The 72,089-nt window shown below is 42.5% G+C and overlaps 2 protein-coding genes across 2 annotated transcripts; both read right to left on the bottom strand.

Annotated features, from left to right (window-relative positions):
* Window positions 1-14,843: 14,843 nt before the first annotated feature.
* Window positions 14,844-26,634, bottom strand: sncaip (synuclein, alpha interacting protein). The gene is made up of 10 exons (XM_080853883.1): window positions 26,548-26,634; window positions 24,280-24,380; window positions 23,813-23,876; window positions 22,476-23,365; window positions 21,293-21,472; window positions 21,075-21,188; window positions 17,801-17,926; window positions 16,928-17,097; window positions 16,664-16,753; window positions 14,844-16,241 (listed from the first exon to the last, which is right to left on the bottom strand). The coding sequence occupies exons 2-10, from the start codon at window positions 24,334-24,336 to the stop codon at window positions 15,314-15,316; spliced, it is 2,619 nt and encodes an 872-aa protein (XP_080710009.1). The 5' UTR covers window positions 24,337-24,380; window positions 26,548-26,634; the 3' UTR covers window positions 14,844-15,313.
* Window positions 26,635-36,640: 10,006 nt separating this feature from the next.
* On the bottom strand, window positions 36,641-40,156 carry lox (lysyl oxidase; the record flags this gene model as incomplete). The annotated part of the gene is made up of 6 exons (XM_080854412.1): window positions 36,641-36,760; window positions 36,884-36,979; window positions 37,606-37,762; window positions 39,318-39,449; window positions 39,769-39,877; window positions 40,021-40,156. 6 exons carry the CDS (start codon window positions 40,154-40,156, stop codon window positions 36,641-36,643), a joined length of 750 nt encoding a protein of 249 aa, XP_080710538.1.
* Window positions 40,157-72,089: the final 31,933 nt, after the last annotated feature.

The raw sequence follows: 72,089 nt of genomic DNA, 5'->3' as shown, positions 1-72,089 counted from the left end.
TAGGTAACGTCAGTGATCTTCACAATCGTTTACACTCTTATCTCGTGGAAATCTTGATGGATTTACAAATGACTTGATTTACAAACGTCATTCATTACCTTGGTAATAATTCTGGATGCTTGAACATGTTGAAATGTGCAGCTTAATTGTGTATCACGGTTATTGTGTATCAGTCATTTAACATCAATTGCACATGATTTCCAATCGGGTTGGTTTGTTAAACATCTTACATTATGACTTTTGTGCAGCCTGCTCTATTGAACGTTCCCTTGAAACGAGAACCCGTGGGATCAGATCACCTTTATTTTATTATATCAGTAATATTGCTTTTATAAAGGTGATAATAATAGTATATACATTCATCTCCTGTTGCCATTCTGTATGCTGAGTTTTAGTAGCCTAGATATTGATTTTACATAAATAGCTTGTGCATGTGTATTTATTGGACCTATCCCATGTTTATAATCCTTCATAAGTATGCAGTGCCATAACAAATATCTTATGTTTACAACAAACCAACCCGTTTGAAAATCGGTTGAAAATTGAGCAAGTTCTGGTTATTTAGAAAGTATGTACCACTACCAACACAATGTTAATGGTGAGCAAGCTATACTGACACAAAATGGCCGCCATGTGCGGACATTTGACTCCGTCGGCCAGAGACGCGGGCAAGTTATCTAGCCTTTATCTATATATCTATGAGTATAGTGCCCCAAGAAGACCCTGCAATTTTTTGTTTCTTATGGTAGGGGTGTATAAACCAATATGCTATGCTGCCCTCTATTGGTGTGGAGTATGACTGCTACCCAAAACTGTGGATTGCTCCTTTAAAGATTGGTCCTATACACACAGCATAGCACATGCACATTCAAGGATTCAAGGATTCAAGGAGTTTAATTGTCATTGTAGTACACAACGAAAAACAGTTTGGCGCTCTCCAGCAGCAGTTTGTTTAGATATATAAAATTGACATCAACACACAAAGACACAATAAGAGCATGACAAATATGACAATTCAAGGACAAAGACCAAAATACAGAAATTAATAAAATATAAATATATATAAATACTTAAAAATGGAAGGCAGTTGTGAAGTGCAAAGATATCATTACACACACACATGCACAGAAACACATTCACTCACTCGCTCACTCACACACCCATACACATCACCATGTACATATTGTGCCCATCAAGTCTTTAGTGCTTTGTTAGGGGGTCAGGTAGGGGCGGGGGTTGAGGGGGTGATGGAGGCTACAGCTCTTGGGAAAAAACTGTTCCTCAGTCTTGTGGTGCGGGCCCGCAGTGTGCGGTACCTTTTCCCTGATGGTAGGGAAACAAACAAGGTGTGTCCAGGGTGTGTTTTGTCCGTACTTATTCACCTGTGTTCAAGGTTACAGTTGAGGATGTTATATGCCCTATTCTGACATTCTGTGGTCTGTTTGAGAGAAAGTCCAGGATCCATGAGCACAGTGAGGTAGGGAGACCAAGATTAATGAGTTTGAGGACCAGTTTATGGGGGATTATTGTATTAAACGCAGAGCTGAAGTCCACAAAGAGCATTCTTACATATGTGTTCGGGTGTTCCAGGTGGGACAGGGCTGTGTGGAGTGCGATGGAGACAGCGTCCTCTGTGGATCTGTTTGCCTTATAGGCAAACTGGTGGCTGTCCAGGTCCACAGGGATGTGGTGTCTGATGTGTGCCAGTATCATCATGCACATGCACGTGTAAGCCTACATGTTGTATTTTGTTGATTTTAAGAATTAATAAAACACAATTATAATCCATGTGTGAAGTTCAACATAAGAGACAGATTAGTATCTATGTAGTAATCTTCATTATTCAGCTCACCAGGGGAGATTTGGATGGTTACAAATGTTTTTTCTTTACTGAAAATTCTGAGAAAATATAAGAGAGATGTCAGAGAATGTTGTTGCAATAGGCCCGTTGTGGCACAACACAAGGACTTGACCGGTCTGACATGATGGTGGCCTTTACTGCACCTCTGCAAAATGCCACCTGTGGTGCATGTGCCTCTTTTGGCCCATGGTTGATATATCAACACTGGATGGCTGCTGCATCACCAAGATGCCAAAAGCCTTGGTGTGCAAAACGTTCAGGCTGGAGGTTGCAGATGCACTTATCCAGGGTGGAAAGAAGAAGGGAAGGCCCTCCAAGGGAAGAGGGGAGAATTTGCCCACTAGATGCGTCCAAAGACCAACAACCCCAAGACCCGTGAATGATGTCCGCTGTGATCAATTGCATCATCACTGGGAAAAGCCCACACAACTGATTCCAAACACCAAAAATGAATAGAGAGAGAGGAAGTTAGAGGCGCTGTGGCTGTTGATTCGCATTTTTTAATTAGTTGAACATTTTTATTGCAAAGTACTTTTGTTTTTACATTGCTTTTTATGTGGTTGCTAATTCATTTGGTAGAACAGAATGTTGTTGTAAGCCTATACTTTCCTAGAAATTATCAAAATATTTGTGACGGCAATACGTGTGTTGAAAACTTACATGTTTTACTTAAATAGGGTCAGTAGTTACATTAAATCATTTTTTACATCTACTTTTCCACTCCTGATTTAAGGGTTATTGAGCGATATTAGGTAGCCTGACGATGTCATACTCATAATTCTAGTCAGAATATGAGTCTGATGCTGAGCCATCGGGCTGTAATTATGGGGCGTGTTTAACCGAACCAGGAAATAAACATTCCTCGTCGCTCAATTGGATACCTACAACTAATCAGAGCAACATAGTATGACCATCTGATACATTAAAACTTTTACCGGATCCCGTAGGAAGGACGGCAAAAACGTATTTTCGATTGACAAATGCCTTGATCGTGTTTCTCTGTTCCTCTTTCAAAATGAATGCACTGTCAATATCTGTGAGATATGCCTGCTCACATACTTTTTAGCAGCAAGGCTAGCTAGCTACTATGTGTTTCAATGGATCAATAATGGTCTAGAGCGCTTCAGTTAAGACCTACAACCCTCAGCAACATTCGTGTTGCACATACACAACTAACCGAAACTGTCACAACTAACTAAACTGTCAATGTAGACATAAAAAAGTCATGTAGATAGCTTAAATCACATAAAATATGTCCCACTAAGGTCCCGAGACGCCGCCATCTTGGTTCGAGTTATAATCTATCTATCTAATCAACTCAAGCGTTGGTTGGTCATCTGTCCATCATCGTACAAAGCCCGCCCTGACAATTTGATTGGTCCGACAGAATCCTACCTTCTGATATCGCTCCCCAACTAGCTCAGCGCCAGACCGAATCTCCTTGACCAAAAATGTTGTGGGCGGAGTTCGGCTGGTATCCAGGCTAGATATTAGGTGCAACCTAACCAACATTACTGTTATGGCTTAATCACAGCCTAGATGTTAGCACTATTAAAGTATATCTGGTACTACATAGCTCTGCCCCTACCATGCCCAGATACAGCTTCAGTGTTATGAACTCTTCCCCTAACCACCTCCTAGTTGAAGGAGAAGGAGCTGAACAGTATTTAGCTGATAACATATCTACAGGCCCATCCATGGAGCTCATCTATAGAATATATAAGAAGTAACTTACCCTTATTGAGTTTACAAAGTTCAAAAGTTCAAAGTACTTTATTGTCATTATCACAAAGACAACGAGACAGTAGAGGCAGCAACAGACAGCTAAAAAAAACGTAGGATGCTGTGAACATTATCTTCCACAGCTAAATAATAATAAATAACAATTAATGAATAGATTAATAAATATCTCTGAGTAAATTTTAAAAAGCAATATATCTATATATTGAGGTGCATCAATAGTTGCAGGGTAAAGTGTTAGAGTGCAGTCCATGGGGGGCGGGGCGGGCTGGGCCACTTTAAGTTTTACAATGAATACTGAGGTTTTAATTTTACTGAGGCTTATATTATTTACAGTGGCAGTGTTCTATATTAGTTGGAAGCTCTTTATTGAGTTGATGCTACATGCATAGGAGTGCATTGCAGTAGTCTAGTTCTGATGAAATAAAAGTGTGGATTAGATTTTCTCCATCTTGGAGGGATAGTACTTTTACGATTTTGGAATATTTAAATAATTATTATAATTATAATAAAACATCACATTAATAGCACTTTTCAAAGTTCTCAAAAATGCATTAATTACTGAAAAAGAAAAAAAACATCAAACTCTGTAGTAAAGACATAAAAAGGTAAAAAGAAAAATGTGTAAACTTTTTTTCATTTTGCCTTTTAAATTGGTATATAAATGTGATGTATCATTATTATTATTATTATTATTATTATTATTTACTGGCATCAGGAGGGCCACGTTGGTGGAGGAGGTCGGCGAGGTAGGGGGGAGCCAGGTTGTTGAAGGCCTTGTAGGTGGTGAGCAGATTCTTGAAATGTATCCTGTGTTTAACCAGGAGCCAGTGAAGGTCATGGAGGATGTGGTCACTTGAGCGGACTAGTAAGTAGGCGGGCGGCAGAGTTCTGTACGTACTGCAGTTTATTAAGGACTTTGTTTGTGGATACTGTTGCAGTAGTCAAGCCTGGATGTTATAAATGCAGTGACTGACAGTGAGGGTCGGAGGCGGGTAATGGTACGGATGTGGAAAAAGGCTGTTTGGTGATGTGGCTGGCATGGGGCAGGAATGATAGGGTGGGGTCAAAGGTGACTCCCAGGGTACGGATTTGGGTGGAGGGGGTGACAATGGAGCTGTCAATATTGAGTGCGAAATCCTGAGTGGGGCTTGTAAGGGAAAATTTTAGAAAGTTTTGTCACATCCATGTTATAATGTCCGTTAGGCAAGTTGTGATGGGTAGAGTGGGTGGCAGTAGTGATGGTCTTGGAGGAGAGGTAGAGCTGAGGGAGAACTCCTTCGTCTATTTAGTAGTAGAAGTACCTTTTTCAAAGAATTTGAATTGAGAAGAATCTGGGCCCCTGGACCACAGAGAGGATCAGCTGGACGGCAATGAAGAAAATAGAAAAAGGCAACACGAGGAAGGAGAATTGAGGACACAATAATGACACATACACAGCCAATGAACCTGAAAAGGTCCGTATCCCAGCAGTATTCCTGCTCACACATCATATCTACGTAGGGAGTGGGTCCTCTTCCCCAGGGTCCATCATGCCGCGCAGTCATGTTTTCAGGAGCCCAGAATGGACAAACAAAAACACTGGCTTGAGATGGGGCTTTTCACATTGTTATGGCATTTGACAGCCACCATAGGTACTCAGATGATACCATAAGTACTCGGATGGTACTTTGGATAATTAAATAAAGAATATAAAATTTCCAAAGACTCGAATTTGAAAGGTCTACTTTCAAGTTTGTACCTTACATGATAGATGTGAGAAGGTGAATTCTTCCTGCCCTATTTAAAGGGTGCCTCATTTCTATGGAGGGAGACTGTCTGTGAGAGGCATGAGAGCACTGACAGAGGTATGAAGTTAAAACACTTCCCTGTTTACCAGAGTGAAGGAAGGGTTTTTGTGTCTAGTTGTGTGGATACTGTGTCTTTGTACCTTGTCTTTGTGTTTTGTATATTGTGCCTGTTTTGGTGTGCTTGTTTTGTTTGGTTTGTTTGGTACGGCTAGCAATGTACTTAGCTTCGGGCTGAGAGGGTGCCGATAATTGGGCCTAATCGACCAAGCAGGTGCCTAGGGTGCCAGGTTACTTCAGTCCCGGGTGAGTACGGCCTGTATCTGTTATCTGTTGGCTTTGGATGTGTTTATGTTGTGTGCTCTGTGTTGGGGTTGACAGTCCCCCCTTTAAATAGGTATATAAAAAGGTATATATATTTATACCAAAAACCACAATCTCCTGCTATGTATTTCCACTACACCACCAAGTCCAGTCGTAAAAGAACGTGGGGGTGACCGTCTGGTCTCTCACAATACAATTCATAATCAACTGAGTTCAAAGAGTTAATTGCCCTTTTTTAGCTAAGAGCAACAGCCCCTCAAAATGTATGCCATTAACACAAATCATCTCTCCATTGAATATCACCCCAAACAATGATACACATCTCTGCTTGTGTAATTCTTGGGATGGACTCCCTGAGTGTCCACCACACTGTGTGCGTGTGTACATTACCATGTGTCCACCACACTGTGTTCATGTGCACGACACCACTTGTGCCATGCACTGGCTGTGAACACTAGTCATTTAATCGACCGCTAGCAGGCCTCTCTCAGTCTCACTGAGCCATAGTGTAAACTCACAGAGGGCCAATTGTCTCAGTTCACTCATTCAAGGTCACTCGTGGAGCAGAGAAACAGAGAAAAGAAGGGAGCGAGAGAGAAGGAGGAACAGGGGAAGAGACAGGGAGAGTGAGAGAGAGGAAGATGAGGAGGAGAAAGAAAGAGGTAGAGAAAGAGAGGAAGAAGAAAAAAAGGAATGACCAGGAGAGTGTGAGAGAAAAAGGAGAAAGAATGATTCAGTATTGTTTGTTCTTAATAGATGGCGATTATCCATTTCATGGTCTGTCTGGAATAATAAGTCATAATTAGTTATTTTAGTTGTGCAGTGAACTCCCACTCTCCAAATATATCTTGCTGAAAGACGTAGGTCTATTCATCATTTCCGTCTTGCTTTGACTGACCCGTAAAGGATCTGGCCTTAAGTATAACTTAGAAAACAGGGAATTAATCACAACAGTCACATCATCATAAGCACCTTTGCTATACATGGAGTCCACTCTACAATTTTACATGGGTAAATGAAAGGGATACTAAACAGAACAACTGGTTGTTGTAGCTAAGGAACGTGTTTTGATTCAATGCCATAATTTATCACACTTTGAAGCACTGGGGACAGAAGAACACCCATACTTGTTACAACAACACGTGAGATCATTTGGCGAATAATAGGGATGTGTTCACTGCCCAGCCTATATCTGGACAAAATCAAGTGATCTTTATAAAAAAGAATGTGGGCATTTTATATTGACAGTGGGAGAGAGAAAGAGAGATAGAGAGAGAGAAAGAGAGCAAAGCATAAAGAAAGAAAGATGCTGATGTGAAAAAGAGAAGAAGAGGAGAGAAATAAGGAGAGATGGTGGAAAGAAACAGAGAGTAGCAGACATAGGAAGGCAAAATGAGAAATAGAGAGATGAAAAGAAAGAGAGAAATGTTTCCAATGTTGTCAAACTAAATAAACGGCAGCACCCAAAGCTGTTAGTCCTCTTTAGGATGTATAAAATTGAGCAGGATGAATTGCTCCTTACAGGCCGGGGGGTGATTTAGAGAAAACTCGGGACCCCCATCTGTCTTGTCTCTAACCAAATGTCAGCAGTAAAAGCCATTTGCCGAGGATGTAACAGGATGAGGGAGAGCCTCAAACGGAAACTCTGATCCCCCCCCACCACAGCCACCAGAACCCCTTGACAGTCTGCGACAACTCCAGACCCCCCCACCCGCGGGACATCCCCCATCACACACACACACACACACACACACACACACACACACACACACACACACACACACACACACACACACACACACACACACACACACACACACACACACACACTGCCACCCCAGCAGAGAATTGCAAACGAGCCAAGCAGAGGCATTGAGCCATAACGCCACCACGCTTGTCTGCTGAGGCGTAATGAGGTGCTGTTTACAGCAAATAAGGTGGACGGCAGAACACAGACCTAAATGATGGTGCCGCTGCCATTGCCTCTCCCTGGGGGGGAGGGGGGTATTGGGGGAGGGGCGGAGGGGCTGCTGGCTGCCAGCGGTCGGACTGGTTATTGCTGTCCCTGCGGACTGACATGGGAGACTTAATGGGAGACACTCAGAGATCAATGGAAAAGGTTAAAGGAACCGTTGCATTCCAATAAATAAGCACAAAAGGCCTACAAACAGCAACGCCAGAAGATTTGAGGCAAAGGTAAGGCCATCAGATGTTGAATAATAAGGGTGTACCTGAGCTTCACTCTTCCCCTCTGCTCCATTCACCACGGTGGCATATTCCAGACATTGGCAGGTAGTGGTGATGGTGTGTAAAATGATGATGGTCTTTTTTGGCATAATTTCTACTTATTTGACATTGACTTTGTGCTCAACTGGAAAAAATCAAAGGCTTGTTTTACAGATGCATCGGGTGAGAGGAACAATTGCTACCGGATACATCAAGGCATACATCAAAACCAACCATCTGCTTAGATTCATTGTGGTGTACACCAGAGTTGGGCTTTTTCCCCTAGCTTTAGGTTTTTCCAATTCCGTCAATTCATTTTCTTTAAGGTGAAATGCGTCAGTCAGTTCCTAAGTCCATGGTTTGCGTGTGAAATTCTCTTGCTTCTCATATTCATAATACAATTATGAATTGTACAGAGAAGAACTTCTGACGAATCCCCTTGAAGCTTGGCATCAGCATGGTTCTGTGTCCAGTTTCATTTCCATTCCCAACTTCTGGTCTCTGTCCTGAGTCAGCATCTTCTGTGTCTTCTTGTCTCCTTCAGATAGGGTCTGAAGTAGCCAGCTGTGAAGAGTTGAGATACGAGTATATATGACTCCATGACAGGCCATTGCGCCCCATATGTTGGATATTGATTCCAAGCAGATGTAGTTTAGAGCCTCTTAACTACGCCATTGTCAGTGGCATCATACAGAGCATAATCACTCAATGAGAGCATTCACATCTATCTCACAGGCCTGTGCAGTTCAGCTGTGGTTAGTGTGATTCGCGGTACAGCATGTGTAAGTTTGGAACAATGGAAATACAATCTCGTTTTTGGACCCTAAAACCTGTGGAACTGTTTCTTAATTCTATTGCAGTACTGTAATAGATAAGACAGTAGATAATACAGAATGCGTACACACACAAGATTTTCCAGTCTAAATGCTAAGTTTGGATCCAGTAAACCTATATTGATTGTTGGTTCTAATTGCTGTGTGGCATCAAGTATGTACATCAGAATTTTACATTTCCAAACAATAAAATATCCAGTTTCCTACCTTTTTAGAGTTATTTGGTGGGTTGTAAAAACAAAAACATTTTAGAACAGTTTTGAACATCTGCCACACTGTCTTTCTTGAAAATGTAGGCATTACCTGGACAGCTATGTGCGTACAGAAGTCATCAAACTGTCAAATGCACCAGTAGAGTCGAATCCAAAGCATATTGTTTGTGACTGTAATAAGTGTCTAGAGCTGAGCCCAGCGTCCCAGAATAGAGAGAAGGAGTTTTGAACAGACAGATGTGTCTGCAGCAGCACAGATTCTTGATGTTGGCAGCTGTTTTGATTTTGTGTTTCCCATGGGTGAACCGAGAAAGAGAGAAAGACGAGTAGGCAGAAATTACATTCTTACAGCTTTATTTCAATATCACAATATTTGGTTTGGAGGAGTGCTGGTGTTTTTCTTCACAGCACTTTCTCAAGACAAGGTTACAGAATGACACCACACACACAGGTCACACACACACACACACACACACACATACACTATTTCAGTTGAGCAGGACACAGAGGCTTGTTTGAATGAGATCAAATGCAGCACAGCCAACATTTTTGCTCTGATTCTATGCTGTTTTTCCAAGGGCGATCTAACCATTTAGGACCAAAGGGCCAGTTGACGGCTTGTGGCTGGAGTGAATATTAATTGAAAGTACCTTATTTATTAACCTAAATATGCTGATACAGAAAGCCCTTATATAAAGCTACTCCCCATCACTGAGACTTGTGTGTCCCCATATCCACACCCTACAGCAAAGTGTCTGAAGAAACCACTGTGAAAGTGACAGCAGTCACCATATATGGGCCATTCTACCGAATTCGTGTAATATGCAGTCCCTCAACAATAAAAACTATTTACAAAACAATTAGGTATTTAGGCATAGATATTTACTAAGAAAATGTTATGGTCTATATAAACCCAATGCATTAAATGAGATAGTGATAAGCTTAATATATACAAAATCATCATTATAGGGGTACTTTCTATTGGGAAGTAGCTGTCCCCAACCCGGACATCTAAATTTCAATGGCTGTAAATAACACTTTTCAATTTTTTTTAGATTTTTTTCAATGATTTAATTTCAAAGATCTTTATGATTGGGTTGAAACAGAACTTGGAATATTTAGATTTATTGTGTGTTTCATTTTTAAATCAATTAACTATACTCAAAAAATCATGTCCCTAGTTTTCATGTCACTACCGAAACACAAGAGTTTTAGTCCATTGTCTGAGCCTGTGTTTTAGCCACGACCCTGCATTTTTGACCATGCAGTGACACTGCATCCCTGTCCCTCATGGTTGAATAGTAAGTAGCTAAATCCCATAGTTTTTATATAAATGTGTTCCAAAGTCTGAAAATCGACGTGTAACCTTAAGAATTGTCACTACCGAAACCCATGTTTTCTTCAATTGAGTAAACCTTTTGGGGTTTCATGCAAAATCTTATGTTTGTATGTGTGTACACCTCTTCAAATGTTTGTTTGCAAGCCGTATGCTTGCTAGAATTCTTTATTTATGCTTAAAGTTAGCTAGAATTGTCACTACCGAAACAGTCACTACCGAAACATATGGTAGTGACCTGATGATTTCGGTAGTGACAAAATGAAATGGTAAGTAGTTCAATCCCATCATTTTTAAATAAATGTGTTTGTGTGGACTAAAGGGCGGCCCAGAGCACCTTTTGGAAGATTTTGGGAGAGAAATGAACATCCATCCAACAGTGCAGTCACTACCGAAACACTGGATGTCACTACCGAAACAGTGCAGCACTACCGAAACACAGGATGTTTTGTAAAAAATTAAGTATATTGAGTCATCAACTAAAATGTTATGATACTAATTGGATTAATGTATGTTCAATTTCATCAATCAACAACTCTGGAATCAATATGATCAGTATTTTGCATTTTACAAAGAAATATTGCACTTAGATTTTGATGAATTGTATAAATTGAACTTGAAAATTTGGTAAAAAAATCATTTTTATGGATTTCATTGTGAAAACCTTCAAGAAATATTTGTAAAAATACTCTTCAGGGAAGGGAAGGAAACACAATCTGAACAGGTCAATAATAATACTTTTTTACTATAGTAAATGTGATGTTTCGGTAGTCACAATTTTTGGAAGAGGAAAAACATTCCAACACATTCTGAAAATACAATATAAAAATTGACTGTTCTTTTACTAGATATGTGTACTTTAGATATGGTACAATATACATACGGACAAAGTTTTTGGAATAAAACACCAATTCGGTAGAATGGCCCATATAGACTAGAAAAGGCAAGAAACCGATAGATAGCCATTCTGGTTCTGAAGGGTTCCATCAAATAATTCTGAGTACAATGTTTTAGACTGCTATGGGGTCAGGTCAGAGAGAATCTGTCTACAGCTCTAGTTTTAAAATGTTTTTTTTTTTTTCCTCAGTTGTTACCTGTTTCTGAAGTGCAGATCATAGAACTTGATTACATTAAATTAAATTGACTAAACTGATGCCAAAGGCAGGCTTTACCTTTTGATTGATGTCTATCAAATACCTGAAAGTGAATGTTATGGTTTGGGTGTCCCCGGTAGATATTCCACTCTTGTAGTTCTCTGCTAAAACAGAACTGCGTTATTAGGGAAGACAGAGTCTAGGTCAGTTACATGGCTGTAAACATGAGTACACATGTGATGCTTTTGACATTTGGCTTCCCCCAGCAGGTGAGATTCATTCAGACTGACTGGATTCTCTTGGAGGGACCTGTGTGTTTTTGGTGAGGTGTAAATGTATAAAGATGTGTGAGGTTTTTTAGCAGGCGGTGGAATGATACCTGCCAGCTGTCTTTCCTTAAAGTATTTTTCCTGGCCGGCTCGCTGACAGCTGGGTCAGAGGTTGGTCAAGTGCGAGACAGGAGGAGAGCTCTACTTGTCTACTCAATAGGCAGACTACAACCCTGAGAGGGAATTGGAGGGTTTATTGAGGAGGTTTTTTCAAACACTTTTCTCCCCTTTTTTCGGAGCATATTATCCTGTCTCTGACATTATCCTGCAAGCACACAAAATCATGACTATGTATTTGGAGTCTAAAGATAATTAATTGATCTGTTGTTTGATATAAATACTGATAATGCTGGTTGCTGCACCATTCATGACTTGGTGAGTTAAATTATTTTATTTAACGCAAGTTGTGTCTTTATACATGCATTGTCTGGCTGAATAAGCATGTTGTGCACTCATGGGTTGGATGGATGGAGCACAAAAAAATAAAACAAGCAAAAAGAAATAGCCTAACATAGCAGGACAAAATAAATGGAATAATATATGTGGTAAAAAATGTCACATTTTTCATCATCATATTCAGAGCCTGTGCTGAAACATCAAATGTAATATTCTGTTTATATTTAATTCTTGTATCCTTTTAAGGATATGACAAATAATTGAATGTGTTACACATAATATAAATAAAATCCATATGATGGAAGGTGAAGGGCATATTTATTTATTTTTTAGCAAATGCCTTCGAAACTCTGGTCCTTAAGGCCAAATATGGCTGGAGAGTTATGCCGTCCTCCTCACTGCCAAAGTATTTCATACGGCAGGGTTTTGTTAATTTCTGTCAAGAGGAAGAAAACTATAGTAATGTACTATATATTTTATAAATGTATAAGTCATTTCAAAATAGTTTTCTCTTAATTGCAATTATGTGTTGTGGAACTGAAACTACTAACAAATTAAATATGTTTTACATCTATTTGGTTTAATGGCTTTTTCATGATCCACACAGGTTTTTGGCTATATCTTGCCCGTGCCTCCTACAGTCATCCCACCTGAAGTTTAAGTCCACTACTACATTATATTTATTTCTCAGATGCTCCTCCTGTAAGCAGAGAAACAAGTACGTAAATAATGTCCTTACTTCTTCCTATTAACTGGGGTCCCCATGAGTTCAGCATGTCCTCAGGAAACACCATGTCTTAGGCTATAAAAGCTTCTGCTGTTGATGAAAAGCCTTGTGTGAATACATCTTTTAATCTCATTCAACCTTAAATTTAGGTTACACAATCTATTCACACATCACTCGAATTTGTGCTCAAAGAATTTCCATCATTTAGAAAGTTTTAACTGACACATTTGTACAGCAACACTGCTCTCTACTGGTAATAAATGTTATATTCATTCATGACGCTCAACACTGCCTGTTGACAAAATCAGCAGGGCCCCGTGATATTCTCAGCTGATTCAATTGACGATCGCAATTTCAGTATCGTACTGTCTCAAACATTGTGTTTTAAATGATCGACAGTCACCATGAATTCCGAGAAGCAAAAGGGAAAATTCTAAAATATGTGTGCATATTGTTTTACTCTCTCTGGCTGAATTCAAATGATAAATTGAAGTAATTGTTATGTGGCAGTAGTGGAAGCATTAGCAAGCACATTATCTGCGGTGTGGACTATGATACAGAGCCTTCTATGTTTTCCGGGGTGCCTGGCAATGCAGGGCAGGACCAGTAGGCCTAATTATAATTGTATTGAAATGCTGCTTGTTTCTCCATCTCCATCATCACTAACATTACATCAATTAATGCTGTTGAGGGCTGACCAACTGTCACAGCTCTGGCAGAAACCTTTCCCCATCCCTCAAAGGGAGAACTTTCAGCTTCTTTTTTCTTTTTCTCTTATCTTTTTCCCCCCTTCTTCTGGCATTAACTGCTGTCATCCGAGCAACAACACAGCCCAGTGGTGTCAATTATATTTGATTGACTGAGTAAAGCACACACAAATAAGCCAAAACAATGGACACAAAAATCTATAGATGACTCCCCCTGTCAAATCACGCTCCTGTCTCCTCCATTTTCATGCTCGCCGGCAGCTCGAGCGCTCCAGGCCTAAACGTTTCTCTCTCCAAACACACAACAGCCCCAATTAAACCACTATGGATGCTCAGAGGTGGGGGACGACTCCCTTGGATATTGCCTCAAAGCTGCTGTCCAATAAACGAGGCCTAATTCGTCAGTTTAACTTCACTTACTGAAAGCCCACTGCTACATCCCCAGGTGTGGGGTTTTTCTATTCGTTCGCCTACGAGTCAAAAGAAATGCAGTTTGATCTCCACAAAAATCACAGAAAAGTAAATAAGTATAACTAGATATTTTGCATGGGTCACTCCATCATGTTTTCACTAAAATGTAGCGTTTGAACATACTCTATCATTCATGTACCCTTCAAATAGCTTCATAGCTCAACAAGTAAACACTGAGGTGTAAATAAATAGGTAACCTTGGACTGTAATCACAAAGAACTGATGGGTGCACTGGGTTGTTCCTCTGCTGGTTAACAGTATGGTATTTGACTGAACAATCCCTGATCATTTAATCAATTCTAAACCACAGAAGTGGTTTTCCTTGTTGCAAGCCCTTCGCTGAGTGATTTTATGTTTTCAGTGAAAACACAGATTCCAACTGATCTGTCCTCCATGGTGGCACCAGACTACTGCCATTCAACTTAGTGTGTTCACAGACACACCACAGTCCAGTTCGCTTGGTGAAAATCAAATCTGAAACTTTATGTAGACCATTATTGCCATCAGGTCACTAAATAGATAATATTAGCAACTAAACAAGACAGTTTAATGGCCTCCCTTAGGATAATGTCATTTTTTTGGATGTTTTATATTTTATGCCCTTATCTTTGCAGTGAAGAAGAATTTGCTACCAAAAACATCACCAGAAAAAATGATTACAAGAGACATAATTTATTGTTCATGTCATTCATTTTTCATGGAAGTGAAATTAATAACGGAAGATTATCCTTAGAATTGTTCAAACATGGAAGGATAAGGAAGAAATCACAATTCAACACATCAATTTTGCATTTGGTTGTTGACGGTTTCATGGTTAATGGTTCAATACATTTTTTACAAAATAAATCAAAGATATACAAAATGTTTTTTTTTTGTTTTTGTTATATACAGTGACACTGATTACAGTTTTGTGCTGATATATATTTTGAGTGCTTCCTAAAAGCAAATTATAAATAAGTGCATAACTAAAAAAAAATAATAATCTAAAAGATCCTGATTACTCTTAGAATTGGAATGGTAAAATAAATCCTTATCCTCAAGTATGTGAGATTGAGGATGGTGTATGTCTTATGAAGGGAACTTATGAAGGGAACATTTGTCTTCTCTGCCTTTCCTGTCTTTGAGACGCCACTGTGACCCCAAGTGGCATGCATCACGATGAGGCAGACCGTTATTAGGGTATGTGCTCCCTGGGACTCGCATCCGTGGCCCTCAACACTGCTGAGCCCCAGGGGCCCTAGAGAGGCTCCAGCTGGCCAGAGGAAGGCACTTAGACTGCGCTGGGCTTGCTCCGGCCCTTGGGCAGGCCCGTGGCCCCAGCTTTGCTGTCTGTTTTCCTCCCTGTCGGCCCCTGTGGCGACCCAGTACCGGACTGGACATTGTTGTTGTTGCTGTTCTGGTTACCGCTCAGCGTCTCCATGATGGAGCGGAACGTCCCGAAAGGCCTCTTCCACGTCTCTCCGGACTCAGAGGTGCGACTGCTGCTGGCCTTCTCCCCTGCTGCTGCTCGGGCCTCCCCCTCTGGCGCCTCTTTGTGGGCGACTGGCTCATCAAAGGTGACGCGCAGCTTCAGGTTCTGGGCTGTCTTGCGGCGGGACGAAGGGGATTTAAGTGCGCTCTTGGGGCTGGTTGCTACCTTCTGCCCCCCTGCGTCAGAGGGGTCTGGGTCGGCCTCGTCTGACGTGGGCGAGGGGGCCGGTCCGTCGACGGATCGAGAAGTCCTGAGCGCAAAGGAGAGCTTGCGCTCGGCCGTGGAGCCCTGAGCTGGATGAGGATGATGAGGATGCTTCTTGGTCAGAGTGTACAACCCAGCAAGGCCAGCAGGGGGCGCTGGCAGCTCATCTGCCACAGCAAGGGGGAGCTGATTGGGCCGCTCGGGCCTGGGGGCCATCCCAGAGGCTGTCCCAGGGGCCTGCTTGGGGTCGTCGGGCGGGTACACGTCCGAGTCCGACTCGCTGAGAGAGCGCTGCATCAGCTGCTTGAGCCGTGCCAGCTTCAGCTCTCGTTTCTCAGCCACGCCTAGTCGCCTCTGAGCCCCGCCCTCACCCGCCCTCTCCGGCTGCTCTCCACCAAGAAGCTTCCGGACCATGGTCTCTGACTCGGCCCCGCGCTGCCTCAGCACCCACTGCCCGTCCCCCCCGGACACCTCTGCCGTCAGGGACATCTCAGGCCAGGACTCTGCTGTGGGCATCAGGTGACTGGAGAGGGAGGAGGAACAGGGAACATCACAAGAGGTCAAGTTGGAGCTAAGTGGAGAGTGTTAAGGGCTGACCTGTTTATATGATAAGAGGTGGGCTCCTCCTTCAGTACATAGAGGGCTGAAGACAAAAAGTAAAAGAGACAGAAAAGAGAGAGGAAAGAAGGTGGGGAGAGGGTGATGAAAGTAAAGAGAAGGGAGGAAATGTGATGAGATATATAAGACGAGCCAAAAGGTGGCTCGAGGAGAGGAGGAGAGGAGAGGAGAGGAGGAGGAGAGGAGAGGAGAGGAGAGGAGAGGAGAGGAGAGGAGAAGAGAAAAGTAGAGGAGAGGAGAAATGGGGAGAGGAGAAGAGAAGAGGGGAGGAGAGGAGAGGAGAGAAGGGAAGGTGAGAGGAGAGGAGAGGAGAGGAGAGGAGCAGACCTTGGGGTCAGGGGCTGAGATCCATCTGCCTCCAGTGGCTGCATGAGGAGCTGCAGCTGGTTCTGTAAGGCCACTCTGGCTGTCGATTGCCTGAGGAAGAAAACAGTCCAATCACAACAGCACTCACTCACCTCAGCCACTCATTGCCTTGTCTTAGTCTTTCTGTATTCTAGTTTAAAGACAACAACAAAAATCCAAACACATGGCTAACTGCTCAGGAGTGGACTCTGATTGGTGGAAGGGTGAGATGTGGGCGGGGCTTACTCATGGAGTTGCTTGGTGAGCTTCACCACCTGAGAGGCTAATGACATGCACGTCTCCACGACAACAAGGTAGCGGGAACAGGTGGTGTGGCCTTGCCGCTCAGCACTCTGGGAAGGCCGCTCGCCTTGCTGGTTGTGCACGGTCACGTTTGAACCATATTCCACCAGGGTCTAGAGGAAGAGAAACAGACGTGACACTTAATGCCACTAGTAAGAGAAAGATGAAGAAGAACACCATCACGATAATACAACTGAAGAAAAAGGAACATGGGTTAGGGTCTTTGAAATGCACTAATCTACCTGTATTTCACACACACAGAAAGCGAGGGACACATCTCTCCTTTAGCCGCTGGCTTTGCTACACTGTATCCTTCAACACTCCGATAAAGAATTCCTATAAAAGGATGCCAAAGAGCACACAGCACAGGTTCAACAGCACAGCTCCAGTCTCTTAACTCTCAAATAAAGGACTGTGTAAATGTGCAGCAGGATGACTGTGGTGTTGCGTCATGTGTTGTGGTGCCATGTGTGTCAGCGGTGCCCCTGAACTGTTAAGGTTCTGTGGCAGAGGATGTCTCAGCTTGCCCGGTCCTCCATCGTCTCACACAGCTCTCTCCCTACAGTCAACAGGCACTCAACTGACCCAGGGCCAGGCTTCGCCTATGACCATGAACAGGAAGCAGTGGGGAGGGCCTTCTCATCCTGTCCCTGTTATTCTACCACGTCCTTTGCAGAGAAAAACAAACCCCTACTCTCCAGGCACTGGCAGCAGCAAAGGTACGCTGGATGAACAGAGCTGAGGTCAGGCCTAAGAGAGAGAAGAGTTCCAGCGCAGGGGGGGTGGGAACCCCCGTGGGGGCCCCTGGATGCCTACCTGGATGCAGCCCAGGTGTCCGTGCTGAGCGGCTACGTGCACAGCGCTGTTGCCCTGCTGGTCCACTTCGTCCAGAGAGATGCCCTGCTCCTGCATGAACTGGAGCAGCCACAGCAGGATACGCTCCTGAGGAAAACAAACAAACAGACAAACAACAATAAACTCAAGGAGGACAACAACACCATCAAGGAAAAACAACACAAAGAACTAATACTACACTCAGGCAAAGAAGAAATGCAAGGCACAAAACAGGAAGCACAAAAGAACAATCACTCCACAAAACTAAAATATCCTCTAAAGGGAAATGCCCTGTTGAAAAAGTAAATCCCCCACACAACAGAAAAAAACAATAACCCAGTCAGAGGGAACTAGAACATATGATGCTCTAGGGCAGGGGTGCCCAAATTCTTTCTTGTCAGGGGCCAAATATTAATCGGAGGGGAGGGCTGAGGGCCAAAACCAGAGTTTCATGTTAGGTCATGCCCCATTGTATTGAAATGTATTGCATATATTTACCCAATTAACATTACCATTAATATACATACAAACTCAGAAGGGCTAAAAAAGGTGACAAACCAATCCCCTGTAGGGGAGTCTGGGGGTATCCCCTCCCAGATTTTTGGGTGATTTTAACATGTAAATTAAGCATTCTGGTATACTCCAAGAAGAAAATAATGGGGAAGATAACATTTGCTTCAGGTAAAAAAAAGAAACATTTATTAACATATCATAATAATTTAATATAATCTATTAAGGACATACACAGGGAAGATGTTAAAATCCCTGTGCCGTAGGTAGGGGACTTATAATGGCCAATCAACTAACAGCGAGTAAAAGGCTAATAAACATGTTTTCAGGCAACAAGAGTGACTACTGATGTTTCGATGGAAATACTCCCATTATTTTCTATTTGTGTCTGTCAAAAGAGAAAAATATAACAGTTACGTGCAAGCTGTGCCGTGGAAACAAGCGCCTTGACTGCACTTGACTCCACAAGCTACCTCCACAAACATTTGTTTAGCCAACACGAACAGGTGAAACTTGTAGCGAGAGAACGTCATGCCTCGACCTCAACTGAAGGACAGACTGCCCCAACTCAGATAGAGAGAGAGCTTTCTTTACACACACATAGGTAAGGTACTTACAGTTGTCAGCTGCTAAACCCGTGTTGACGTGTGAATTTGAACTCATGAATATGAACTTGTTTATACGAAGTTGCACAGACACCCTGAGGGTTTCTAGCTTTTCCCATTATAAATGTATTAGTTAAGTCAAGAAGACTATAACATCAGCTAGATAACTAGCTATCATTTCATGCAAATGGAGCTCTTCCATTTAAATCGTCTAAGGTTAAGGTAAAAGTTTCCTTAGCTAGCTGGATAGCTAGCATAGCAATTAGATAACCATAGAGATGGATCTATATTGACAAAAGGTCAATAGGGCCCCCCTTGACCCATCTGAAACAATGTTGAAACTGTGGCCAAGCAGTGAACAGCAACCAGTCTGAATTAAATATGACGTTGAAACAGAGACCCTGTTAAAAATGAGTTAAAATGCTGTCTAACAAATGACGTTCTAACTATAATTCTGACCGGAGCGGAGCGCGGGCCAAAATAAATCCAGCCCGCGGGTCCCAAATTGGGCATCCCTGCTCTAGGGGTTGAGAAGACAGATATTTCTTCAGATATGAGTTGCTATAAACTGCCTATAAATCAAAGGGGAATGAAGGCTTTCCAAGGTCATTAAATAAGAGCACCCTGTCGTTACAATTAACAGTGCAATTAGTGCATGTTGGGTACCAGCTGTTAATAACGTTCCTATTCTGCATGATATACATTTGATTGAATTGATGTTTTGAAATTAAACTAATGTCTGAGTCAAGAAAAGTGACTTGAGGTTTTATAATGTACCAGGCCAGCTTTCCTGAGCAGCGGCAGGATAGGTCAGTGTGCGGTTGGCGATGAGCACTAGTCTTGTCACAGTAGTGGGTTTCCTCTGGCACAGCAGATACTGTGTTGGACAACTGGCATCAAATTACAGCTTATTAGCAAAACCTCAGCCATGTCGGCCTGCTCTGTTCCCCTTCAGCCCTCCCTCCCCTCAGGAGTATCTGCTCTGTTCCCCTTCAGCCCTCCCTCCTCCCCTCAGGAGTATCTGCTCTGTTCCCCTTCAGCCCTCCCTCCCCTCAGGAGTATCTGCTCTGTTCCCCTTCAGACCTCCCTCCTCCCCTCAGGAGTATCTGCTCTGTTCCCCTTCAGCCCTCCCTCCTCCCCTCAGGAGTATCTGCTCTGTTCCCCTTCAGCCCTCCCTCCTCCCCTCAGGAGTATCTGCTCTGTTCCCCTTCAGCCCTCCCTCCTCCCATCAGGAGTATCTGCTCTGTTCCCCTTCAGCCCTCAGGAGTATCTGTATCACTACATCCCATTACAGACAACTGGATTCCAGAGATAAGAGATACAAAAACATGTATTTATCAGGTGTAAAGGCTTAAGTCTTAATTCAATGTTGTGGTGTAGTACAGCCTTTTATACCACTACTGCAAAGATGATTGTTTCTACTCTAAACTGTATATAGGGTATAACAGTCGAGTAGAGATCAGTTTGTTGTTGCATGTACAACGCAGGACAAAAGAGCGGTACAGGCCAGAGTTCAGTCTAGCATGTCTATGGTATACAAAGTTAAGTGTAGCATGTGTATAGTATATAGAGTTCATTGTAGCATGTGTTTGGTATAACGAGTTAAGTTAGCATGTGTATGGTATATGTTTGCCCTTCTGCAGTGAGGGGGGTCCCTAAGCTACTGTGAACAAACTTGCTAAAGGGGTTAAATACAAACAACATAGCAACATCCTCTAAACACAAGCTGGTGATGGCCCAAACCATGTACGTACTGATTGTAGCTGTAGTATTAACCATGTAAGTACTGATTGTAGCCGTAGTATTAAGCATGTAAGTACTGATTGTAGCTGTAGTATTAAGCATGTAAGTACTAATGTGGCTGTAGTATTAACCATATAAGTACTGATTGTAGCTGTAATGTTAACCATGTTAGTACTGATTGTAGCGGTAGTATTAACCATGTAAGTACTGATTTTAGCTGTAGTATTAACCATGTAAGTACTAATGTGGCTGTAGTATTAACCATATAAGTAGTGATTGTAGCTGTAGTATTAACCATGTAAGTAGTGATTGTAGCGGTAGTGTATTGTTACGTGTGGATACAGAGCAGAGTGCAGGTGGTTCAGCAGGACAGCGCATTGCTTCAGTGTGGTGCTCACCTGTCCATAGCGGCCTGCATAGTGGATGAGGCTGGGGTGTTCACGTGTGCAGCTTAGCTCAGCGATCGCCTCGGTCTCGCTCACCATCCAGCGCACACACTCCAGGTGCCCATTCTACACACACACACACACACACACATACTGTTAGATACCAGATGACCAATTAAGGAACACTTTGAGGTTAGTTTAGTGAAATGAGCTGGTAAAGTGAGGCTCACCTGCACTGCCAGTCCAGCGGGGGTGAGCTGCTCCAGGTTGCGCTCCGTCAGGCAGTCCTCCCCCATCAGCGAGGTGAGGTGCTGCAGGCAGTCTGCGTGGCCGTGAGAGGCTGACACATGGAGCAGGTTACTGCCCTCCTCGTCGCGGATCAGCTCCAGATTATCAGCTGCCAGGTGAGGCTAGAGGGGCAGCAAACAGACAGGAAGGTGGTTAATGTCCCCCTCACGTCAGCGCATCATCTGTAATTGGGTCATGTGTGTTGAGCAGGCGACGGTTAATGTCCCCCTCACGTCAGCGTATCATCTGTTATTGGGTCATGTGTGTGGAGGAGGGGACGGTTAATGTCCCCTCACCTCAGCGTATCATCTGTAATTGGGTCATGTGTGTTGAGCAGGGGACGGTTAATGTCCCCCTCACGTCAGCGTATCATCTGTTATTGGGTCATGTGTGTGGAGGAGGGGACGGTTAATGTCCCCTCACCTCAGCGTATCTTCTGTTATTGGGTCATGTGTGTGTGGAGCAGGGGACAGGAGCACAGCTGGTAGTTTTATAGGGGCATTCACATGTTTGGTCAAGTTTGGAGCTCTTGTTTTGATCTGGGAGGAAACACATTGTGGCTTTGGCTCTGGCTTTGGTGTTTTCTGCTCTGACCAAATGCCAAGGTGAACATCTCAGGAGTCAGGAGTGCTGTCCAAGGTTGGCCAGAGCCGATTCAATTAGCTCAAGGTTATGATGACTAGCAACACCAATTGGAAGCCTTTAATGTCATAGCTCTGATGTTCCACAATGTCTCTGGAGAATCCAGAACGAGACGCTATCTTAAGTCAAGTGCTTTGTACCATGGATATTATACCTATATGCTGTGTGCGTTGATTTTCTGAATTCTGTGTAATCATTTGCCATCCAGTAATGCAATCATATTACATGCATTTTCTATATCTTAAAATTCTAGGTCATCTGCCTGGAAAAAGTTATCTACAACAAGCTTAAACCATCACCTGTCCAAGTCATTCACAAAGACATTAGTCGGTTTGGAGCAAACTCCCTTTGCCATAGAGTGCATCAGGTTTAAAAGGTGCATGCAACTGCACACGTATGCAAACAATGACACTCAAAACTGTCAGTGAACAGAAGAGTTCACCAACCACTTCAAGAACCAGTTCAAACTTTTGGTCTCCTCACCAGCAGTGAGATCTGTCCCTCGCGAACGATGTTGATGATGTTCTGGTTCTTTTTGGCCTCTTCGTCACATTCCCCATGTGCCCTGGAGCTCCCCCAGGCCTTCCCCGCCTCCTGCCTGCCAGCAGTGCCTCCTTGCAGGGGGAACAGCATCGACTGGCTCCCTGATGCTTCTGACCCTCCCTTTAGAGCCTGCATTTCGGGGAAGGGCCTACTACTTGCCAAAGCGCCCCCCTCTGGAGTGGAGGAGCAGTGCAGAGTGGAGGCAGAGGAGGGGCACACTGGCTGGAAAGCGCCCGTCGGAGAGCGCAGGAAGTCTGGCTCCAGGGATTTGGATTTGCGCATGTCGGCCCACTTGACAGGAGAGAGGACGCAGAGCTGGGGGCCCGCGGTTGAGCTCTCGCTGTGGGGCAGGGTGGAGGTGCGGGTCAGACCATGGCTCCTCTCGCTGGTGCTGCTGCCCCCCATAGACCCCCCTCCACCTAAGGCTCTGCGCTCAGAGCCCACCCTGGGCAGAGTCGCCATCTGCTGGTTGGACTTGATATAGGGCACGTCCAGGATTTCATCCATATCTAGGTCATAATGCTCCAGCTCTCCCAGCAAGGCCCCTGCTGCATTCACTCCCATGCGGGGCTTCACATCCTGGGCCTCGCCGGCAGATGGTGCCCCCCCAACCACCTGGCCCGCTTTGGCCACATTTGGCTCATCCCTGCTCCGCTCGCCGTTCTGCGTTGGGCCCTTGCCGTCCGCCTCGCTGTCCGACACCTCAGGCTGGTGTTTGAGCGGTGACACGCGTTTGACCGGCCGAAACTTGCTGTAGACGTCGGCGATACCAGTTGGTTTGACACCAGCCCCGTTGTGCGGCACACCCCGACTCCAGTTGATGGCTGGGGCTGATGAGACAGACAAACACACATCACAGTACAAGTTCACCTCCCATTCATCCGTTTCCCTCCTCTCCCAACTTGTGTCAGAATCAGTGGCTGTGAGAGGAATATATGCGTGTGTGTGTGTGTGTGTGTGTGTGTGCGTGTGTGTGTGCGTGCGTGCGTGTGTGTGTGTTGAAGTGCACTTATGTTCACAAGTCAAACTGTGTGTATGACAGAAGGGATGTTTCCTTGTCTATGTGTTTGTTTCCACAAAAAATGTGAGGGGAGGGGACAACCTTGACTTAATAATGAGGTTCTTCGTGTCTCATATCAACCCAAGAACTTCACTCTGTCTCACTCTGCCTTCCAAGAACACATTTGACACATATGCAGGCTACCCAAAAAGGTCCCCAGGTACCACTCTTAACACACATGTTCAGTACCTTGTCTCTTAACACACATATTCATTACCTTGTCTCTCTTCATTCTGCCCATCGTTCCTTCTGCACAGCTCTGGAATGCTCTTGGCTGAGTACTACCACAAGAAGAAGAAAAACAGTGAGTGTTTCGCCTTCATGACCTCATCCACATGATGATGTTCACCAGCTTTCATAGATACTTTCATAAGCTTAACACTCTTAACACAGCTAATGATCCAAACCCCATGTTGACTTGTAGGCTTCTTTGTAAGACTATTTAGCTTAAGTCATGCTACCTCGTGAGTGCTTACATCATGGTTCTGGACACAGAAATGAGTCACATAAAAACGTGGGTTTGTCACTAGTTGTTGACTTTTGACCTTTAGTTTTGACAGACCTGCTCACATCTGATAGGGCTTAGGGTGAGTGCATGAACAAATGAACCAATGTTTCTAGATCTATCCTCCTTTGCAGTGAGATGTGCTGCAGCTGTTGTTCTTAAGTCTAGTTTGGACTCACAGCTAAATCGTCGCTGAAGTCAATCTCGTCCAGATCCAGGTACTCTGGGACGTCCATGTCTGGCCAGCATTCTGGCCTCTGGCCACACGGGAGAAAGCAATCTGCTGAGTGGCACACATACACACACACACGCCAGCGCGCACACACACACACACACACATACGCACACACACGCGCACACACATGCAGACACACACACACACACACACACACACACGCGCACACACACACACAGGGAGAGAGAGAGAGCGGATCTGAAGTCAAATATTCTCTCACACAAAAGGCACATGAATAATGTGTGCACGACCAATGTGGAAAAACATTCAATGCACAAATGTAGCACACAAATGGTCCACAGTTAGGCAAACAATCTTACAGAACTTCCTACAGGATAGGAAGATAAGTGGGCTTACAAAAGCTGAGAATTTTTTGTCTTGCGATTGTTAGAACTCAGCAAATGTAAGACTGACAGACATAGCTTAGTCGATCTACTTGTTTCATTGCTTATTTAAAAGGCACAATGAGCTCATAGCCTCATAACATAATATCAGACCTTCTTAACACAATTACAGCATCACTGCCCCTGTATCAACACAGAAATGTCTCATTTTCTGAGATGACATTTTTTCCACGCCCCCATACCTTAATATTTCCTCCGTGTGCTGCTGATACACAATGAGCGATTACAGCCTGTTTAAGTTTCAACACAAGGTTTAGAGGCTAACATCTGACGGCTTGCATTTTGTCACAAATCAACAAAAACTACTCACATGATCACAATCCCATGACCAATACTAAATCAGATATAAAAATCACCCTTCATAATGGGCTTTACAGTTTACAGTCTAAGGGGGCATTTTCCACATAATAAATGGACCCCGAAGGCTAGAACATGAGCCCACACATCATTTGTTTTCTTATTCAGACTGGGAAACGTTTACAAAAAGGCATAGGCTCAGTATTTTCATGTTTGTTTCACTTTATCCCCAAATGGCTTCAACTACTATATCTGACTGAAGTAGGCTAGAGTATGACCTTTAATCACACTTTAATCTGCCGTTTCATGAACCACAAACAATGGCTGGTGTTCTTGTGCAGACCTCAGGGTTGCCTGCAGCTGCTATCAACAATCAGACGCCCTTGCCTTTATATGGTAAGCTTTGAAACAATACCCAGTTACCCACTTATTTCATGACACAAATGGCTCCCAACAAGTTCATAAAAATGTTTTGGCGAACTCATTGCAGCACGCATGAAAATAGATATATCCCTTTATTCAAAATCATGTTCAAAATGAAAGGATGTCAAATGATGCACCAAAAATGATGCTGTCCTTTATGCTCGGGAATCTAAAGACACATAATCACATGTCTATAAATATATAGGGTTATATAGTTGCTCTCACTGAACACAATAGCAAACGAAAGAACTGAAGAGGCCAGGCAGCCCGTTAGGAAAGCAACTGTGATAAGCCTGTGTTGGCCTAGGGTTGACAAAATAAAAATGTCACGGACAGCATCCTAGGTGACAGTCAACTGATGAATTGAATGAGACTGGTGGCAATCAGGCCAAACAATCCGCCCTACATTCGTAAAAATGTGTGTCTATTCAGTTGAAGGTTTTATTCCAGTGTTAACAGTATTAATATTTACTTTTGATGCATTAACTAACGTGCAATTATTGTAGCTTTTTAAGCAACCACTGGAGAAGGTGGGATTACGAGCTTTATTAGCGTGCCCAAAATAGCCTGGACTGGCCTAGTGTTAATAACGATGATCAAGGATGCCTAGCAAATTAGCCAATTTCGCTAACGTTAGTGTCAATTAGGTTGGGATTTGGTTTGCTTTGGATTTTGAGCATAGGTTTTGCTAAAACCCGTTAGCGATAGCTAGTATGCTAATACGAGTGTATCAGTTCAAATTCACAAATCATACCTCTCTATGATAAGCATACACAATCAACCATACCAACACATCAATTGCATTATAATAATATAATTGGGGTTTCCTGGCGACCGGCTCAGCTTAACCCCATGAGCTTCAATCGTTTGCTAGTTCGCTAACGTTAGGCTCCTAGGCTTGCTTACCAGCAACCATTGGTTATTGTTCGCGTGGCTAGCTTTCCTTGAGCCATAATCATTGTTGAAGCTAGCCACAACCGACCTATTCTGTAAGTACGAAGGAATAGGATCAAACCAAAAACAAAGTCTTTATCAGTAACAACTACTTAATGCTTGCCGTGTTGTAGTTTTTTTTTTTTTAGAAGTACCTTAGCCAATGTGATTGGCGTTGATTCCGTTTCTGCGTTATACCTTATTGCCAAACAATCTTCCAGCTGTTCCCCTTAATGTTTAGCTGGAAGCCAAGGAATTTGACATCGGGAGCTGTCGACGCACCGTTATTCGAAGCTCTCGAAGATCTGGAGAGTCCCACTTACCGTTCCTTGTGACGTGGGACTCCCTCTAGTGGTATGACTCCAAAAATGTTCCCCCTCCATAGGGTAATGTCGGGTAATATACAAATGAATGACTCATAGGCTAGATACAGTGATGTGTTATCATCTGTGATATACATACAAGTATTTAAGAGGGGCTCCGCAGCTTAGGGGCAGAAAGAAAATTATTCTCATTTTCCCTTTTCCCTCACCACCGTTGGGAGAAGAGCCAAAGTTTGTATTTGCTACCACTAGAGGTCAGTGCAGCTCAGAACATAATTCGAACTGTTCTATGTAGATTTATATGCATAATGGTTCAAAAGGTTTTTCTATGTTTTACCCATTGGTTAGAAATAAGGCCTTTTAAAAGTTAGGGGTCACATCTCCTTTTGTTTTACATGAAAACATACATGAACTGAGTCTGAATGGGATATTTAGCAAAATGAAGAAGACATAGGGCCTAGTCATTGACAAGGCTGAAAATAAAGATTTTTAGTTGAATTTATATCTGTGTCCTTCAAACTTATAAAGGCCAAGAATCCTCAATTTGACTTTCTTTCAAAAACAATAACCCCAGTGACCCCAAACCCTTTTGAACAATAATGTATATTTTGTCATATGTGCAATCTGTAGACCTACACCATTATTTTGGTAAAATTTAAACATATGACTAATATGTACCAAATGAATATGTGCCCAAGAGAGACTTTAGTGCCTGTTTGCCTATAACATGGGGATATTAATCAAGAAAAGTTCATATGTTTCATTTCAAATTCCCTGTGTTCATAATAAATCATGATATGATTAGGCCTATACGTATACCTATACTAGTCCTTATATACTTTATATTTTAGAAAGGTTCCATGTATCCAACACTGGAAACCTGATCTGAGATCAGTGGTATTAGGATATCTGAACATTGAGGTGCGCCACATGGAGGATTTTGTGCTGTTGTGATGAAACTGTGGCACAGCACTTCTATCCACAGCTCAACAAGAGCAACTACAGATGTGATTGCTTTGCAGCAGCAGTCTGCACACAACAACCTGCGCAATTACATAAATGCCAATACTTCGCCTTACGAAAGAAATGATTGCACACAACACTCCAGAACGTAGACTCTCCTAAATAACTCTGTCTGTCTACAGACCATATAAAATATGAACAAAACCTTAGGAACATATACAATATAAACAAAAATGAAATGCAATTACCAAAAAAAAAATGCAAAAACAACTAGAAAATGCATTTCCTGAAGGAAATACCAGTGCATTTAATGCAAAAGTCAGGAAAGGAAGAAGAAAAGAAAGAAGAGTGAAAGAAGGAAAGAAGAAAGGAAAGAAGAAAGGAAAGAAGAGTGAAGAAAGGAGAGAAGAGAGGAAGAAGGAAAGAAGAGTGAAATAAGGAAAGAAGAAAAGAAAGAAGAGTGAAGAAAGGAAAGAAGAGTGGAAGAAAAAAAGAAAGAAGAGTGAAGAAAGGAAAGAAGAGTGAAAGAAGGAAATCATAGTTTTAGAAGGAAAGAAGAAAAGAAAGAAGAGTGAAAGAAGGAAAGAAGAAAGGAGAGTGAAGAAAGGAAAGAAAAGTGAAAGAAGGAAAGAAGAGTGGAAGAAGGAAAGAAGAGTGGAAGAAGGAAAGAAGAGTGAACAAGAGTGAAAGAGAAAAAGAGAGTGAAAATATTGAAAAGAGGAGATAAAAATGGAGTGAAGAAGAGAGATTGAGTGTGAGAGAAAGTAGACTGAGAGGGATAGAGAGAAAGATGGAGAGATGGAGAGAAAAAAAAGTAGAGACTGGAAGGTGTCTTAATGTTCCTAGTTACAGTTAAATTGAGAGGGACAGAGAAGAGGTTCCTTGGATTTGGCGCAGCTGTCAGTGAAGCACAGGTGCAAGCCAGTTTAAAGACCCTGTTATGATGTCATAATGGCCCAATGTAAGTCAATGGGAAAATTTAGATTTGTTTTATTTAATATCTTAAAAAGTATAAAGTTTAGAAAAGTGAAAAATACATAGCATAAGTGTCCTTTACAAGACCTACATGACAAAGTTTGAATGTAGTTTCTACGTTAAGAGGTTCGGGCTGAATTAATCGCAGAAAAAGGTGAGAAGAATAAAGCCCAATTTATACTTCGGTAGAAGACACTTTTGAAAAGGTCGCCGACACAGGCCGTCTTCCAGGCCAGGTGTGTTTATACTTCAGGCGAACAGTCGGCGAGTTCGTCATAATGGGAGAGGCGCTAACGACATTTTTCTGCCACTACATTCTACTTTTTGAAAATCAACGGCGCGTGCCGTCTATATAGCTAATCACACTGACATAACTAGAAAATGCATTTCCTGAAGGAAATACCAGTGCATGAAATGCAAAAGTTAAGAAAGAACGAATAAAAGAAAAGAAAAGGAAAGAACAGTAAAAGAAGGAAAGAAGAGTGGAAGAAGGAAAGAAGAAAGGAAAGAAGAGTGAAGAAAGGAAAGAAGAGTGGAAGAAAGAAAGAAGAGTGGAAGAAGGGAAGAAGAAAGGAAAGAAGAGTGAAGAAAGGAAATTAGAGTGGAAGAAGGAATGAAGAGTAGAAGAAGGAAATAAAAGTGGAAGAAGGAAAGAAGAGTGAAGAAAGAGAAGAAGAGTGGAAGAAGGGAAGAAGAGCCGAAGAAGATAAGAAGAAAAGAAAGAAGAGTGAAAGAAGGAAAGAAGAAAGGAAAAAGGTAAGAAGAGTGGAAGAAGGGAAGAAGAAAGGAAAGAAGAGTGGAAGAAGGAAAGAAGAAAGTAAAGAAGAGTAGAAAGAAGGAAAGAAGAAAGGAAAGAAGAGAGGAAGAAACAAAGTAAGGAAAGAAGAGTGAACAAGAGTGGCTCTGGATAAAGACAGTAAAGAGAGAGTGAAAATGTTGAAAGAAGGAGAAAAAAAAGAGTGAAGCAGAGAGATGGAGTGTGAGAGAAAGTAGAGTGAGAGTGATAGAGAGAAAGAAGGAGAGAGAGAAAAAAAGTACAGTATGGAAGGTGTCTATTAATATTCCTAGTTATACAGTTGAATGGAGAGGTACAGAGAGAAGAGGACCCTTGGAGGCTTGCCGCAGGTGTCAGTGAAGCACAGGTGCAAGCCAGTTTAATGACCCTATTATGATGTCATAATGGCCCAATGTAAGTCAATGGGAAAATTTAGATTCGTTTTTCTTTAATAACTTAAAAAGTATAAAGTTTAGAAAAGTGAAAAATACATAGCATAAGTGTCCTTTACAAGACCTACGCGACAAAGTTTGAATGAAGTTTCTACGTTAAGCGGTTCGAGCTGAATTAATCGCAGAAAAAGGTAAGAAGAATAAGAAGCCTCATGTTCGCGCCTCATGCCTGACTAGTAAACTAGCCCATCTACTTTATGCCACTGACAGGGCTCGTCATATTAGCAGGCACCGGGGCCAGTTGTATCTAGCCAATCACACTTGCGCGACACTTTTACCCCTTTTCCACCAAAGCTGGCTCTGGGCTGGTTCTGGGCTGGTGCTTATGCGGTTCGGTGCTGGTTCTTATCTTGGAACCGGCTCGCTTTTCCACCGACTGAGAGCCAGAGTAGGGCTAGCTACGTCTTTAAATCACGTCATACGCCTCCTAACTAGGGATGCAAATGATTAATCGACTTTAGATTAATTGTCGATTAAGAGGTTGCTCGATCAAAATGTATTAATCACGATTAATCGCTAGAGGGCGCTAGCGCGAGAGACCGGTTGAAAACAAATGTTCTCTGTGTAATGCGGTATTGAAATACAATAGTTCCACTAGCTCACTCAGTTACCATTTGAACACCGTGCATGCTTCTGTCCTGCATGGCACCACCAGTTCACCTGGTCAACCTAAAAATCACAGCTACACTGTATTATACCTTCTCTCGCTTACTGCCGCGAGTTATGGCTTATAGTCTTAAAACTCAGGTTAGCTAATAGCTCGTTAGCGGGCTAGCTCACTGAGACTTCATAGAGTTAGCTACCTAGCTCGTTAGCGGGCTAGCTCACCTTGCTATGAATGTGAATATCTCTGTCTACTCCCGCGCTAACGTGTGCCCGCGAGTTTGGCTCATGAGAGTAAGTAAGTAAGTAAGAGTTGAGTTGGCTATTTAGCTTGATAGCGGACTAGCTCACTCAGGCTTAATGATTAGATACCTAGCTCGTTAGCAGGCTAGCTTACCTTTGCCTGATGGCTTGTCATTAAGAATGTAAAGTTACTCTATCCCTCACTACCGTGAGCGCGAGTTAAACTTCAGAGAGTTGTGTTGGCTGTTTAGCTTGTAATAGCCTAGATGCAGTTTCTTCATAATCTATAGGCTCAATAATATTCTGTTTGGCTCTATTTAATTTCTTCTATTCTTTTTTGTTTTATGTCTGTTTCAAATGCAAGAACTGAGCCAGTCCATAATTTTTTTTTTTTTTTTTTAAATTAATGAATGGATTTTGTTATACCATAAAAAAACTTTTCTGCTTTCTTTTCCTAATGCATAATTACTTGAGGAATGTATAATAGAATATAATAGAATTATCATAATGTAATGTAATATAATAATAATAGGGCCTATTTTTAAAGGCCCTATTGAAGCACTGAAACTCAGGTGAAAAACGCCGCTTATCAATTAATCGAAAGTCGATCGATAAGATTATCAACTAATGATTAATGAATTAATCGATAATTTGCATCCCTACTCCTAACTGAACATTTTCGAATGTTTTGACATGTTACTAGTTATTCACGAGTGGTTTTCTTCCAGGGAGAAGGCAAACAAATGTCGATAAAACTTTTTTTTAATACCATGCAGTACCATACAAGCTTAACTTGGCAATGGGTTTTCTATATTTTCCCACGTAGATCAAACAACTGACAATGAAGTTCATGACGGGAGTTGACTAGCTACAACTGATATATGCTTACTAGTTGCCATAACTGTAGCAATACCTCACGGCAGCTAGCTAGCAAGCTGCTACATGAATTTTGTTTATGTTTTCAAGTGGCACGTCTTCTTCAGTACAAACAATACAAAATCAGCACAACATTACGGTGTCAGTTAATGATACAACTACGGGTTTTCTATATTTCCTCACGTAGATCAAACGAAAGGCAATTGAGTTGACTAGCATAACAACTGTAGCAGTACCTCAAGGCAGGTAGTGCTAGTTAGCTAACTGCTACACAAACTTGCTAGGTCAACAGCTAATTTTAAGTGTGATAACATACACAAAAAACAAGTCCGATTTAAACATCAATGTATACTAGGCAGACAAACCAAAACATTTTGATGAATGAAAGCTTTCTTTATTATTTTTAATTTGTTATTTGGTCTGTTGTCCTTGGATTTTTCATTTACGTTTTCACCGTTTTCACTCAGTTGACGGTGGGGAAAAAATGGCGGCGGAAATTTCTGTTTCTGGTGGGGTAGCTCCGCCCATAACCCAGGGACGAACCCCGACGTCACTGGTTCTTGTTTTCTGGCCCACCTAAAAGTTGGTGCTGAGTTGGAACCTGTTTTTTGGAACCGGAGCCAGGTTTTTTTCGGTGGAAAACCAAAGAGCCCAGAACCAGCCCGGAACCAGCCCAGAACCAGCCCAGAACCAGCTTTGGTGGAAAAGGGGTATTTGTGACGAATTGAGCGCCAGTAGAAACGACGGTTTAAAGTGTCTTACATGACGTCATTTGTGTCAGCGACCTTTTCAAAAGTGTCTTCTACCGAAGTATTAATTGGGCTTAAGAAGAAGAAGAAGAAGAAGAAGAAGAAGAAGAAGCCTAGGAATAACAATACAGGGCATTTCATGCACTGTAATGACCACTCGAAGTCGACAAGCTTTCTATGGAGTTTGCTGACATTTGCATTTATCCCTCCACGCCTCTTCTTCGAGCCTTGCTCTGGGTTGATGCCCAAGAAGCACCTGTAAACAATAAGAAAAGACAACTTTCAGTTTTACAGATTTAATATGGCATTGTTTATCCAAGGCACATGCACATGCACCGAATAAATTAGTATTGAAAGTCAAGCAAGATTGATATAAGCAACGCAAATCAGGAGGCTAAAATTAGCTCCTTTGAAATGACATGACCTAGTTGCTGCATCTGGAGGCTAATGTTAGCTTACTTTCTTGGCGGGGAAAATGGCTTTAAAATGACTTAGCTGGAGGCTAACGTTAGCTTACTATAACTTTCACGCTTATTTCTGTATTCTCAGTCGAATTAGACACTCTATACCTGGACATGTGGACAACATTAAATGAGAACACATCATTTGAGCTTTCCAAAACAACTACACATCCAAAACAACTATCAATTACTTGTCTGTGAGGAAAATCTTCGCGGGGTAAAAAATGGTTTAAAATGACTTAGCTGGTTGCTGTAGCTGGAGGTTAACATTAGCTAACTTAAACTTTCACGCTAATTCGCGTATTCTCCGTCAAATAACTAACACACTATGTGGACATGTGGAGACCATTAACGTTAAATGGAAACTCACAATTAGAATTTTACAAAGATAAGTTTCTTCTCTGTGAGGCAAAGCTTCGCGGAGAAAACAGCTTTTGGAATTTCTTAAAAGGTGGTTCATAAGTGACCTGACCTTGATCCAAAAGATCGTTCATTTACTAACCCAGACAACGAACGTTATGTAAGGGATAACGGCCGACGAGCTGTAAAGTTCTACGAAGTTAATGGACGCTGCGGGGCAAAGAACACCACGACGCGGAGCGGAGTGGTGTTGGTCCGCGAAGTCCATTAACTTCGTAGAACTGCACAGCTCGGAGGCCGTTATCCCGCTTATCTCCCGTTTACAACATCCAAAAATGTTTTTATTATTATTGTTATTATTATTTAGAATTTACTTTATCTTTAGGACATTTAATATGCAAAATAACCTGGTGAATTCTTGATTTGAAGCCTAGTGCTCCCGTTAGAGAAAGTAGTGAGAAAGTAGTGCGTGGAACTGGACCTTTAGTTTCCCCGGGCGTTGCTGCAAAGTGACACTCATGAGCTCACCTCTGTAAAGTAAACGGACACACGGACACAGGTATTGTTCATAAGGTTTTACTATTTATAGTTGAACTCCACGTTTCCGTTGATGGTGAAGTTGGACAGAGCAGCAGGGAGGTCAAGTTTAGTAATTTTGGTCGAAGGCTCACAATCGAGCCTGCTAGTTAGCCGTGTGAGCTACCATCTGTTTCAATGGTGTTTTTTTCTAAGCGCTAACAGCCGCCTACAAATAATATTCGAGACTTTCAGTTAAGAATTACAATACTCTGCAACATCCGTGTAGAACATAAACAACTAACTGAGTCAATTTAGACATATAAAAAGTCGTGTAGATAGCTTAATTGACATAAAACATTGCCCACTAACTTGTCCCAACACGGCGCCATCTTGGTTCAAATTATCCTAGCTGTCAAAAAATAAACGTTACGTTGGTTGTCAATGGTAACCATTCAAGAGCATTGATATGGAACGGCGATTTAACTTTTCTACTGGGACTACGTCCAAGGTGTGCAGTTCCACGAACTTAATGTACACCCCATTAGCCAATCAGAAAACAGTATTTCGTTCCAGAGGGAGATAATATTATAGAGTTGTGACAAGCTCTCTGTCAATCTTACCTTTATCTTCTATAATGTACTGCATCCACCTTCGCGCTCTTCTATCATGTGCTGCCTGTCTGTAGTCACCGTGGATTCAACTGTCTCTTCTTGTCTTCTTGAGCCCACAATCCAGCGTAGTGCAAGTGCAATTCAAATTTACAGTAATGTATTGGGTTATCACAAAGGATGATTTGAATAGAGTATTTTACTGTGAAATAACCCTATACAATGCTGTGAAATCCCGGTATCGTTTTTTTCACAGTAACTTACTGTGTCTACATTGATTTCACAGTAAAGTCTACATTACAACATGACACTGTGATTATTACAGTCAAAGCCTGTAAAGTAATAATACGATGATTTATTGTGAAATATATCAGTTAAATATTGTAAAACTCTGGTAACATTTTACAGTGGGTCTATGGGACTAACTCTCTCCTAGGACTAACCATAGACATTTGTAGTAGCCTATAAGTAGGCTATATGGGACTAACTCTCTCCTACGTTGAGCCCTACTGTTCCCCCTTCCTTATATGCCTCACCTCAACAGGCCCCCCAGGCATAGCCATAATGTTAAATTGATTGTATTGTTTTTGTATTGCTCATAATGCTTTACAAGAGAGCGTTTCACATGGCTGACTTGTGTCGGTAAAGGATGGGTGGAAGGGTAGACAATCCGTATACCCGAAAAGTAATACTAATCAATGATTGGTTAAGACCAGTCACCTGACCTGAACAGAAAAACAATCCTTTTCCACGGAAGTACTATAAATTATCGATTGGTTAATACCAGGACCTTTACTTTTTCGTTGAGTAACGGTGCCGTTTGCCTGGTTTTTAAACAATCTCATTAGTAGGCTATTCCTATTATCGATTATCGACTATTATCGATAAGTAATGATTCTGGGTATACCAATCATCTACCCTCCCACCTTGTGCAATCACACTCACAGTAACATGACTGAATGGTCAGGAGTCATCAGGGTGCTGGTGCTCACTTACTTCTTCTGAGTGGACAGTTATATATTAGCTATCTCTCATTAAAAATACAGCAAAACAGCCATTGTAAAATAATTTTAACAGTCAACAGTATTTCATTGTATTAACTTCCAAAACATAATGGTTATTCTTGATACAGCAAAGACACAATTATAGCCAGCATAAATTCTTAAATGAAACCTCAGTTCTGACACTGAAGCTTACATAATGGAATAAGGGGAAAAAATGGACTATACACTGTCAGAACAGCTTTTATTCAAGTATTGATTGTTTATATATATATATCATCATCATACTAGTCATTATTTTGGTGTCATAATGATAGCACCAGCATAAATATAAAGAAACACTTTATGCATAGTTGTCTTAATAGTTTTGAAAAGATACATATTTATAGATATACTCTGCTGTTCAAAACTTTGGGGTCACTTTCCATGAAAACATCTTTTTTTTGTCAACAACTATATTCCTTATTCGTAGTGCTTTATTTTCTATTCAAACTCATTTCATATATGTTTTCATGGAAAACAAGAACATTTGAAAAAAGTGACCCCAAACTTTTGAACATTGCTTCAAGGCTGTTACTGCTAGAATTAGTTGTTAAAAACAACAACAGAAATTAGAATGTCACATGCAATTAATAATTTTCTGAAAAAGGAAAGAGGCCTTACTATGAAATCTACAATATATCAGCTTCGGATCTACACTACAATTGTTTGATTGTTTTAACATATACGTATACTATTTGTTTGCTAAAAAACTAGCTTCTTGAAATAGAAATCTGATCTAAACAAATACTGTTTCTGAATAAACAATAAATACATGTACCTCCTGAAAAAAAATTGAAAGTGAAGGTTGTCCTTTAAAATAAATGTATTAAAACATTGTGTCTTTGATTTCAAGTCCTGCTCATAAAATGAATAAAACTGAAAATGGTGTGGTAAAACTATAAACAATTGGAGTCAGAATACTTTCAAAGAAACAAATATATGTCTTCAGGTGATGTGTCTTTCCTGCTCTTGGGATTATTTGTTTCCTAGTTGTAATTACTCCATCCCACCTTCCTTCTGATAGCTCTCCAAGAGGTAGCTTTTTACACAAAGGCAGTTCAGGCTTTTTAAGATGTTCTTCCCACATAAAGGAACACTTCAAAGGCTCAAAATCTGTAAAGGAAATGGCATACATTAAATATGATACAATATCCAACGCAATATTATTGCAGGAAACACTAATATGTGTACATTCATCAAAAACAACGAGACATGCACAATTTAAAATATAGACCTCTAGTTTATCTGAACCAACCTTCAGATTAAGTATGACCACAGAGCTAGAGAACTAGCATTACTTACTGAGATACGTGACACCCTGTGGCATGAGCGTAGTTGCCTGTGTACTGAATATCACAGCGCATAACATTATTACTAAAGTCCGACTCTGGAACTTGACCCCGTGGATTCACAGTGATCTGAAACCGAATGGAAAGCAAATGACTCACATCCTTTTCTGGTAGTGATTTCCAGTACATCAATAACTTGGTTTACTTGATAACATTTAGCGGAATTTCTAAGTCTTAAACATAAGTACAAACCTTTAGAATGTATCTCCCTGGCCTGACATCAGTGATATCGATCCACTGGCAGTCAATGTCTGCATTGTAGGTGTCATAACAGCCTGGACTCAAGCCCTGCGCAAACCGCAATTTATATAAAAATTAACGAAAGAGCACAAACAGAATATTTATATAATTAACAAAAGAGCACAAACAGAATCACAATCCTTTTTAGGCCACTGTCCTGTGCATTATTCTGAGTCATTGTTATTACTCTTATAATAAATGCCAAACCCAAAAAGCGTAACATTATTAACACTGTCAAAGATAACAGAGCCCCACCTGAACACCAGTGAAAACATACATGATGATTCACGCGCACTGTTTCAGTAATTCTTATCGCTTAGCCTTGTTTTACATTATGAAAGTTCTTACTGTTTCAGTAGTTATTATCGCTTAGCCTTGTTTTACATTATGAAAGTTCTTACTGTTTCAGTAGTTCTTATCGCTTAGCCTTGTTTTACATTATGAAAGTTCTTACTGTTTTAGTAGTTCTTATTGCTTAGCCTGGTTTTACATTATGAAAGTTCTTACTGTTTCAGTAGTTCCTATCGCTTAGCCTGGTTTTACATTATGAAAGTTCTCCACTCCAAATGAGTGTTTACATCAAAAGAACTAGGAGACGAAGGTTAGCCATTGTGCAGGCGTGGCCACAGACACCAGTGGATAATCTGTGTAATTGCATGCTGGGTAATAGCTACCTGCGTGTGAGAGGTGCAGGCAAAGCGGCGGTAGTAGCCCGGGTCACAGGAGGTGTCCTCCAGGCAGAAACTGGCCTTGTGACCCTCCGCCACACGAGCCTGCGTGCTGCCATCCAGCAGCTCATAGTGGCAGAACTCATCCATGCTGTGGAAGTGGCTGGATAGGGGCAGATGGCAAATAAGAACATAGCAGAAATATATTAGGAAGATTAAAAAATAAATCAATATAATGTCTCCACACTTTGAGGGAACAATAGTGTGTGTGTGTGTGTGTGTGTGTGGGGGGTGGGGGGGGTGGGGGGGGTATATTTCTATTTGATAATTGATTTGAAATGTATCTCAGGCTTTGTGACCCCATGAATCATTAACAGTAGACAGTGATTAGTTATGAAAGCCACAGTGTGGGCCCTGCAGCTGAGACTGATGGAGAATGGAAAGAGAAGCCAGGCAGAGTGGAGAGAAGAGAGGGGGGAGTGGAGAGAAGAGAGAGATCCTGCAGGGGAGTGGAGAGAAGAGAGATATCCTGCAGGGGAGTGGAGGAGGAGAGATATCCTGCTGGGGAGTGGAGAGAAGAGAGAGATCCTGCTGCTGAGTGGAACAGGATCTCTAGCTGGGTATAGGGTCATCGCTGAGTCATTCATCAGACCATTTACCACCTTCAGTCTTTTTATGAGGGCTTTTAATGAATGCTTTAAGTAACCCAATCAACTCCGCATGATAGTTCATAATAAATCACTATTGGCATCATGCAACACCCCACCTAACACAAGATAGAATGATTACCCATAAGATAGCTTGTGGAGGTGTTCTCAACTTTTGCAGTTGAATTATCTTTCAATGTAGGGTTACACACAACACTTCTTTCATAATATTTTTCTTGCCACATGTGCTAGGACAAAGGCTCAGCTCTGCTGGTGGGTGTGGAAGAGCACAGTGCGTGGCACGGTGGCTCAGTGGCTTGCACTGCTGCCTCACAGCAAGAAGGTCATGGGTTCGATTCCTGCATGGGGCGCTGTTGGCTCTGGGGGGCAGGTCCTCCCCAGACCTTCAGTGCTCAGGTGGGCTATCTCCCGGGCCTTTCTGTGTGGAGTTTCCATGTTCTCCCTGTGTTCACAAGGGGTTTCCTCCACTAAAGACCCCAGCAGAAAAACATGCAAAAAAATAAGACAGAACACTCCTGTCCGTCCCTGACTGAGACGGATGGTTTACTTGGTCCCCGGGCGCTGGAAAAAAAAAAAAAAGCTGCCCACTGCTCCTGGAGGACCCTGGAGGAAGGACGATCCGGGATGGGTTAAAAGCAGAGGGTGAGTTCACCCTGTGTGTGTGTCCTGGATCGCCTATCATATATAACACGTGTGTGTTGCAGTGAATTGCTTGTGCAATAAAAACTGACTTGAAAGTCAGCCTTGTTTGTTTTTGTTTTGTAAGTGCTTTTGTCCCTGACGGAGGCATGGCCAGCCAGGGGAAGGGGAGTGGTCTCTGGGAGCTGGCTGTAGCCTGCCATTTGGTAACACCAAAGGAGGAATTCAAGCTACCATCAGTATGGTGGTCAAGTGACTATTCTCGACCGCTACCAAAGCTTGGTGTGCCAGGTGCACCTTAAACAGAACTACCCTGAGGCTACACTATCTCTAACAATCCTTCAATGTACAGGAACTGAATGTTTTGTAGAACATGATAATATGACTGGTGGAAGAACTTTGTACACTCACCTATGACAGGCATGCCACTGCCAAGCATAGCGTGGTTGGCTTGGCCGGAAGTCTGCGGAGCCTTGGTTCTTAATACGCCCTGGGAAGCGCAAGAGCACTCGTGTATCATAATCTTGAGCCGATGCGGCTGAGCTGTTGAAATAGTGATTGATAGGTGTCAGCAGTGTACTTTTCTGTGCTTTATTTACAAGGGTGAAAATGCTCAGACAATAATTAAGCTGAAATCTGCACACAGCATAATTAGATCATTGTCATGAGACAAAGATAGGCGATACAAAAATGTTGAACAAAGATCAAAAAGTTACTACCATACACTGTCACCCAACTTAAAGGATTTTATGTATCCCTAAGCAAACACAACACACGACACACTCAACACAAAACACAAATGTACATGAATTATAATTATTTATATATATACACTATATATATATAGGATTTTTTGCCTTACCTAGAAAGGCAGTTTTCCTCTGCAGCACAACGGAGGTTATACATGGCAGATCTCTGCACATAAGTCGATATCTGGACGTAATGGGGATCAGGCACTAGGTCTGGGAGACCTGTTAACCATTGAAACACAGGTGATCAATATCTATATGGACGCAGTCCACTCTATTCTGTCCTGACCGTCATTATGTTTAAAAGTTACAAGCTACTCACATGGAAAGTCTGTTCGATAGTTTGACATGAAATAACATCTTACCGTGCTGGACAGAGTTTGAGCTTGGACGCTCTCTTTCCCGGGTCCTATATCTGGGCCGATAATAATAAGCATCGTAATAGTTGTAATATGGATTGGTGAGGGACTTGTATGGATCATATGGATCATCACCGACCATTATGTCACCTCCAACATTCCGCATTGATGGAGAAGTGGAAGGATGCGCTATGTCACCGGGCGTGTCGAGGTCCTGTTGCTCCTGTCCCGGTGATCTCGAGGGGAAGCCCTGCGTCCTGACCAGTGGCCGTCTTGGAGAGCTTCTTGACTCCTGGCTTTGCGCATGGATGGAGGTTGTGTTCAGCGCTTCGGAGGCGTCGTTATTGTCACTGATTACTACAGCTGAGCTCTGGGGACCCGTTTCGCGTGCCCTCACGCCCGGTGGAACATACTTAGAACCCCGACTAAACAAGCTGAAGACGCGTCCGTTGTTTTCCCACGTGAAACTCGGTCTAATCGCACTAGTGTGTGCTGGCCTTGGCCCGGGGTTCGATTGTGCTAGAATGGTTTGCAAAATAAAGCAAAGGAAACATAACTGTGAGTATGAAAAAGGAAAAGCGTTTACGGATAGTACCTGCATTATGGCAAACTGTCAAACACAAACTATTCAGGTTTAATGGAATGTATAAGACTCTTGACAATCCGTCATTTAAAATAGATCTAACGAAGGCTACATTGGACCAGGTACCGTGGAGTGTACCAAACAATCACACTCACGTTGTTTTCCTCGCATTCTGTAGCCTACAGAGAGGAGGGGTCGGATTTTTAAAGTTTCTGGAGCTGTTACGAGGTTACACAAGTGAAATTGGCAGCTCCGGTCAATGCTGCAGGTGCAATCACGTGCTGCATTTACGCAACATTAGTGTGCATGTTTTCCCTCACATCACTTACAATACGGTTTAAACTTTGCAGAATGATAGAACGCCGTCGTTAAGATGGTTTATTGAAGAAAGAAAAAAGTTGGAGATCCATTTTATTGGTTAGATTATAGGTATATATGATAATCCTTATTTCTCTGGGAACAGTTTATTTTCATTATATTTCAGGCTTTGCAGATTTGCGGATTGCCTTGCAGATTTTCTTGAAGAACCGAAAATCAGTGATCCATTTCTAACACGTTTTAAATTTCAAATGCAGTACAATGTATATTGTAAAGTGAAGAAATATTTAATGATTGCTTGATTCTACACATGTCACATCATTTTTGAGTTGTTTAACCTCACTGAGTTTTTCTTCTGCACGTGCAGTCGGTTGTATGGAAAGCCACTCCACATGAAGAGGGTTAATGAGCCCGGCTTGACTCTGCCCTGAATTTAATCTGCCATAAACAAGCAGTAAAAAATATCCGACCCACAAACCCTTATTGTGGTGTCCCTGCATGATCTTCCTCAGAAGTCTTTACCCTAAATGCGTTCTGGACTGTGTATGATGCGGTTGAACGGAGCAAGACGTCAAGTCTTTCTTTATCATTTGCACGTAAAAAATTTAAGATCATAAGGAGAAATGTTTTGTAGGCTACCTTATCGCTGCCTCATTTTTTGTCATCAAAGAACTAAACAGTTGTTTTATAATATGCGTATCTGGTAACGTTCTTTTAAAAAGAATGTCAGTTTTTTGGTAGATGTTCTGGACTGTGTATGATGTATGATTTGTGACTTTGACCTCTTGTACTGAAGATTCTGGAGAGGGTGGTTATGGACTTGGAGCTCTGGAGTCAGCTCCTCACAAACAACCCTGACAAGTGCCTTCAACATGGAACTTTATTCTAACATGTTACAGTGTCATCAACCTCCACCACAAGTTAGGTATTCATGAACACAAGTCGTTTTTTTGTGATATGGACTGAGACTTCGATGGAATGACAGCTTGTGTTTAAATACACTTGAAAACTCAGATACTTTCATTGAAAATAGCAAAAGCCACCATGTTCCAATCTCGATGTTGACTGTATTTTGTAGGTTTTGTATGCAATGCTGCAGAGTGCTCTCTGAAGCATAACACCTGGCATCAATCTGTCTGTGTCCTCCAGCCACGTGGCTCTGGTTTCCAAGCTTCTGGCACTGGCTCTGTGCAGGCCCGGCGCCACGGGGGGTGGGGGGCGGGGGTTATTAGACACATTTATAATTCGTTATTTCATGTGAAATATTAACAGGTATCCATACTTCTACATTGGCATGGTATTCTTGGCTACATTTCAAATCTGATTGGTTGTCTCAGTCAGCGGGAGCGAGCTGTCATAACGTTCGATTGTTGTGTTGCACATTGTTACTCTTGTTGTGCTCACTGCACAGGCTAACGTTTTTTTCCGGGAGAGTGTTAGCTAGTAGCTAGTCTGTATCCTACTTTAAAATGGACATCAGATCCACAATCCATTTGTCTCAAAACACACTGTGGAGAAGGACCCAGGGCACAGCACATCAGCCACCACAAGAGACAAGGATGACTCAGATGAGCCGTTGAGAAGAGCTGAGAGTGTGGGTAATGTGACGCTTCCACCAAGCGACCTCGGTGAAGAGTGTCCCGCTCAGCCATCGCTTAAACAGTTCCCAAAAAAGCTATGGAGCAGAAATGATTATCGGTCATTTTCAGCCTCTTGGTACAGAGAGAGAGTTTGGCTCGAATATTCCATTGAGAAAGACTCTGCATTTTGTTTTCCATGTAGGAAATTTGGAGGCAGTGATTCCGCATTCACTACGTCAGGCTTTAGCAATTGACCTGTCGCTAAGCCCCGCCTTTCGAACGCAGACGGGCCAATGGCAGTTAACTAACAGCTGCACTCGGACATTGTGAGTTTACAGCTCCATAGGATAACATTAGAGGCCGTGATTTTTCGGTTGTTTTATGAGCTTTGTGGTAATGTAGGTTCAACAAAAATGTCCAAACGATGTGCATGGGGTAGATACAACACTGATACGAGGTATCATGAGAGGATAGGCAATGGGGTATATTGTATCTCATTTCCTAAACGAAAACAAGACCGGTCCAAATATCTCCGGTGTATTAAGCTGTGGCAGACCACACAGTGAACGCTACGTTCATTAACTTTCTGCCATACTCTTGTTAGGTTGGAATTTTCCTTTGCTAATGCAATCAACTAAGCCTACATGATAAAAGGCATACTCATTATTCACAGTACCTGCTTACTTTCACCACTGATGTTATGCTAGGCTTAGGCAAGTTATCTCTGGTTCAAACTAGCTAACGTTAACGATTCACTAGCTGCGCTAGCGTAGCTTTGTCAGTAATGGGACAGTTTGTTAAACATCGGCCATTCTATTAAACAAATGATATGCACAAGTATGCATAGGTTTAATAATGGATTAACATGACAACGTGAACGAAACACACGCATGCCGGTAATTAACAAGGTTACAATAACAAGCTAGACAGTTAGGACCATATGGTTAGGACACTGTCGTGTCAGGGGCAGGTAGGTTAATGCTAGTTACTAAACGTAGGTCTACATTCATATGCCTTCCTGATTAGTTAAATTAACTGAATGTGAATTCATTGTATCTTTCCCATGTGGTGCATGAACATTGCTGGTATTGGATGTATTTATCTGCAATCGCGATGACCGTGAGTTGAGGATTCTCCCTCTTGCATTGAGCTCTGTAAATTCTCGCCTCAAATGTAAGCTTGTTATCCACCATATCGAGTTTTAAATTGTATACATATCCCTCCATTGCATAATTAAGTCCCTTTTGAAGGCTTCTAGGCGAAATCAGGTCCTTTTGTCTCCAAAAGTTGTCTAGAGCCTCTTGGGATATAGTTTTGTCACTGATAGCTGCCATTGTAAACTCTAGTCAGCTCTGATAACGTGTCCGAGTTAGCAACAGTCACAATGGGGGGCGGGGCTTAGCGATAGGTCAAAACATGCCACAGACAAGGCTAAAGGGTTCAGCAGACATGCTAACAGTAAAGAGCATCTGACATGCTTGGTTGCTTGGAAAGAAAAAAAGTTGCCACGTTCAACAGGGAACGAAATTTCAACTCTGGTCAATTCTGCTCAGCTGTCCCGAAAACACATTTATATATCTGGAATTGTAGACATAATCGAATTCCTTGTTTCAAACGAACTGCCATTGAGGGGGTCTATTGATTCTATCGACAGCAGGAAGGAAAGTGGATGTGGACATTTTCTGTCCTTTTTTGATTACACTTTGAGGCAGAATAAAGAGTTCACACAGGCATTTAGCACCATTCCAAAAAAGTCACTTATACCTCACACGACATACAAAATGAAATAATCAAACTGATGGCTACTATGATAACTGAGGAGATAGTGAAGGATATAGGAGAGTCGTGGTTTACCATCAAGGTTGATGGAACGAAGATCCAACTAGGCAGGAGAATGTCTCTTATCATTCGTTATGTGGACCATGAATGCACAGTTAAAGAGCGACTGCTTTCAATGTTGACCACTGACAATTGTGATGCTCAGTCACTCACTGATTTGGTACTTGACGAGTTCTTAAGAGTTGGTCTGGACACAAGCAAGATACTTAGTCAGTGTTACAACGGGGCCAGTGTGATGTCAGGGAGGGAAGGGGGCATGCAGAAATGGATTCAAAATAGGCTACACAGAGAGATCCCCTATATTCATTGTTTTAATCATCAACTCCTCTTAGTGATCGTTCACGCTCTGTCAACAGAGAACGCAGTCACTGACTTTTTTGACGTTTGTGATTCGCTGTACAAATTCCTGAAAAAACCTACAGTGGCCGCGCAGTACAAAGGAGAGAGGCTTAAAAGACTACTGGTGTTGCAGCCTTGTGAAGGCCTGCGGCCTCGATCTTCACATCAGCGCTTACCCTTGTTTTCCCAATTGGAAACATTGATGTCTGTCAAGAACTCCACAATTGTCGTGTGCGATTTCAGAATGACAGACACGGTGTCAAAGTGCCCAGTCCACTGTTGATCCGAACCAACTTTCAAGTTCCTCGCGTGTGTGATCAACAAAGTTTTGGGGCTGATAGACCCACCGAACAAACTACTGCAAGCTGAGGATACTGACCTAATCACTGCGGTACAGCTCATTAAATGTGCCTCTGACTGCCTGCAAAATATAAGATCTGACGAAGAATTTGAGAAGATTAGGACTGAGAGCTTCAGTGATTTTCAACCCACACCCCCAAAACGGCAGCGCCAGACACCCAAGGCACTTCAAAATTACGTGGTGGAGGAGAGTCTTGGGCAGCAAGAACAAAACATTGAGCAGGAATGTAAAAGACTGTTTTTTGGCATAATTGATTTGGTTCCTAGTGAAATGGATGCGCGTAATGAACGCTATCATAAATACATGAAAGCCCTGAGAGCTTAAGACCCTGGCAGTGATGATTTTCTAAATCCTGAAAAAGTTAAACCATTACTGGATTTAACCAAGACCGAAATTGATGAGGCCCAGTTCACTGTTGCGCGTCACTTTGTGAAGAGCCTGGATTGCGAGAAAGTGACATTAAGCCAACTTGTCTCCAGCCATCTCCAGCCATAAAGATGTGTTGAGTGCGATGCCTGTGGTTCTGAGTGCGTTTAAACATGCGCTGACATTCGGGTCATCAACTGCCATGTGTGAGAATAGTTTCTCAACATAAAAAAATGTGTTCAGTGAGCACCGACGCAGCATGTTGCACGGACGAAAAGCGAACCTGATCAGGCTGGCGTTCGAGAATGACCTGACCAGAAAATGTACAGGAGAATGGAGGGATCGCCTTCTTAGGAGATTCAACGCAACCCCCAATCGAAGACTTCAACTGTATTAAGGTAGGATTATTTTAAATCGTTTTTTGAGTGGTGAGCGTATAGGTTATAGCCTTTGTTTAATATTAACCATGTGAAAGATGTTTTGCAACTTTATGGATTTCTGGACCTGGTGATGTTTCATGGCCTATGCCACATGTTGGCAACCTTATTGACTGTTGAAATCGAGCTCGGTGTGTTGTGTGATGTGTTTGGACAGTCTGAGCTGATTTTGTTGATCTTCTATTATATGTGGGCTTGTGTATGTGTAATGTAGGCTATGTCGTAGGCTACGTGTTGGCCTTATTGCAAGTGCGTTTTTTTTTTGTTGAGTCATTTACTGCTGGCGCCTGGCCTGTCTCGATGCATCCCCTACACATACATGCATCGCATCCATTCATTCTATCTATCTACCCATAAAGCATAATAGCTATCAAGCTGTATTCATGATATTACATATCTCTATGCATCTAAGTTGATGGGTTGGATGGATAGGTTTACATGTGTGACTTATGCAATGATTGTGTTCTCATTTACATTATGTACCATGTTTATGTTGGGTTGTGTTCACATCTACATTGTGGACCATGTTTATGCTAGGTTCTGTTCATCTAGATTATGTTCCATGTTTATGTTGGGTTGTATGATTTGCCTTTGCACATATGCCCAATGAAGCAGCAACAAAGGATATTTTCTTTTTCCCTTCCATCTGCAGAGTATCTGCATACATTTCCTCCGTTTTCCAACATCACCACCCAATTGCAGTGCTAGAACCACAAAGGCTACAGCAGGTCGTACATACTTATGGAGGTGGGCTCTCTTTCTCTCCGTCTTTCCCATTGGTTCGTCTTTCTTCCTCTCTTCCTCCTTCTCTAGATGCTTTATGTGTCAACCAACCCTTTCATTTCTGTGTCCAGCCCGTCTCTTGGATGTTCTTGTTACCCACCGCAGTCGTCAAAACAGGTTCCATTGAACAACCCTAATGTGTGAGAACACAGTGAAATAAGTTGCTGCCAACTGCTGGGTCAAGCACTGAGCTACAGCTGTGCGGTATAGCACAAACAGTAAACAGTTCCTCTTTTATGGACGTGTAACAGTGTCAGATGTCCCCAATGCAATATGGCATGTTGAATGACATGAACTGATAGAAAACAAATCAAAACGCTTGAAATTTCTGCATTGCAATTTGACATAAATTGAAAATAATCCCACAGCATGTATGATACTGGAATTTTTGGGCACAGCAATTCATTGGGATGTATATTTGGATTGAAAACAAAATTCCAGCATTCTTAATTCAATACGAATTAAAATTTTAACATAAAAATGCAATATGTTTTCATTCAGTTCATGTTATTCAACATGGCATTTTGCATTGAGGACATTTGGTCCAGTGTCCACAAGGATCCAGGCTCCATGAGACTGGTCATTTCGGCTCAAATCATTTCTCGAGCCCATTCCCCATCTCCCTGTCCCACTCACTTCCTGTGCAATCTTCTCTATTCTGTCAATCAAATGCTAGAACACCCACCCCCCTACACGCACACTCACACTCACACTCACACTCACACTCACACTCACGCTCACACTCACACTCACGGTGCAAACCCATGACAGCGACGCGATCAAATTCCATCGCTTTGAGTGGGCGTGGTGTAGCGTGTGGAAATAGCATACAGTCCTACAATTTTCAAACCGTCTATGTCACAATGGATTGGCTCCCGTTGAAATGCATTGGGTTTAGAAATCGCGTCGCTCATAACGGTGGCATGGGTTTGCACCGTCACTCACTCACACACACTCAAACTCACACTCACACTCACACTCTCTCACTTACACACACTCACACACACATGGGCTTGGGTTATTCTGCAAATGCCAGATGTTCATATGACTAGGTGAGCAAGTCCATTTATGAACTGCCATTCAGGCGGCATCATAAGGCATCTATGACAGTGTTCGTGTGAATGAGACACCTTGTGAGTTTACTGACCTGCTGTGACTACTCACCACCGGAAGATGGTGAAAGGAGCAGTTCATGGAAACAAGTCGAGTCATTCAGAAAGACGTCTTTGACGAAGTATTACTTATCACAATATATTTGTCAATGACATTTGATCAATCAAAGCGAAAGAAGAACATCAATGTTGTACCATTTCACATTCAGGCAGTAAATACATTTTTGTATTAGATAATCAGTACATTTACTAACAACATTAGAGGACAGTGAATCATTTATATATTTAATGTTTTGCATGAGATTGGAACAGATGAACAGAACAGCATAATATAATATTTCATTACATGGTTGTGTGCATAATTTGTGGATTGATCAAAGTTGAGCATGTGAAGTTGGTCTTTCCCAAGGTAGCATTTTTTTTTTTAGGAAATTATATTGAGTGTTCCATCATGTTATAAGGAGCTGATGAACACATCATCTAAAACCTACAGAATGTCTTACACCTGGACCTTGATTTGTGTGGAAGTGTTAGAAGGTGTAGGTGCCAAGCACACATGCAGCTTGTCGCCAACAGCTTGGACTTGGCGTTAAATGAAGGCTGCTTTACTGTGATTGGAAAAAAACAGGTTCCTCTTAATCCAAAGGTCCTACATAAAGCAGTTTTTTAACTTAAATGTTCCCCCACAGCCCTAAAGCAAATAGAAAAACAATGCTTTTCAAAGGCTTCCAAGAGAGGGATCTCTTATAAGGCCAGGCCAAAGATTTACCCTTTCAATTCAAACATTGTAATTTGCTCTTAAAAGAACCCATTCTATTCAGTCCATCCTGTTTCATTTTCCTGTAGTTGCCTTTTTATTAATGGTAAAGTGAAGTATCACAGCTAAGTTGGATAGAATGATGATTTGATCTTAAAAATGTAATATTTATTGATATTACAGTTTTCCACACATATTTGTTTATGAATAGGTTTAGTAAAATACTCTTTACAAAACTATGCCATTCACCACTTTGCATGCACGTCATGGTCTCATGCAACAACGGTCTCTTTAGATAAAAGCAGCCAGTGTCACGTGCAGGTAAATTAACAAGCAACAGGCTTAGGAAAAACTGAGAATCTACTGAACATTAGACATTTTATCACACCCGCTTTAACATCAAAGGGTGCTCCATTTATCGCACAGGGGGCATTTCCTACCCAGCAGCCCATGGTCTCATTGCAATTAGTTGCAGGTGTGATGCTTATGCTGTAACTTTAACTGCCATCATAATGAGAATGCACCCGGCAGGGAGAGCACCAGGCTGGAACCTGTGGCACCTATAAAGCGCCTGGAAAACCGAGACACAAAAGGGCTGTTTCTGCTATCATCAGTCCCTGACTAAATGTGCAAATCATTTAAAGCGCAGGCCACAAAAGAGGGAAAAAATGTCAGCTCTGCCTTTGTGTGTTCCAAGTGGTTAGTTTTTGTGTGGATGTGCTTTTAATATAGCTACATAAAGACATCTCCTTCACACAATGGATTAGTCTTTTTAATTGAAGTGTTTGACCATAGGTCTCACCATAACAAAGGGATTCATTTGAGAGAAATATACATAATGTAAGTTATATCTTCATGACCCCAATATGTACAAATCATGTGAATTAGATTTAAGCAATAAGCCCCAAGAGGCCGTGCTTTGCGCTGATTTTAGAACAGGTAAGGGGAGTTGTCCAATTTCACAGTAGGTGCAAGACTCTGTGGCTTGTAGGCCTCTCCAGGTCTCCGTCTAACCATCAGACGACCATGTGTTGGGCAAAGCTGAAAATTGGACTCATCAGAGAAGACGAACTAGAAGACCCTCCAGTCCGCTTTGGTTCAATCCTTATGGTCTTTTACAAACCTCAGCCAGGCAAAGTACAACGTTGTCCCGGAAGAAAAACTTGCTTCCTTTTGCTCTGACAATGTTTCCCAACTCTGAGAAGTGTTTTTTCCAGCAGGGCAATGCTCCATGCCACCCAGCCAGGCCAGTAAAGGTGTGGATGGAGTACCACCAGATCAGGACCCTGTCATGGCCAGCCCAATTTCGAGACCTGAATCCCATAAAAAACCTCTGAAATGTGATCAAGAGGAAGATGGATGGTCACAAGCCATGAAAAGAAGCCGAGCTGCTTGAATTCTTGCGCCAGGAGTAGCATAAAGTCACCCAACGGCAATGTGAAAGACTGGTGGAGAGCATGCCAAGACACATGAAAGTTGTGATTTTAAATCAAGGTTATTCCACCAAATATTGATTTCTGAACTCTTCCTAAGTTAAAGCATTAGTATTATGTAGTTTAAAAATGAATATGAGCTTGTTTTCTTTGCATTATTCGAGATCTGAAGACACTGCATCTTTTTTGCTATTTTGACCAATTGTCATTTTTCTGCAAATAAACGATCTAAATGACAATATTTTTATTTGAAATTTGGTAGGAATGTTGCCAGTAGGTTATAGAATAAAACAAAAATGTACATTTTACTTTAACACATACCAATAAATAGTAAAACCAGAGAAACTGATCATTTTGAAGTGGTCTCTTAATTTTTTCCGCGGCTGTATATAATTAAACACTCTTCATAATTATGTCAGTGTGATTAGCTATATTGACGGCACGCGCCGTTGATTTTCAAAAAGTAGAATGTATTGGCAGAAAAATGTCGTTAGCGCCTCTCCCATTATGACGAACTCGGCGACTGTTCGCCTGAAGTATAAAGACACCTGGCCAGAACGACACTTTTTTTTTGTGTCGGCAACCTTTTCAAAAGTGTCGTCTACCGAAGTATAAATTGGCCTTTACAGCTCTCTTAAAGCTCTCTTAAATCTCAAATCTGTCTAGTCACCGGCGGTTCCTAATCAGTCAATTTCAGCTTTAGCATATAAAATCCATTACAGTGACGGGGGTTAGCGATATTGTGATCTAAATGGTGGAACAGGATAATCATAAAATATCCCTAAAAACTTGATGGTTCTGCCCATTATATTTGCCCATTAAGTGTTCTACAAACTAGAGTCTGCTGAAGGACCAAGTGCTTTGGTGTAATGATACTTTTATTGAAAGTGATTTGAGATATTGTGAGAAGTTTTTGGCACACAATTTTGCTCCACAGAGCTCTACACAGAAATAATTACATTGTTGATCCTGAGAAACATCCAGGAATGTTTTTGTACACCTTTTTAGGTACAAACCACTGAGAGAGATACTGATGGCAGAGCACACTCCAAGAGTTGTGTTATCCCCAACAGGAAGAATCAATTACATGAATGTACCATAGATGCTTTCCCTCTGTAACAAACTAACAACATGAATGTACCATAGATGCTTTCCCTCTATAACAAACTAACAACATGAATGTACCATAGATGCTTTCCCTCTATAACAAGCCAATGACATGAATGTACCATAGATACTTTCCCTCTATAACAAGCCAATGACATGAATGTACCATAGATGCTTTCCCTCTATAACAAGCCAATGACATGAATGTACCATAGATGCTTTCCCTCTATAACAAGCCAATGACATGAATGTACCATAGATGCTTTCCCTCTATAACAAGCCAATGCAGTTGCATGCCTCTTAGTTATGATATGGCATATCTTTAGAAAATAAATATATTCGTCAATCTTAGCCCTCAACAGAGTAAGCCTGTGGTAAGGCCATTGGGAATCTCACCAGCCTTGAAAAACATATGCTGAGTCCAACATTTTGTGGAGGAGAGAAAAAAAACAAAGCGGACTTAAATGGAATGGAGGTTTCGCTGACAATTATAGGCTGTGTGTGAAGGAGTGAAATATCTATTCAGCTCTGGAATGGACATCCCCCACTTAGAACACTTATGCAAAATGTAACCCTTGGAATAGTGTGAACATGGAATGTGCAATAAGGAAAACCAGATACAGACTAATGGAAGATATTTAGATACTGTGTCAAGGATGGAAGAGAAGGATGGAAGGATGGAGGTTCACTCGGCATCACTGCATTAGAATGTAGCACTACACATCATAGCTCAAAACATTTCACAAAATCAAGATTATTGCATATTGAAAGGAAAATAGACATGTGCACATATGATATGCAGGGGAAATAGACATGTGCACGTATGATATGCAGAGGAAATAAACATGTGTGCATGTGATATGCAGAGTCAGGATTTTTTCAAACAATTCTCTTTGTAAGTTTGACTTGATTTTGGAGGGTGATTTTCTCCCCTTGGCTTCTAGCTGTGTTTTCTGTGGTTGGCCTTTCTCTCGCTGATTGTATAGCAGAGAGATGTGGTCACCGTAACCACTCTAAGGCTTATAGCAGAGCGATGTGGTCTCCGTAAACACGCTAAGGCGCTAAGGCTTGGGCCTGGGCCCCACACCCGCAGACCTGCAGCCTTCATGGCAACACGCAGGGGATTCATTTTGTCTCACTGAAGGATTGGAATAATCACCACTCTGGTGCGAGACCAAGCAGTGACACAGTGTACGGCCTGCTTTAGTTCTGACTGATGTCTGAGTGAACATAACTGCTATATCTTATGTGAGAAGCTATGACTGATGTCTGAGTGAACATAACTGCTATATCTTATGTGAGAAGCTATGACTGATGTATGAGTGAACATAACTGCCAGATCTTATGTGAGAAGCTATGACTGATGTATGAGTGAACATAACTGCTAGTTCTTATGTGAGAAGCTATGACTGATGTCTGAGTGAACATAACTGCTAGTTCTTATGTGAGAAGCTATGACTGATGTCTGAGTGAACATAACTGCCAGATCTTATGTGAGAAGCTATGACTGATGTATGAGTGAACATAACTGCCAGATCTTATGTGAGAAGCTATGACTGATGTATGAGTGAACATAACTGCCAGATCTTATGTGAGAAGCTATGACTGATGTATGAGTGAACATAACTGCTAGTTGTGGTGCAACTGCTCTTCATCTCACTTCTGTTTGAACTCCTGCTACTGCCAAATGTGCTAATCAAGTAACTGCATTTACACAATGTAACCAGTGGTAAATCGTGCCTTAGGTTGTTTATAGCGAGAGGTTTGGTCTGTTTAAGGTGAAGTGGACAACTGCAGACAATAGAAAAGTCATGATGACAAGGTGTGGCAGTGATACCAAATACAGAGAACAAGAGAACAAGATTCTCAACTGAGGTGAGGTAAAGGACAGAAATAATCACTGTTCCCTGCTATGGTCACAGGAGCCTCCTCAGGCCGCTCATCTGGGCTTGTTTCAATGCATGGGGGCAGTGGCAGACTTTTTCGAAAAAGAAAAAAAAAAAAACACAATTATAGCCTATTTTTATTTTTTTTTCCAGGCGCATATTTTGGCGCCCCTTCTATATCTCCAACCAATATTTTGACATTCAAAAATAAATCTAACAGTAGGGTAAAATGAGCCATAAATCGAAAACGGAGGGGTATGTTCTTCATTGGTGTTGTCGGAACAAGTGGCGTGTATAACTAGACGAGCCGGATTACAGAACTCATCAATTTGCTCTCCTTTCCGTTATAAAGACAGGTTAAAGAAATTATATTGCAACCTTGCGAGGTGCAGGCAAATGTACTCATGATGTACAATACACATTAAGGGTTGCTACAATATGTTATCATGAAAACACTTATGAACATAGTATTTCAGAGATCAAACTGATTTTGGAGAAACAGTGTATAATGCGCAGATAGACAACACATGGGAAAACATTAATACAACTTCTTCAGGGGGTTATCAAACATGATTTTGAATGACGAACATTTACATGGATTTATGGGCACAGCCGCTCGACAGCACCTCGTCTGCTGCAACTAATTACAAAACAAACTTCCTCCAACAATATCACGTATGCCTATGCGCAAAATAACCTTTCTTTTAACGACATTGAAGCGAAAAAAATAATTTTGCCACAAAGCTAAATTTAACAAATAATGATAATACTGTAACGTGCCGGCATAGTCGCCCCATAATGCCGTGCGGCGGGCGCATACTTTTGTATGTGTGATCCACTAACGACGTTCCTGTTCCTTACTGTTCTTATTAGTGTGCTTGCCCGAAGGGAAGCACAGTATTGTTATCGTCAAGTTTTCTTTCTTTATTTATTTATTCTCCCCGTTTTTCTTGCAGCTAACTACTCCTCGCCCGTTTGAGATACACCGAAATGTCCGGCTCGATCCAGTGCAAGCCGCTATGACTTTTCGTGGCGGTACTCCTTGCCACTCCTTTTTTATTCCTCTTTTTCATCCCCTTTTTTCTCCATAGACTTGCATGGCAGAACTCTGTGCATTATGACATCATAATAGGCTCATTAAACTGGCTTGCACCTGTGCTTCTCACTGACACCTCCGCCAAATCCAAGGAACCGCATTTTCTCTGTCCCTCTCAATTCAACTTTGAAAAAGAATAAGAGGAACCGTATTTCTCTGTCCCTCTCAATTCAACTTTGAGAAAGAATAAGAGTAACTACAGTTTCTAACCTAGCTACCGTATTTCCACTTCGTTAAGGTGAGTTGAATGGCAGCATTTTCAGTGTACTGACTGAAATTTTAATGGAAACTGATAGTGTTAGCCGTAGCAGCTAACATATAAATTAACGTTACGTTAACGTTGGAGACGCCATTTTCCTTAATTCAAGTTGTGAAGTAAACCTTTGAAGTAATTCATGAATTTAGTTGTGTGGATATAGTGAGCTAAGGCTTGTATTCCCACTACGGTAACGTTAGCTATCCTAGCTGTGTTAAGGCCGAATTATGCTCTGTTTTAGACGTAACGCGTAAGCACGTAATTTACACAAGGAACTTGTTTTAGACAAGTTTTGATTTAAGGTTCGTTTTAGACGCAGAGCCGTGTTGCAAGGCTTGTGAGCCGTGTTGCAAAGCAAATTGAAGCCAGAACTGTAGATTTATTTTTAGTTAAGTAAGCCTATTTATTGCATCAGGACAAAGGAAAAAACTTACCGGAGCATGAAAGTGTAGTGGGCGAAAGGCTTGATGTTATGAATACATGTGTTACACAAAATACAAATGTTGGCAATTCAGTACCAGTGGCGAAAAAGACAGCACATGACGCAAAAGTTCGTTTATTGACATCTTTTAATGACTGCGACAGGCTTTAAAACGATGTGTTTATGAGTTACATTATTCAAAGATGAGGTGGTAAACGGCTAGAGAATCTCATCATGTTGTCACTTGCTTGTAACTACAATGGTGCTGGCCACAAGGTAACGGCAGGATACTGTTAACTTTTGTATATGAGCAGACCGGGTTCATTCTATCAAACTCGCTGGTGTAATTGATGGATTCACGTCAATATGAACTCAATGAAAGATATCACCATGACTCACAAGTGGCGGAAAATGAATATGAAAGTACCTATTTGTTCGTGAACATTCTCTCCAAACAATCGCGGGTGAGAGTGGGATATTCGCGGTAATTTGAGCGTCCTGTAAGTGTTTAAAGAGGATTTGTAAAGGAGTTCATGTCTTCGGACCTCTTCTGTTATGTTTGTTCCTAATCCATAAGAAACGGCTTGTGAGACGGTCTGCAGGGTATTCATGATTTAAAAAAATGTCTGGGTCTAAAAAAGACTGTATGCTATTAACCCGGAAACGTGAGACTCTGTGAAAGGCTGTGGTAGCCGGCCAATCACAGCCTTTGCGAGCTGTGTAGGGCCGTAGTGTTTTAGTCGCATAGTCAGGAATTTTGGGCGACGCACTTAAGCACGTAAGGGGGGATATTTTACCGCGCAAGGGGGGGGTTATGTATCTTACGTGCTTACGCGTTACGTCTAAAACAGAGCATAATTCGGCCTTTAAGCAGAGCTATTCTAACTGTGTTAAGCAGCTGTAACATCTGAGTACGGGGCTAAAGGCTAACTAACACTACGTAACGGGAGTATCCACTGGCAGTTTCAGCTAGCCGTAACGGGGGATCATTTTCCTTAATTCAAGTTGTTAAGTAAACCTGTGAAGTAATTCATGAATTTAGTTGTGTGGAAATAGTGAGCTAAGGCTTGTATTCCTACTACGGTAACGTGAGCTATCCTAGCTGTGCGGGGCTATGCAAAAGTTGCTTATACTGAAAGAATGGTTAACTTGTTGTGGCCGATAGCGTGAGTTAACATTAACCCGTGTCCTGGGAGTAATGATTCATGAGAGACCTTGAATCATTAGGTTAACTGAAAAACGTTTGAGGATGTACCTGGACACAGCATAGCTGTTGTAGTGTGCTCAGTTTTCGAAAACTAGACTGAAACTAAGAAGGATAACTATGACTAAATGTGACTAAAACTAATATGCACTGAATCTAAAATAGCTGCTGAATCTAAAATAGCTGCCAAAATGAACACTGAGATGTATTAATTTTGGCAGCTATTTTAGATTCAGTCTTAAGACAAAAATGCATATTAGTTTTAGTCACATTTAGTCATAGTTATCCTTCTTAGTTTCAGAAGAGGTTTTTCATGGTTGCTAGCTCTAATCAGATGTACTATAGGCTTATAAGAGAAGACTAACTTTTTATGCCAACGAACACCAATAACTAGAACTAATTTGACAGACTATAAACCAATGTGATACACGTGCTCTCTAGCTATACAGTAAAAGTGTTGCGTACGTTAGATACTAGACCTACAGTCTAACTCTAACTGCATTAAGTCAAACAAGCTATATCTTACAATAAACTTTAAGTAAAGCTGGCTATGTAAGATACTACAAATAACAATTAATAAGAGGTCAACCAAAGCGTTGTATGAACAAATGCAGTAATTTGATCAATTTACCAGCTAAATTGCTTTGGAATAACTGAACATGAATGGGGTTAAACGTTGGAAAATACAATGTTTGTAACTATAGGTCGCAAATGAGTATGACATGCTTTGCTTCCGCGTAAAAAAAACCTGCTGTGCTCCTAAATTTCTTTGTGTGCTCCTAAATGTTTTCATTTAGGAGCACATGTGCTCCTTGGGAAAAACCTTAGCGTAGAGCCCTGCAAATACTCTACTTTTTTTCTCTCTCCTTCTTTCTCTCTATCCCTCTCACTCTACTTTCTCTCACACTCCATCTCTCTGCTTCACTTTTTTTTCTCCTTCTTTCAATATTTTCCCTCTTCACTCTCTCTTTACTGTCTTTATCCAGAGCCACTCTTGTTCACTCTTTCCACTCTTCTTTCTTTCTTCCACTCTTCTTTCTTTTCTTCTTTCCTTCTTCCACTCTTCTTTACTTTCTTCACTCTTCTAGGAGACTAGGAGGGGAAGAGACTAATTCCAAGGCACTTGTTCTCTCTGTCATGGCCGCAACAGAGCAAGCACACTCTCGCAGTTCGTTCACGAAACGCATTCTAGTTGCATGTCGTTGTTCTGTGTTGGGACTGAGTTTATACGGTGTGTGACGGTGGAAGTTGCAATTCCGTTTTCGTGATGATACTGAAGTGCAGCAATGTACAGCGATGGATTTCATGTTTCTATTCTAGCACGAGGGTGAGCATTCATTTGTATAGCTCAGATATATCAGAGAAAACCATTTGGAATGATAAAGCCAAATTCAAAAACTGATCAATATGAATATTCCTAACCCCTAAACTCCACCTTGACTACAACAAATTGGTATGTCAACTAGTAATAGGCTTATGCAGTCCTTTAGAATCAAAAGATGCTGGTCATCTAAGTCAGGGGTTGTAAGCATACATGCTGTCGAACAACAGAGATTACAGTTGGCTACAGGGCTAAAGCTCAAAGACTAGGACCGTTATATCTGATATCTGGCTTGGCAGGAATATCAACATGAATTTAAATGTTTCATATGAGTCATCTTAACTTTGCCAAACTGGCCCGAGATAAGTTATGAGTAATCGACCGTCACAGCTGCGGTCCCTCTCACAGTACAGGCATCATTCACCAGAGCAGGAGGGTGACCTTACTTGTTATACCTTGCAGGATTACTTAATGTCAGCTACAAGGTCACTTCCTCCTGTATACCTACCTGAAGGGTAAGTAAGCAAGTAAGTAATCTTTATTTATAAAACATTTATAAAAACACATTTATAAAAAAAATTACACATTCATAAACAACAGAAATTCAACCAAAGTGCTGTAAAGAAATAAAAAAAAAAAAAGATGGTAAATAGTTATGAACAGCAATACAAACAAAGGCAATGTTGAAGCTCTGTGTGTCGAAGAATCCTGGTAAATTTGACTCTCAAGATATATAAGGAAAGTACATATACAATGTTGTTGACACAACTATGCAGAAAATCATTTGGCCACATCTAGCTTTTGCGCACAGGGTGTAGACCTCAGCATTTTTTTAATTCATGTAAACCATTTTTGTATTGCTTTACCTTGGGTGCCGTTGAAGATGCTGAAGAGAGGGCTTTGAACCTACATCTCCACCTACTGGCCACAGTTTGTCATTAAAATACAGTGCTGCCCCCCTTTCTATGGAGCAGAAGGCACTGAGGCCGAGGTTGGCCCTGACTCATACAGAGAAGAACACTCATAGGGTAAGTTGTGAATGGTGCTTTTTTTGTGGCCACTGATTGTGGTTGGGTACATGAGAAAAACCTATACCATTGATGCAGTCAGTCAGTGGTGAAAACTGGTCTCAACACTTATCTGGAGAATGTTCACACCTTGGTCTCACATGGTCAATAGAAGTGGAAATATGTTTTCTAAGTGGTAAGATTGAGAGATAATTTCCGTGCTATTAATTTCAGAGGTTTCATATACCCGGAATGGCTCTGACAGGGAATACTAACCTGTTCCCAGATCAGGCGAGGCTGATGCATGTGTCGAACATAAGGTTTAACACATGAATAATGGAGCTCAGTACATACTGCCTGTAGAGGCCAAAGTGTAAATCATTGTATTGTGAATAAGAATTCATGTTAAAAAGATATATAATTTTGATTAAGAAGTTCATTTGATGGTTAAAATACTTAATAGGTTAAAAACATTCTAGAATGTATGTGATTTGGTACATATGTGGGAAATAGTGTACTGCCTCTTTAAGAGCAGGCCAACTCTGGCTTAATTACGTTGACTTTCAGTTTAATGATTTTAGATCTTATTACCTGTGGAAGCAAACGGATCTGTTTCGACCTCACTCTGACCGTCACTACGGTCTAAAATGGAATGATCAGCGTTGTTCTGCCTGTCATCGAGACATATGTCAAAAAAAGTCATGTCCATGACCTACGGAAGCAGAACGACACGCGTTAATAAATAACAGCGATTGCTCCCGGTTCATCCTCGTACGAGACCGCGAGTATACCAAATGAGACTAAATATCTCAGGTAAGTCCTGATTAAATTACATTCCATTCTAACAATTCGTTACCTAAATGGTACAGGTGCCTTGTGCCCCTGAGAGTTGATGTGGTTTGTGTGTTTGAGCTGTGCTCAGCTTGTTTTTTTCAGGTACTTTTTTGTTGAATTATATGCGCTAGATTTCCGGGTTATTTGAGTTTGTTTACATTGTGCCTATACCGCTGTTCGCAGCCGTGGGCTTTGTGCGAGCCTACTAAGTGCGTTCGCGCACTGGTGTGGGCCGCCGTATTACTTTTGTTATGTGTTTTACTGCTGTTTGCAGCCGGAAATATTGTAGCCTGTCTGACACTGCTCAGACTGCCTAGCGCTTTTCTGAATTCGTGAATTTGTGGCTGTTTGTCCTACATTGCACGGTAGTAGTTTATTGTTTTCACGGTAGTAGTTTACTGCTTGTGTGTGCCTGCTAGGTGCGTCCACACACTGTGCAGGACACGGTTGTACTCCTGTGGCATAACCTGTACCCCTGTTACAGCTGGTTGGGTGAATGTGCACTGTGTTACTGTGCTGTGCCTTCTGCTTGTTCACTGGGTCAGCCTGCTAGGTGCTAAAGCGCTTGTGCAGGCCTCCGCAGTGTCCCTCTGCCACGCCCTACACCCCTGTTCCCAGCAGGCTAGTGTGCGCCTGCTAGCTGCATTCGTGCACTGGTGCGGGCCATCATTTTACTGTGCTGTGTTTTTCCTGTGTTTTTATTAGGCTACGACAGTTGTCCTCTGCAATAGCCTTATCTGCCACGCCCTATACCCCTGTTAGCAGCTGGTGGGGCTAGTGTGCGCCTGCCAAGCGCATTCGTGCGCTAGTGCGGGCCACCATAACACCTGGGTAGATTGCTGGAGGACGACTCTGGACATCAGCCTAGGCTTCTGATGGCTTCCCACTACTGCAGGATCTGCAGGGCCTCCATGGGTTCCAGAGATGGGCACAGGGAGTGCCCCACGTGCCTTCGAGCTGCCCACGTACTGGAGGACGTCGACAACCCCTGCAGTGCGGCCTGCGACCTCTCCAGGGAGGAGTGACAGCGTCGGGCCAACCAGATGGGTGGCCATGGGCGTGTGGACAGGAGAGGGAGGCGGCAATCCCCTGACCAGCCGTCCCTCTCAAGCAGGCATGGGCGTAAGCGCACGCACAAACGTTTGCGTGACCTACGGTGGGACTCCCCCCACGGGTCTGCCCAGGATGAGGCACCCAGACCTACTGAGCGCCTGCCTCAGCTACGGTGGCGGAGAGCGGTAACGCGGAGTCGCGCCAGATCCTCTCAGCTCTCCAGGCTCTGTCGCAGAGGATGGACAGGCTGGAAGGCCAAGCTCCATCATCTGCCTCCATGCCCCCTGGCCAGGAAGGTCCCCTCTCATCCAGGCCTGAGAGCTACGGTGAGGAGGAGGAACGGGGCGATGTAGATGTGTTATCCCTCTACGCCCCCAACACGGAAGTGGACAACACCACAGATCGGGGCAGCCTCGGGGGAGATCTGCATTCCGGCTCTGCAGAGCCAGCTGACGACTCTACAGAGAAGGGGGAGGCCCCGGTTGGCTCCCTGCAGGCCGCCCAGCTTCCCCCAGCAGCTAACATCCCCGTGGCCCCACAGGACTGGCGATTTCGTGCGGCCCGCCGAGGAAGGGCCCCAAATTCCAGTCATCGAGGACTGCAGCGGGGCGCAGGCAGGGGTGCGGTGCAGGCCGCGGTGGCAGTCCTGAATAGGAGGCAGGGGTCGCCCGTCGATTGTCCATCCCAGTTGGCACGAACTTCCTGGGAGGGCATTGTGCCAGACCCTTGGGTTGTGGCTACGGTGGCTCGGGGCTAGCGAATACAATTTCGACGGCGACCCCCTACATTTTCAGGGGTCAGGGTAACATCCGTAAAAGACCCGGTTTTAAGCTCCGTGCTCGGCAAGGAGGTCCAGGAGCTACTTCTGAAAGGGGCTGTCTCAGAAGTACCGCCCAGCGCACTGGATTTTATTCCAAATATTTTTTAGTTCCCAAAAAAGACGGCGGCCATCGGCCTGTTCTCGACCTCAGGCCCTTGAACCGGTTTCTCAAGGTGCTGCCGTTCAAGATGGTCCAAACGGGAATGGTGATGCGGTCCATCCAACAGGGGGAGTGGTTCACATCTCTGGACCTGAAGGACGCTTATTTCCACGTCCCAATCTGCCGAGAACACCGGCCCTTCCTGCGCTTTGCCTTCCAAGGCAGGAAGTTCCAGTTCCAGTTCCTTCCTTTCGGCCTTTCTCTGGCCCTAAGGGTTTTTACTCGCGTGGTGTCAGCCGCGCAGTCCCCCCTCCAGGCTCAAGGACTGAAGATCCTGCCCTACCTGGACGACTGGCTCATTTGCGCCCCCTCTCGGGAGCAGGTAGTGCGCAACACAGACACTGTTCTGGCCCACATTCAATCTCTGGGCTTCACAGTCAACTACAAAAAGAGCAACCTGCAACCCCGCCACCAGACAGAATTCCTCGGCATTCTGCTCGACTCAGTCAGCATGACGGCGTCTCTCACTCCACGGAGAGTGGACAGCCTGATCGGCGTGCTAAGGCATTTCCACTTAGGCAGCCTCGTCACGGCTCACAGAGTCCAGAAGCTCTTGGGTTTGCTGGCTGCAGCAGCAGCAGTAATTCCCCTTGGCCTGCTGAGGGCATGTCCCCTGCAGTGCTGGTTCAATGCTTACCTTCTCCATCCCAGAGACGACAGGCAGGTGAGGCTGCGTGTGTCTCGGGCCTGCATCCAGGCTCTACGTCCTTGGAGGGACAGAGAGTTCCTCCTGCAAGGTGTCCCATTGGGGGGCCTTCCCCACAGGAGACAGGTTGTCTCGACCGATGCATCCCTGACAGGCTGGGGAGCTGTCTGGGAAGGGCGGTCGGTGAGGGGCATGTGGCAGCCCCCGTGGACGCTGGACCACATAAACGTCCTCGAGCTGAGAGCCATCTATCTCGCTCTTCGGAGGTTCCTGCCGGTATTGAAAGACCGACATGTTCTGGTGAGAACAGACAGCACCACAGCAGTGTACTATGTCAATCACCAAGGCGGCATAAGGTCCCAGCGGTGCCTCCAGGTGGCGGAGGAGTTGCTGACATGGGCATGGCCTCGACTCTCTTCGCTGAGGGCAGTGCACATCCCGAGTGTGGAGAACAGAGCAGCCGACATTCTCTCCAGGACGAGGCCACTCCCAGGAGAATGGAGACTGAACACAGCCGTCATCAGCCAGATCTGGATGCGGTACGGTGTTGCCCAGGTGGATCTCTTCGCGTCAGCAGAGACATCACACTGCCGGGAATGGTACTCCCTCATAGGGCAGGGGGGCAGTTTGGGCCTGGATGCTCTGTCTCAAGACTGGCCAAAAGGCTTGTTGTATGCTTTTCCTCCACTCCCTCTTGTAGCGCATGTCCTCCAGAGGATCAGAGAGGGCCAACATTCAGTCCTGCTGGTTGCGCCACGGTGGCCGGCGAGGCCTTGGTTCTCGAGCCTTCTCCAGCTGCTGCAGGATCAGCCTGGGCAGCTACCGTGCAGAGCGGATCTGTTATCACAAGCAGACGGGTGGATCTGGCATCCGAACCCAGGTGCCCTGCGTCTATGGGTTTGGCCCCTACAGAGTCCATCGCTGAGCAGCTAGATGAGTCTGTGCAAGAGACGCTCAATAACGCCAGGTCTCTATCTACCCAAACTTTTTACAGTCGCGTACCCCTTCCGACATTCAAGCTCCATCTACGTACCCCTACGTTTTTTTTCATGTTTGTAAAAAGGGCATCAAAGTCTTGACAGCGCGTTTGGACACTGTGTCATATCTGTCATATCCATAAATCCGTGGATTTTAAAGGATCCATTGGTTGCGATTTCAATGAGGCTCTCCTGTTCAGATGCTGGTAAGGAAGCAGGCACAGCAGAAAAGGGATAACGAATCCAACTGTCCGACTCGTAAATTTCGCGGAAGTAGGCCTACCTGCGCAATTGTGCAGCCAGCTCACTGAGATGCATTGTAATATCGCTTTTGACACCGTCTTTCACACCGAGGTGATTTGCACACAAAAAAAATCATGCAACGACGGAAAGACCTCTGTTTTTGTTGTTGTTCATGCTGTCTTCCCAGAGCTTCGACTTCTTTATCATAGCCTCAATTTTATTTCGTACATTGAATACGGTTGCGGAAACCTCCTGTAATCAAAGATTAAATTCATTCAGACGAGAAAAAATATCACCCAGATAAGCTAGTCGTGTAAGAAACTCGTCATTTTGCAAATAATGTGAAAGGTGAAAATTGTGGTCAGTAAAGAACATTTTAAGCTAATCTTTCAATTCAAAGAAACGAGTCAATACTTCGCCCCTTGACAAACAGCGCAAGTTGGTGTGCAGTAATCGCGTCGTGGTCGCTGCCCATTTCACTGCATAATGCAGTAAATATGCATTGAGTTCAGGTGCCTGGCTTTAACAAAGTTCACCAATTTTACTGTAGTGTCTAAAACGTCCTTTAAGCTGACAGGCATTCCCTTGGCAGCAAGAGTCTCTCGGTGTATGCTGCAGTGTACCCACCCGGGAGCTACTGCTTACAGGCGCGTTAACCCACTCTGTCTCCCCGTCCTTCCTGAAGGCCTATCTATTTTTCGCAGCGTAATTATTTTGCTAAATATGGGTATACATGAGTTTTTGGGCAATGCGACTTGGTTATTCAGACTCTTTAAGATTTCATGTCAGTTTGATTTTTGATTTTTTTTTTTTTTTTTTTCACGCAAATCAAATGTTCTCTCCGCGTACCCCCTGAACCACCCCAGTTTGGGAACCGATGTACTAGAGCTTGCTACGCTCTCAGATGGAGGATTTTTTCAGACTGGTGTGCTGGCATGGGTCTTGAGCCAGCAGTTTGCCCTGTGCCACAAGTTTTACGCTTCTTGCAGTCCCATTTGGATCAAGGCAAGGCAGTAAGTACAATAAAGGTCTATGCTTCGGCCATTTCAGCCTTTCACTAGGGGGCAGACAACAGATCCCTGGGTAGGCATCCTTTGATCGGCCAGTTCTTGAAGGGAGCCCGCCGGTTACGCCCAGGGCGCACCTTGCGGGCCCCAAGCTGGGATCTGCCTACAGTTCTCACGTCGCTCACTGAAGGTCCTTATGAGCCTATTGCAGACGCAGATCTACGATCTTTGTCCCTTAAGACTGCTTTTCTCCTGGCTCTCTGTTCGGCCAGTCGAGTCGGGGAGTTGTGTGCTCTCTCCATCAGCGATGACTGTCTAAGGTGGCAGGCAGGAGGCACTGGCGTGTCACTTTGGCCAAATCCAGCTTTCTTGCCGAAGGTTCTTAATCAGCGGTCCATTAACCAAGTTCTGGTGCTGACCCAATTCCAGCCTTCCTCTGCCTCACAAGCAGAGCAGGATAGGCTGCTCACTTGTGCCCAGTCAGGGCCTTGAGGGCTTATCTGGCATGTACTCAGCCTTTGAGGGGGACGCATTCTCAGATGTTTGTCTGCTATGGGGCGGCAAAGCGGGGACTGCCGCTTTCCAAACAGAGGCTGTCTCATTGGCTGGTGGAGGTTATTTCCCATGCTTATAGGGCTCAGGGGATACCAGTCCCTTCGGGTACAAGGGCTCACTCTACCAGGAGTATGGCTACGTCTTGGGCTGCCCTCAGAGGCGAGGCAGCAGACGAAATTTGTGCAGCGGCTTTGTGGTCTAAGCCATGCACTTTTACTAGATTTTATAGGGTGGACGTAACTTGCCCGGCTCCGGTCGGCGATGCTGCCCTCATGTCCGTGACCGAGCAAGGTTTTAATAACTAATTCTGGGTTCCTCGCGACTCCTTTGGTATGTGTCATCCCATTTTAGACCGTAGTGACGGTCAGAGTGAGGTCGAAACAGATCGTAAATTACGTATGTAACTATGGATCTGTGAGTGCGAGGGATGACCGTCACTATCCTTGTCGCTCGGACCATCCTGAGGCGCTCAAGGTAGGAGGATGAACCGGGAGCAATCGCTGTTATTTATTAATGCGTGTCGTTCTGCTTCCGGAGGTCATGGACATGACTTTTTTGACATATGTCTCGATGACAGGCAGAACAACGGTGATCATTCCATTTTAGACCGTAGTGACGGTCATCCCTCGGTCTCACAGATCCATAGTTACATACGTAACTTACGTATTCTTACCTGCAACTGCAAGCTGCCTGCCAGCGAACTGTCAACTTTTAGGAATCTTTTATTTCATTTGCAAAGTGTTTTTAGTCAGCTCACATTCTGTTTTGTATCACGGAATAAAACCGGAGATTTATATTTTTATTCAACCACGTTTCTCGTGTGCATTTATGGAACTGTGCTGCTGGGCTAACGGTGGACATTGCAAATGGGACTGGAATATTAGTAGACAGTAAGTAGTGTAAGCCATTGCATATTTTCAAGATCCTTTAAACCTCTACATTAGTAAGAAAACCCGCTTGACATAGGACAACAAGCCTTTGGAGAGGTTCACGAAACTGGAACACAACGTTCAACGAAGGACTGACTTTCTCAACTAGCCTGATCATGCGCTGTGCTCGTGGCTGGTGAGTGGAGTGGATTGCTAACGGTCTCAACGAGTTCGTCGTTGCTGCTACGTGACTGTCGCAAGTGGAACCTGTGAGAAACGGACAGACTATCAAAGCAATCATGTCGGAGACAGGAACAGAAGCCACGGTAAGCCGAACTGAGGAAAAGAGAGTGGTTAAACCAACTGTTAAAGCATTGGAACAGGCACGTGCACAGATAGACCCCTAGCAGGGCCGGAGTGGGGTCACTTTTCAGCCCGGGAATTTCAGGCCCAAGACCAGCCCACTTTTTCCATGGTAGTGGAAATTGGATAAATGAAGCAGTAGTTCAGCTCTTACTATCCTGTATTTTTTTTTATTAATACCATGGTTCAACAAATAATGTAAAGGTTAAATAATAATCCACTTAAGCTAAGAAGTATTTCACAATTCCACAAGGATAGCAGAAATAAATAAATAAAGCATTTGAAACATATCCCACTCTTCAACAAGGAGGCATATTGAACTAATGTTTACAGTTCAACTCACAGTACAGTATAGTCAGGGTGCGATTTGCCAGGGGGGATGGTGGGGATTTACCCCCCCCTCTGGTTTTTTCATCCCCACCTCAGCTGGATGAATTTCATACATGGGGGGGATAACCCTCAATTATTAAAAAAACAATGAAAAAACAGACAGGTTGTGACAGCGTTTTCTTACACTTGCTTACATCGCTGGCACTAACGTTCACCTTACCTGAACTGTCGGCATTCTCAGAATTCGCGAACGTCCCCATGCACATAAACACATTGTATACATTGTAACAATAGCATTACATACACGGAAATTAGCAAAGCCAGCTAATTAGGCTACTGTACAATGAATATGAAAATATTTGTTCACTGAATTAGCGAGTTCTGTCCAAAACAGTTGCGTTTCAGTTTCGGTTTCAGTATTTCAACGTGAATGAGAGGGAGCACAAGAACTGAGCGTCTAGCAGCGATTATCATATCATAGACATATATGATGCATGTAAAAAAAAAAAAAACATCCCCCCCTCTGTTTTTTGGACAAATCACACCCTGAGTATAGTTACACTGCGAATAGCACCAACAGCATCTACACTAAAGCATCAGTAACCACCTAAGCAGTGCACTGGTTTCAGCCACTTTATCTACTGTATAACTGTGTCTTTGCTTATAGACATGAGGATTTCCTTCTCTGTGCACATTAACATGAAAGCCTCCAAGTTGTCCTGACTCAATGAGCTTCGTAGCCTATTCTTCACAAATGTTAAGGTTGAGAAGCTTCTCTCACTTGCAATCTGTCTGATGGACAAAGTCAACAGAAACTTTGTCCAAAGCTAACCCAAAGACATGATAAGCATCTGTGAGGAGGTTGTACTGTGAGAGTATTAAGTGGACACAAATGGCACAGTTTTGCAGGAGGAACAGGTCCTGCTTTCAAGCTCCATCTCTGATTCTTCCATATATGGTAGTCCGCCACTATCCTCCTGACCTTCCTGTGCCACCTAACTACATGCCCTGACAGTATAACCTTCAAGAAAGGACTATTTCAGTCTCTCCCAATGGTATGCCAAGCTCAGGGACATGCAGTCATAGGAGGCAGGGGAGGCAGAGCCTCACCTGTCATTTTGAAAAGTAAAAAAAAAAATATTAAAAAAATATTTTTAAAAAAAAACTATAATAATAATATATACAGTATTTATGTATTATAAAATAAATATTCATATTTCTCTAGTTATCTGTGTTACGAGTGTCATTTCTGCATGATTCCGATCATTTCGAGCATTTTTATTATCAAAATCGCTGAATTTGCGCATTTCCGGTTCCCAGTGACAAGCCAATGAACATGCACGTGCCGTCAAGGGAGGCAGATGCATTGGTGTTTATGGGCAGCTGAGCCAGTGCCTCCCCTAGGATTGCGCAATCACTCCAAACTGGGTTTAACGCATGCGTGCGCAAGCGTAGAACCTTTGAGTTGAGATCAAAATGCATTGAAAAATATTGTTAGTGAGGCAGGCAGTACCACTGCTTCAAGAAGGGAGGCGAGCGAGAGCGCAATTGTCGAGTATATTTTGGTTCTAAAAGTAGGTCTTCTTCTACACTTGCTTGACGGCGAAAATGGTGTTGTATTGCTAAGGTTGTATTGCTAAGCTGAAGCAGTTTAAACTGGACTTGCAGTCCAAACGTGAAATGATTAATAATGGGAGACCAATGGCGGAGCTAAAATGTTTGCTTCAAACGACGGGACAGAAGGTATTGACATTTGCAGTGGAGTGTTTCAAGTTTCCCAACGGGACATGTTCATGAAAAGGACAACGGATTTCTACTCAACTATACGGGGAGCCGTGAGTGGATTACTTTGGTTTCACCTCAAATTGATGGTTAAGTGCACCAACTTTAAATTATACCGGTCAGTAGAACATTTTGGTATTGTGTGCTATGTCTGCAGTGTTTAACTGTTTGCTTGTTAATACGTTGTGTAAATAAATATGTAATTGTTTTTTTTCTAAACTGAGAATTCAAGTGTCCGAGTTGTGTAAAAGGTAATTTAAATTAGCATCCCACCAACGTAGTTATATTTTCCCTAGACAAAATGAAATGAGCCATATCTTTGGTGGGAGGGCTACATTGCTAAAGTTCAATTACCACACCGATTGTACGTTTAGCTGTAGGCCTCGTAAAAGTCAGTTGACTATTGAGCCGCATAACTACTTATAATAAAAAAAAATACGATTGTTTAAAACTTATAGTATTAGACAATAAAACATAAAGTTTTTTCAGTTCTGGTGAGATGACAATTTTTAAACCATAAGCATATATACATGTATGATGTATAGCCTACATTTCTATTTTTTTTAAACAACTAGCAATCGGAATGACGTAATCACTTCTGGTTTCTGTGCCGCACCAGCTGCGAACCTCACGGCACGTCACTGGCCAAGCTTGACAGCTCAGTTTGTAATGTGCTAACAGTAGCTCTGTCATCTAACGTAAGCAGACATTTGCTGATTTCCTGGAGAGCTGAGTTAGGGAGCCCATTAACTTTATTTCAGGAAAGTTTTTAGGGTCAAGACAAGCGAAATGAGGCAAGTTTTGCATTTGCTGAAATCCTTCTATCAATGCTACCTGCCACAGTGCCCAGAACAACATTATGGACATTCACCTCAAAGGCAGCATCAGATGAAGCTACTGGTTCATCATCTAAAATCTCCCCAGGCATTCTTTTCTTTCATCAAGTACTGTCATATTCTGCTAGCCTGGATACCAGCCTGAACTCCGCCCACAAAATTTTTGGTCTGGGAGATTCAGTCTGGACTTGAACTAGTTGGGAGAGGTTAAACGGCCCAGAAAAGTGATCTGACCAATCAAATTGTAAGGGCGGGCTTTATACGTTGATGGACAGATCTAGATAGAATAGCCTATACATCGGACAAAGATGGTGCCGTCTCGGGAGCTTAGTGGGACATATTTTATATGATTTAAGCTATCTACACGACTTTTCTTTATGTCTACATTGACTCGGTTAGTTGTGTATGGGCCATTCTACCGAATTCGTGTAATATGCAGTCCCTGAACAATAAAAACTATTTACAAAACAATTAGGTATTTAGGCATAGATATTTAATTAGAAAATGTTATGGTCTATATAAACCCAATGCATTACATGAGATAGTGATAAGCTAAATATATACAAAATCATCATTTATAGGGTACTTTCTATTGGGAAGTAGCTGTCCCCAACCCTGACATCTAAATTTCAATGCCTTTAAATAACACTTTTCAATTTTTTTAGATTTTTTTCAATGATTTAATTTCAAAGATCTTTATGATTGGGTTGAAACAGAACTTGGAATATTTAGATTTATTGTGGGTTTAATTTTTAAATCAATTTACTATACTCAAAAAATCATGTCCCTAGTTTTCATGTCACTACCGAAACACAAGAGTTTTAGTCCATTGGCTGAGCCTGTGTTTTAGCCACGACTCTGCATTTTTGACCATGCAGTGACACTGCATCTCTGTCCCTCATGGTTGAATGGTAAGTAGCTAAATCCCATAGTTTTTATATAAATGTGTTCCAAAGTCTGAAAATCGACGTGTAACCTTAAAAATTGTCACTACCGAAACGCATGTTTTCTTCAATTAAGTAAACCTTTTGGGGTTTCATGGAAAATCTTATGTTTGTATGTGTGTTCACCTTTTCAAAGATGTGTTTGCAAGCCGTGTGCTTGCTAGAATTCTTTATTTATGCTTAAAGTTAGCTAGAATTGTCACTACCGAAACAGTCACTACCGAAACATATGGTAGTGACCTGATGATTTCGGTAGTGACAAAATGAAATGGTAAGTAGTTAAATCCCATAATTTTTAAATAAATGTGTTGTGTGGACTAAAGAGCGGCCCAGAGCACCTTTTGGAAGATTTTGGGAGAGAAATGAACATCCATCCAACAGTGCAGTCACTACCGAAACACTGGATGTCACTACCGAAACAGTGCAGCACTACCGAAAAACAGGATGTTTTGTAAAAAATTAAGTATATTGAGTAATCAACTAAAATGTTATGATACTGATTGGATTAATGTATGTTCAATGTCATCAATCAAGAACTCTGGAATCAATATGATCAGTATTTTGCATTTTACAAAGAAATATTGCACTTAGATTTTGATGAATTCTATAAATTGAACTTGAAAATTTGGTAAATAATTCATTTTTATGGATTTCATTGTAAAAACCTTCAAGAAATATTTGTAAAAATACCCTTCAGAGAAAGGAAGAAAACACAATCTGAACAGGTCAATAATAATACTTTTTTACTATAGTAAATGTGATGTTTCGGTAGTGACAATTTTTGGAAGAGGAAAAACGTTCCAACACATTCTGAAAATACAATATAAAAATTGACTGTTCTTTTGCTAGATATGTGTACTTTAGATATGGTACAATATACATACGGACAAAGTTTTGGGAATAAAACATAAACAAAATCCAAATATTTCCGACCTGACTTTGCACCAATTCGGTAGAATGGCCCGTATACGCAAAATGAGTGTTGCCAAAGATTGTAGGTCTTAACTGAAGCACTCTAGACCATTATTGATCGGTTATGCTAACGCGTAGACAAAAAAAACATTGAAACAAATGGTAGCTTCTAGCCTTGAGTGCTAATTAAGTACAGAGAACAGAGAAACGAGATCAAGGCATTTGTCGATCGAAAAGATGTTTTTGCCGTCCTTCCTACGGGATCAGGTAAAAGTTTAATCTATCAGATGGTAATAATACTACGTTGCTCTGATTGGTTCTAGGTATCCAATTCAGCAAAGAGGAATTTTCTTTCCTGGTTCGTTGAAACACGCCCCATAATCACAGCCCAATGGTTCGGTCTCAGACTCATATTCTGACTAGAATTATGAGTATGACATCGTCAGGCTAATATTCTGCTCTTTCTTAGATTAAATAGCTTGAATTCGTATTGTTTACTCTGTTATCCTCTCTAGTTCTATGTGTAGTCATGGCCTCCTCATTGCAAATGTCGGGCTCATCATTTTCAGCAGGAGTCATTTTACTGCATACACAGATCAAGTTAGAGTTTTTGCATAATATTTGCGAAGTCTATGGATCGCCATATATTGGGTATAAAAAAGCTAATTCAATTTTTTGCTTGAGAATAGGTTGACAACGCTGCAACGATATTAACCAACGCTACAACGCTAGCCGAATAGTTACGTTGCTTATCATTAGGCCTATGTCTCTCTTTACCAGTTGCCACTTGTGTTTGTCCTCTTGAAAATAAATCAGTAAGGGCACCATTTGGCAGCATACTCCTCTAAAGCCTTTCTTTTTTTCAACCTGGCTTTTTCAGCCCCTCCTGGCCTTTCCCTCCCATACATCCTCCCTGCCTCGTATCGTTGCGGTAGGGCCTGAGAAAACTTTTTTGGGAAAGACGGGCTATGGACCCAACCAACAGTATTTGGGAGGGGAGAACTTCCTTGCATGGTACAACCCATGCAGAGGCTTCTGTGTCATAATGCACAACGTGTGTAGCCTACTTTAAGAGAAGATGCCCTGGATGAGAAAAGTGCCCTTTCTGCTGGAGCCCATTTTTTTCTTCATTTATCAATATTTCAGAAACAAAATTACTCTTTCTGTCATCAATTCCCCCAGAATGTGTTTGATATCTGACGGGGCATGTATGTGAGTTCGTTTGAAAATTTCGCCCCGACATGTTCCGCAGCGCTCACAAGCCTCGCCGCGCCCCTCCCTCTTCCTCCTAGTGCTCATGCAGTGTTGACCGCCAGGCCAAAACTTCTTCTCTGACCCGCAGCATCAGACAAAAAGGTAATGACGGTGTTTGTGCAATCCCCCAATGTTGTTTGGTGATAAATTACCCACAACATTAGCGCCAATGAAAACGTTACGTTGCAACTGGTCCGACGTTTTCTAAAAAATAAGCAAACAAAATCCGTGATTTCAAATCCTTGTCTGTTTACTGACGTTTGTCATGTTTAATGAAGAGAGAG

This window comes from Sprattus sprattus (genome assembly GCF_963457725.1).
Source record: "Sprattus sprattus genome assembly, chromosome: 16".
NCBI lineage: Eukaryota > Metazoa > Chordata > Actinopteri > Clupeiformes > Clupeidae > Sprattus > Sprattus sprattus.
This window is presented reverse-complemented; position numbering and strand designations above follow the sequence as displayed.

Coding starts and splice junctions, on each gene's coding strand:
- sncaip (XM_080853883.1), bottom strand. CDS start 24,336: ATGGACGTCCCAGAGTACCTGGATCTGGACGAGATTGACTTCAGCGAC. Junction 21,473..22,475: donor AGGGACAGATCTCACTGCTG/GTGAGGAGACCA, acceptor CTGCCCCTCTAG/CCTCACCTGGCAGCTGATAA. Junction 16,242..16,663: donor TCTCAGCCCCTGACCCCAAG/GTCTGCTCCTCT, acceptor CTCCCTCTCCAG/TCACCTGATGCCCACAGCAG.